This window comes from Mustela erminea, chromosome 13 (genome assembly GCF_009829155.1).
Source record: "Mustela erminea isolate mMusErm1 chromosome 13, mMusErm1.Pri, whole genome shotgun sequence".
Lineage (NCBI taxonomy): Eukaryota > Metazoa > Chordata > Mammalia > Carnivora > Mustelidae > Mustela > Mustela erminea.
Genome location: NC_045626.1, coordinates 81,085,139 through 81,157,227, shown reverse-complemented (window position 1 = coordinate 81,157,227; position 72,089 = coordinate 81,085,139). Strand labels below are relative to the sequence as shown.

The following is a 72,089-nucleotide window of genomic DNA, read 5'->3' as shown; positions in this document are numbered from 1 at the left end:
GAAAGTGGCTTGTTTCCCCTGTGTTTGCCCCCTGAGACTGAATCTGTTTTGGATTTTATTCTAAAATGGAGCAGATTGTCATTTTTTCCCTAATTTTAAGATTTCTTTCATCCTAGGACAAGGAACCTCACAAATTAATTTAGCTTGTGCAGAGGACTTGGTTTTCCTTCAAGTTTTCAGTTCAATTGTCTAAGGCCAGAAGTGGAAATATTGTTTTTGTAGACAGAGGAGAGAGGGAAAATGCTGGTAATTGTATATATGTGTGTGTGTGTATGTGTGGGGGTTGGTGAGTTTAGATGAATAAACTATAATACCAGAACTTCTAAATTTTTAACAAGAAAAAGGAGGCAAGTTTCTCTGTCTGTCTCTCTGTCTCTTCCTGTTTCCCCAAGTCCCCATTATGAAAAGCATCATGCTGACTCTATAGATTTGGAAAATAGGCAAAACATGAAGAAATAAATTTCACCTATAATCTAACGGTAAGAGACAATCACTCTTAAACGGTTTGATTTATTTCCTTCAGGTTGAGATAATGCTGTAGAGACAATTTTGAGTCATTTTTCATCTACCGTCATACCGTGACCATTTTCTCCTTCCATTAAACATTCATTAGAATCATAATTTAAAATGTTTTTGCAATACTTCATCATACCACGATTTTTACCAAACCATTTTTAATTGATGGATATTTAGCTTTTGAGAAATGTATTATTATAAACATCAGTGTGATGATCATCTTTAGGCACAAATCATTGTCCCGATCGGAATTCAAAGACCAAAGAAGTTCAGAATGGCTGAGCATTGAACATAATGGGGTGAGACAGGGTTGTAATGGTAGGTAAGACCTAGATCTTGCCAGCCTAGCGTCCTCTGCTAGGGGTTTTGGACTTTCTTAAAATAACAGTAATAGTCATGATGGTGGTGAAGATGATAAAATAGGAAGTATTCAGTGAGTCCTTGCTGCTCACTAGACACTTTTCCCGGTGGTTTTTATTCATTGCATCCTTTGATCTTTGCAACAACCCTGAGCCATAAGGAGGGATTATGAAACTGAAGTGCGAGAAGTCAAGCCATCTGGCCAAGGTCACAAGGCTGGTGGGAACCCAGACTGTAGAGCTGACATAATTCACCATTTTGGTCCATTCCTTTCCATGAGCCACTGAAGGATTTTGACTGGGAGGTGGGGCCACGATGAATGGGTTTGCCTATTTAAAAGCCTTGCTCTGTCTGTAATGAGGAGAAGGGATGGAGGAAGGAAGCCTGGTAAGAGGGAAGATCCAGTCCAAAAGAGGGATGGAGGTAGTGAGAGCTGGTAGCAGCAGGGACAGACAGAAGTGGGTGGCTAGGAAGCATATTTGGGACATTGGGTGGAAGGGATTTAGATCTGGAGACAGAGGCAAGGAAACTTCAAGATGCCTTGCAGATTTGGGCAGATGGGTGGAGGGTGGGGCCTGTATTGAGATGAAGGGACGGCTGGATGACCTGCCCAAGATCACTTAGCTTCAGAGTCAAGGAGGTGGCATTTTGACAACAGAAGCCAAGAGTCTATGGTTCTGGAGATGGTCTGGGAGAAGCAAATTGTGCTACATGAGAGACCTTTCAGAAAGAGGAGAAGAGGGGCACCTGGATGGCTCAGTCATTGAGCATCTGCCTTTGGCCCGGGTCATGACCTTGGGGTCCTGGGATCAAGCCCCGCATCGGGCTCCCTGCTCTGTGGGGAAGCCTGCTTCTCTCTCTCCTGCTCCCCCTGCTTGTGTTCCCTCTCTTGTTGTCTCTCTCTCTCTCTGTCAAATAAATAAAATCTTTAAAAAATTTAAAAAAAAAAAAAAGAGAAGAGAACGGAGCCAGCATTTGAGGGCAGAGCCTAACAGCACATCCTGGAGCATGGCCATGAGAGAATCTCATCCGTTATTTAGAGGGACTGGAGTGCAGAGCTGAGAGACAGCAAGGGCTTCCCTATTGCAGTGAATCCCCTGCATAATGCCCTTGTGGGAAGGGGTCAGGAGACGGGAGGAGACTGTGGGTCCGGAGGGGGTCACCCTCAGATAGAGACACAACTAACTCCATTTTGGGGCTTCTGTAAATTTCATGAGGTTTTCATGTGGTCGGTTTATTTTGAGGAGTTGGGTCCTTAGGACAAGTTAGGTCTTGAAATGTAAATCCAGTCTGAATACGCTTTCTTCTGGGGAGTACTTCGGGCAAAGGAGGTGACAGAATGGGAAGAAGCAGGGGTTTTGGAGAGTGACCATTCTAAATTTGAATTCCAGTGATTCCATATTTTGGGGGAGGGGCTGGTCTGTTGACGATAAGAATGCTGGTTTTACTTCCTCAACCATTTATTTATGTAACCATAAAACAGGGATAATAGGGTTACCCTAAAACGAAATGCACAGTTGACCCTTGAACAATGTGGTGCTTCAGGGTGTCAACCCCGCCTTGAAGTTGAATGTCCGAGTATAACTCGACTCCAGAAAAACTCAACTACTAGTAGCCTACTGTTGATCAGTTGCTTTACTGATGATATGAACCGTTAATTCACATATATTTGTGTCTCCCATGTATTCTATGTTGTATTCTTACAAGCAAGGAAGCAAGAGAAAAGAAAATGTTACTAGGAAAATCATAAGGAAATGAAGAGATACTTACAGTGCTGTCCCGTATTTATAGAAGAAAGTCTGCGTGTACGTGGAGCACACAGTTCAAATCTGTGTTTTTCAAGATCATCTGTATCTCTATCTGTATCCATATCACCATAGGGTTTGTGATGTATAAACTATGTCAACATGAACTCCATTTTCTTTTCCCTACTATCTTGACTTGACCTTCTTTTGCATTTTGAAGACCTTGATTCTCTGGTCTGTGCTCCTGGGCTTGTCATTTTGTAGTTCCTAATCAGAGAACTAGCCCCTGCCTGGCTGGTGGATGATCTACTACTTGTCTACCTCCTTAAGCTATTCTCATGCGGGGTCCTTCACCCAGCTCTTCCACGTAGGGGCTGAGAACATTTCCGTTTAACTGATGCAGAAACTGAGTCTCAGAGAGGTAAAATGAGCAGCTCAGGCTCCAGAAAAGGTGCAGTGGAAACTTAAGACCTGGGTTTTGAAAGCTTGGCTTCCTTATTCTTTATATAACCCATCCTTCTTCTCCTCAGCAGTCCCACGGGGAAGGGAAGCCCTGACCTCCAATGCAAACTGTCCCTACGCTTAAAAATAAAGTACTGTATTTTCCATGACCACAGTCCTCTGTGGCCTGGGAATGGATTGCACTATGTTGGCCATGACCCTCGGAACTCAGAGACACCAGCTGTAATCCCACTAACCGCTGAACTTCTATCCCTTCCTTCCCATCCGCCCTTTCTTTCAGGACTCAAAGACCCCACCCCTCCATGAATGTACTTGAGCCTGTGGAGACTGTACACTATTGTTCGTCTACATCTAATGGCTGATGGCCAAGCAACAGGCATCCCAAGATAGAAGGGTTGATGTAAAAAACAAAAACAAAACCCAGGGCTCCTGGGTGGCTTAGTTGGTTAAATGTCTGACTCTTTATTTCAGCTCAGGCTATGATCTTGGGTTCCCGGGATCGAGCCCCACATTAGGTCCTCTGCTCAGAGGGGAGTCTGCTTGGGATTCTCTCTCTCTCCCTTTCCCTCTGTCCCTCCCCCCTGCTCTCTCTCTCTCTCCAGTGAATGAATAAATCTTTAAAAAGCAGAAACAGGGATGCCTGGGTGCCTCAGTCATTAAGCATCTGCCTTCCGCTCAGGTCATGATATCAGGGTCCTGGGATTAAGCCCTGCATTGGGCTCCCTGCTCGGCAGGGAGCCTGTTTCCCCCTCTCCCTTTGCCTGCCTGCTGCTCCCCCTGCTTGTGCTCTGTCTGTGGTCTGTCTGTTGCTCTCTGTCAAATAAATAAATGAAATCTTAAAAAAAAAAAAAAACCCAGAAAACCAAATAAGCCAACGCATCCCTAGAGGACAAATTAGTGACTTTCATAAAGGTGGGATATGAAGTTGGTACAGTTGGGGCTTTGGTTTAGACAATCCTGGGGCTGAGTCTGAGTTTTGCTCTTTATAGCTGTGTGGCCTTGTGCAACAGTCTTTATTTTTTTTAAGTTTTAATTTATTTATTTGGGAGAGAGAGACAGACAGACAGAGAGACAGAGCATGAAGGAGTCAGAGGGAGAAGCAGGCTCCCTGCAGAGCAAGGAGCCCAATGCAGGGCTTGATTCCAGGACCCGGGGATCATGACCTGAGCCAGAGGCAGATGCTTGACTGACTGAGCCACCCAGGTGCCCCTTTGTATAACAGTCTTAACTTCTCTGAGACTCAGTTTCCTCATTCACTAGATTGGAATGTGTAGGCTTGCAGAGATTTTCATCTATTTTGTTCACTTCTGCATCCCCTGGGCTGAGAATAGTGCCTGGGACATAGTAGTTGTTCTGAAAATGTTTGTCGAACAAATTGTCAAACAAATCTGTCAAACAGAACTAATAATAGCTCCCACCCAGAGGTGTTGGGGAATGGGTAACAAGAAGAGGCATGTGTGGTGTGGAGTCTGGCATCCAGCCCCTCTGTAAGCAAGACAGTCATGGTAGTTGGCATCCTCTTTCCAGTGGCATGACATGGTTCCATTATAAAAGTCACATTATAAAAACACAGAATAAGGTGCTTGGTGGGGCACCTGGGTGGTGCAGTCAGTTGGGAGTCCGGCTCTTGGTTTCAGCTCAGGTCATGATCTCAGGATGGTGGGATCTAGCCCTGCGTTGGGCTCCACGCTCGGTGTGGAGTCTGCTTAAGACTCTCCCTCTGCCTTTCCCTGTGCTCTCTTTCTCAAATAAATAAATCGCAAAAAAAAGGAGAAGACGCTTTGCTGGGAGTCACTCTGGGCGAGAGGCAATTGTGGCTGCTGATGTACAGAAAAAAGTGTTCTTGTGAAAGAAGGGAGAGGTCCTGTTCTGTAGCCTCCAGCTCTTGAGGCTGGACTACCTCTGCCCCAAGTCCTAGGGAGCTGAAAAAATGTTTTTGAAGTGCACTAGCAAAGAGGCAGGACTTGAGAATTGGCTAGAGGCTCTGTGTAGTTAGAAGGAAGGCTGTTGCAATGAAGGAAACCAGAGAATTCAGTAATTAAAGACCCTACTGCATTTACAGAAGAGTGCTGAGGATTTGGACTTGGTGTTCAGCCAATTGTCAGTTTGGATAATTGTGCTTTGATGACCTTGAGGTCTCCCCTAGGATTTCAGGAGACGTAGTTCTGTCTCCTGTCTCCTGAAAGCCCGCAGCCTCTACCCAGAGGAGCCACGTGGCAACAGTGGGAGGAGGGGTTGGGTTTGACTTTGGGAGAGTCAGTTTCATTGGTGAACAAAACCAGCACTTGATGGTCTCACGATGGGGCTTTTCCAACACAAAACTACCCCCCAGTGCAACACCATGGTCCAACTCAATGACACCCCTGAACGGCCATAGCGTTGTGCACCACCACGTCTTCTGAAATGATACAACAGCTCAACATGGCACCAGGGATCAGAATAATATATGGCAACACAAGATTACATGCCAGTATTCTCCTCTCTGAGAGTCACACGAACCCTACAATGTCTTTGACATGACATGCCTCGACACAGTGTCTCATTCAATGCGGGGTAACAAAGAAATCAATCTTCAACCCAGTGTGATTCCCCAAGACAGTGATGACCCAACAAACCCCAAGGTGTCCAATGCTGATTCAGCAAAGCATAATTGGCCCAACTTGGTGGAAAGAGAACACCAAATAGACTATTGCTTTGGAAAACCCAGTCTCTCTCCCAACCAAACTTTGTGGCCATGCATGACTGGGGTTTTCCCAGCCTTGGGAAATGGAGAAACCAAAATCTAACCCTTTGGATTCGCCAACGTGCAATAATTCCCGACCTTGACTGTTGTCTTTCTTCCTGCTTATTCCCTTGGCCACCATTTGGCTTGGCTAACCACAATCGGGATGCTGGTGCCAATCTGGGCCTTGGAGACAACTCTGAGAGACTGCGTTGGAAGGAAGGTGCCAGGCCCAGAGAGCACTGCGGATGGGAATTCTCAGCATTGCTGGAGAGGGGGCTGTCCACTGGTAGCTCTGTGTGGTCTGCTCATCCACCCAAGACAAACCCCAAACCCAACACTTGATTTGGCAGACAGGGAAAAAAATAGAATAAAGTTTGTTCTCTTTTTCAAGGAGTGGACGGAGGGATCCCGGGCTTGCTTCCTCTGTTGGTCTTTTTCCTTTTTAAACAAACCGCCTGGCTTTTAAGATCTTCAAAATCCCATTAAAGGCTTTTACCCCTTCATATATTGGAGGCGTCTGATGAAAGGGGGTAAGGGGAGGGAAAAGATAATGGGGCCTCAGAGAACAGAGACCAGAGGCCTTAATTTCGCCTGTCTCCCCTGCCGATAATGGTGTTGGATGTAAACAGTCCTCTGTTGAATGCTGGAGCGTGATTACAGGATGGCTGGGGAAAGAGGAAGTGTTTGCAAACCGCAAGGAGGAATGTCGCCCTTTGAAGGAGTTTGGCATTTATGTTTTGCCCCCTCCGCTGTCCCCCCACAACCCCGACCCTACCGCTTTTCTCCACGGCTTTCTTCTCTGGGTTCCTGGTACTGTAAACACAGTGACAGAAATTAGATGTGGGCAAATCTGTTAAACATTTCAAGTCGAAGTGGGGCTGGCGGTTGTCTCACTCCGCGGGATATGCGAGACGAAGCTAATAACTTCGTAATGGGTCTTTTGTTTTTGTCTGGGGACTGGTGGGAGGGAAGTGCAGGGCAGGGGCCAGGGCTGAGGAGGGGGATGTGGGCTAGAAATTGGGGCCAGGCTGCTGTTAATGGAAGCAACCCAAGCTTCCAGCATTGTGGGGAGCCGGGCAGGCAAGAGGAGTTCTCGACCCCCACCCTCCACCACCACGGGGGCCTTCGGGAGGGCAGCCAGTGACCGTCACCCACCAGCAGGCTTCCTGCCCCTCGCCTTCTGGGGCATGCTCTCTGGTGTCCCGGTCACAAAGCACCTCTTCTTGACAGCTTCCTGCCTCAGACTTCTGCTGCTGCCTTCATTTGTTTCATCCGTGAAATTCCCAGTGACGTCAATGGGGTACCATGTGCGGGACACGTGCAGTCCGTGGGACCGCGCAGCGACGCCGGGGAGCAGAGCGTTGGCTCTGCGGATTTTATGCCTACATGTTTTGCTGTCTGGAAACGTCTGCCTGGGATCAAGTTCATGTTCTTAATTCTGCTCAGATGGTTGGGGTGGGAGCCTAGAAACCCACAGCTGGAAGCTCCGTCCAGCGGTCCTTTAATTAAATCAGTGAATACATATTGAGGGCATGCTATGTGGCTGGTGGGACGAGATGCTGGGGATGGGATGGGGAGGAAGAGGAGCTCAGTCTTTGCCTTCCAGGGGAGTGGGGAGTCCTGTGTTTTGCACATTAACTGTTTCCACAAATGATGATTTAATCATAGCATATTAGGAGCTACAAGGAAAGAGGAGGCTAGATGGGAGAAATTGGGTGCCTCATCTAGCCTGGGGGAGGGGCAGCTCCAGTGGTTCATTCTTGATCTTCAATGGGATGGAAGTTTCCTCCAGGGATTTGTAAAGGGGAGGGGGTCTAAAGACACCCATTTTCTCCTACTCAGAGGGGATACTTCCTATCTTGTCCTGGAATTTTCAAAGGATGGAAGTGCCACACCCTTTTACCAGAGCCACTTTTGGTGTTTTAGCCCTCCTCGCTATGTGGCTAGCATCATTCTGGTGATTTCATATTAATTATAACTTCAATTAACAAGAGGCGAGGCATTTGCTGTTCCCTTTGATAAAGCGTTGTGTTGACGAGGCATGTTTCCGTACATGAGCGGATGGATATCATCTTTGCTGAAGCCTTCAGCAAAGCAACTGCAGCTCAGAGAGGGGAGGTCAGTTCCCCAAGGGTCCACAGCGGCTCAGGGATGGAATCAGGATCCCAACCCAGGACTTCAACTCTTAGTCCACAGTCTTACCCAGTAGTATGCCGCCTTTCATGGCCTTTCCGTCGACTGTTACTGTCATTGGATTTTAAACCCTTAGGGGCCCAGGAGATACGTTTGAACATCTTTGTCATCAACATCCTCAAAAATATATGTAGATTTACTATCTGTTGGTTCTGCGCCATCCCTGGCGATACTGCACACTTCCTGGTGCCCAATTGCTATCTCTTCTCTGTTGCTGTCTGTTAACATCCCATTTATTGTGGGGGATCTGGTTTTAAACTGAGTGTTGAGCCCTTCTCTTCCTCAGACTCCATGCCCGCGTTCCCTTTCATTATTCTCAGGACCTCATTGGCCATTTCTGCAGCACACACATCCCTTCCATGTCTCTAGTTCCTGCTTACACAAAACCAGACAAGGGGATTCAGAAGGTGCTGTGGTAGAACCACCCCCGCCCCCACAGAGGGACTGGCATCAAGAAGAGCTATTTTCTCTTTCTTTCTTTCTCTCTTTCTCTCTTTCTTTCTTTCTTTCTTTATTTCTTTTTAAGATTTTATTTGTTTATTTGTCAGAGAGAAAGAGTGATTGAGCACAAGAAGGGGGAGCAGCAGGCAGAAGGAGAAGCAGGCCCCCTGCTGAGCAAGGAGCCTGATGTGGGACTCGATCCCAGGACCCTGGGATCATGACCCAAGCCAAAGGCAGCTGCTTAACCCACCGAGCCACCCAGGCATCCCAAGAAGAGCTATTTTCAGAGTATTAGCAGAGCTGAGACGTAGGCTGCTCATGAGTTCTAGGGGCTCAGGGGGCACTTGGGCTCCATCTAGTCACCTTCAGTACATGGGGTAGATGAAGGATTGCCGCATCTTCTTTGCTAGTCTCACTTGGAGAAGTGGAGTCGAATTCCCTTCTTCTTGAAGCTGACCTGATTGTAGTGACCGGCTTGGCCAACAGAATGTGCTGGAGTGTCATTATTTTAGAGCTTCGGGGGCTAGGTCAGCAGAACCTTGCGGCTTCCTCTCAGGCCTCTCGGAATTCTTGCTCTTGGAACCTGCAGCCAGGCAGTGAGGAAGCGCCAGCAGCCCATGAAGTGTCCATAAGGAACCAAGGTCCCAAGCCACCATGATAGCCTTGCCATGTGGATGAGTCGTCCTGGAAGTCAATCCTCTACCCACAAGTGAACTGTTCCATTTAACTGATGGCTCATGCACCAGAGATGAGCTATCACCGCTGAGACCTGCACTACAGATCGGTGAACAAAGTGAATGGCTGTGTTATTGTCTGTTCATGATGTTTTGAAGTGGTTCATTATACAGGAGGAGATAGCTTCAGTGGAAGTTTCTCCTCCAAGACCAGTTGTCTTTTCTCAGTGAAGCAGGGCAGGGGCAGGTGAGCCACCGGAAGGCTTGTGCTAGCGTGAGCAGTTCTCAAGATTCCCTTCACTGAACCTTGCTTTTCAAGCAGGGCTCTATTTTTTTTTTTTTTAAAGATTAATTAATTAATTTATTTATTTGACAGACAAAGATCACAAGTAGGCAGAGAAGCAGGCAGAGAGAGAGGAGGAAGCAGGCTCTCTGATGAGCAAAGAGCCCGACGCAGGGCTCGATCCCAGGACTCTGGGATCATGACCTAAGCCGAAGGCAGAGGCTTTAACCCACTGAGCCACCCAGGCGCCCCTTTGCCTAAGTTTTAAAGTGAACCAATTTAGCAGTTTCTCTACCAAAATAAGAGCCCAAAATGATTGTACTTGTACTTAGTTTTAAGTATGAAAATCTTACATAGTATTTATTCATAGTTGTTAAGCTTAAGTGTGTATTAGTAGGTACATAGTATTTATTCATAGTTGTTAAGCTTAAGTGTGTATTAGTAGGTATTTGAGTATTAAATATTTAATATTTATCAAGTACTAAATATTTTCTATGGCTGGCCACAGTTCTAGACATAGGAATTAAAAATAATTTGGCAGGGATCAAGCCCCACACCGGGCTCTCTGCTCAGCAGGGAGCCTGCATCCCTCTCTCTCTGCCTGCTTCTCTGCCTGCTTGTGATCTCTGTCTGTCAGATAAAGAAATAAAACCTTAAAAAAAAGAAATAATTTAGTAATAATTGCAGGTAGGCATTGGGCTCGATGCATTGCTAAAATAACCTTCTTTAATTTTAAGAATAATCATGTAAGGTAGGCACTATTCTTTCCCCCATTTTACAGATGATAAAATCAAGGCTTGGAGAAATCAAGGAACTTGCTTGAGGTCCCATGGGTGGTCCAGCCACACAGTCTGTGTTCTTAACTACACTGCTTGGTTGTTGCCCTCTATTTTTCAGTCTACGGTGGGGAGAGCAGACCAATGACCAGAGGAAGTATGAGGCCACATATACCCTACATTAGAGATGTGTAAGATGCTGGGGCAAGAGGGGATGGGGGCATGAATACCTCACTTTGCCTAGAGAAATAGGGGCAAGGTTTTTTTTTTTTACAGACGGCGGTAAGTCAGCGACTGCCTGAGTCATGGGATTCTGCCAATCACACATAGGAGGGCCTCCCAGGGGCAGGTGGTGGTGATGCCGGGGGAATGTACAGCAAGTAAAAAGGTGAAGAAACTATAAAGAAATGGCGCATAAGGGGAACTAGAAGCAGAGTAGGATTGCTGTGGGAATCATGGGACAAGGATGCTGAAGAAACAGGCAGAGCGATCAAGGAGGGAGTTTTCCGCCATACCAAGTACTTTGGGCTTGTCTTTGCCAATGATGGTGCTTTCAACGGGCTGGGCACTGGCTCAGAAATAAGGGGGACGTCAGCCTGCCTCTGATCCAGCCATCTTGGCTCCAGCCCCCACCCAGCTGTTTAAAAGCAGCGTTTGCAGAAAGCAGAGGTCTCTGCGATTCATACAAGCCTGTCTCGCGCCCTGAGAACACATCATTTATTTCCTATAAGTGCCTGTCTCCCTCTTCCTTAAATATGCTCAGGGTTACAACTTTCTCTGCTTCCTGGGGGAGTTGCCCACCCCACACGGTAATTACTCACTCCATAAGGGCTGTCTCCAACCCTCCTTCTCAGCCCTTTTTTCCTGACCCTTTGCAGTGACCAGTTAAAGGGTAAGCATGCTGTCTCTCTGCTTGTTAGAAACAGCCGCCATTTTGGATCTCACCTGGAAATGGACGCCCCTGGGGGAAAGCATCCTTTTCCTGCCCCTTCCTTTTCTTAGTTTGAAGTCAGTGTAATTTATTTTGTGCCTTCCTGCTTCTTTTCTACACGTCCAACCAGGAAAACGAAGATTTATTTCCTTATAACTTAATTATAATCGATCCTCATGCCCGAGTCTTGTGATGTTGAAATGGATTAGGGATGGTGACTACAAGCTTCCAAGCCAGGAATATGACTATGAATACAACTTCATTTAATCTCTTTGGGTGTCATTCTTCTCATCGGTGAAATGAAAATGTGATGCCTGCTCTGTGCACCACTCTCACAGCCTGTGAGGTAGACGGAACAGATAAGCAAACGCATCTCCCACCCTGGGAGGCAACAGGCTACAGATACAAGGTATCCATAGTTGTGATGTTGGCAATCAGGGATAATGATTGTGGTCGGAAATGAGAAATTAGATACGAGCCAGATTGCCTGGGTTTGAATTTCACCTCCTCTGTCAGGATAGCATTTGACCTTGGGCAAGTTGTTTGGGTGCTGTGCGCCTCAGTTTCCTCAATTGTAAAAAGATAACAGTACTTGCCTCCAAAGCTTATCCTAAGACTTAAATCGATGAAGGCAGAAGGGCTTGGAGTGGTCCCTGGCGCATGGTAAGCGGCCTATGAATGTTTGTTTACTGGTACTATTATACTTTACAACTTGTTTCGACATTTGGATATGGAAACAGTGACTTCCTCTTGTGATAAAAATAGGTCTCCAGTTTCAGAAGCTGGTATTCTGTAATTCGTCGTGGGGAATCACAAAAACCGGTAACATCAAGACCTTGGTAGTAAATGGACTTCTCCGTCCTCAGGAAAGCATCTTATTTCCAGAAGGGGAGTTTTGCCATCAAGGTCCTAACCACACCAGGCTCTTCTTTTGTTCTTTGTTGTACAATTTTAAGGGCAAAGGCAGTGGAAATGGAAGCAATCCATCCTAATACAATTCACTGATTTGCCGCTAGTAGGGAGCTGATAAAGACCCCTCACGCATGTATGGTGAGAAGCCCCTTCACGTTTCTGTAACTGTGAGTTTTTATTTATTAGACCCTTGGCGACTAAGAGCTCTGATAAAATGATCTGATGGGGCTCAGGCTCGACGAGGAACTAAAACCAACGCTTTGAGAACTGGCTTTTTTGGAGTAGGGGAAATGCTATGCTTAGCTATCACCTGGTACTTTACCCAAGGGATGGTAAAACTTTAAAGAAAAAAAAAAAGAAGCAAAAGTGTATGAAAGAGATTAAGGCCCGGTATGAAAACTATTTTTATAGGCAGTTTGGCCTCAGCTTTGAAGTTCAGTAGGGAGTGATGTATTGCTATCAGCTTGGATTTCACACCTATTCAATTCTGTAGCCAGATAATGACGAACAACCTCCTTTGGGTATAAAATAATGGAACAAAATTAAGGCAAGCTGTGAAGTGACCCCCTGGCATCTCTGGGAGAGACAGGGGTTTGCCGGAGTGTGTTTAAACTTCTTTTTTTCCCTCCGTCCCCTGAATTAGAAGGATGGTGTGACAGCATTTTAAAAAAAAATGGTTTTTGCAAAAAACAATAACAACAAAAATCGCTCAAATCCTAACACCCAAAGATAAGAAAAAAATTCCCATTTCTGTGTAGTCCTTGTTAGCTTTGGTCCACATCCTATGATTCCAGCTTTGCAGCTGGAATTTACTCTTAAATGAGGGCTCATTCTTTTTTTTTTTTTAAAGATTTTGTTTTGATGGTATCTCCACACCCACTGTGGGGCTCGAACTCACAATTCCGAGATCAAGAGTCACATGCTCTACCAGCTGGGCCAGTCAGACACCCCGGTAAGTTTTCTTTCTTAACTGGGTATTTTATCACCTCTCTACCTCACTTTTCCCAAGTGGACTAACACACACGAAACCCTAAAATCGCTGTCTTGCTTGGAAAAGAATTGCTGAATCTTGTTTGCTACCATGTGTCTGAAATGGTCCCCCGCTGATAGGGTCCAGCTTTGGCTTTTGTTGTTAAGGGTTTTAAAATGGAGCACGAGGTGTGTTCCATTTCTGAAATAAGTGGTGTCCCTTTAGACACCTTGCCTGTATGGAAGGCCGTTGTCTGCAGGTTTGGACGCAGAAGTTAGTCCGTGGCCTTCAGGTTTTTATGGTAGGGCACTATCCACACGCCCAGATCCCGGCTGCACCTCAGACCCAGCAGAGGACCCATGTCACTCCTGAAGGGGCCCCTGGAGGCTCTTACCAGGCCCCGACTCTGGAATTACTTGGGGTTCCCCTCCAGACAGCCCGCATGTGCCTGGGGCATGCCAAACTTGTGCTGGTCTTAAGATTTCCACCTCTGCCACTCCCACTGAGTGACAGAGACCCCCTTTCCAGACCCTTCAGCCCCAGCGCCCTATTATTCCCTCCATGGTACTTGGCCCTCCCTGAGATGACCCTGCCGGTTCGTTTGTGCATGTGGGCGAGTGTCTGTCTGTCCCTTGGCCTGATGCTTGTTTACTTTTGTACAGCCACACCTGACATCATACTTGGCACAGGTAGGTTTTCGATGAATAAATGTTCAGTGAATGGATGGCGGTGTAGCTCACTTACTCAGATCCTGTTCCGTTTCCAACCCGCTCCTTTAAAAAAATTAGCAAACTCAGTTTGAGAGGCATTTTAGGTTCCCAGCGAAGTTGAGTGGACAATTCAGAGAGTTTCCATAGACGCCCTGCTCTCTCACCTCCTCCCGCGACAGGCACAGCCTCCCCCACTATCAACATCCCCACCATGTTGGACCAGCGGGGTCCACTTGTTAGAGTCAATGAACCTGCGTTGACCGGCCATTATCACCCAGAATCTGTAGTCTCCCTCCGGGCCCCCTCTCGGTGCTGCCCATTCTGTGGGTTTGGACTAATGCACAGTGACACGTATCCATACTTGTAGTTTTCCCGATTAATTTCACGGCCCCAAAATTCCCGTGGGCTCTGCCTGTTCACACTCAACCCCCTTTTAATGCCCCTTCAGCATTTCCAGAGGGAATGGGTTGCAGTGGCCCTGCATGGAAATGAGGCTGGGATGGCCACTCCGATACCAACCATGATTAGCATTTATGTGGCGCCCACTGGTAGCAAGCACAGTCTTGTTTCGTTCTCATAACAACCCTGGGTTACGGGTAAGGACACTTCTTGTTTCCAGTTTTCTCAGCAGCAGCTCCCTCATTCACAGCACCCCCTGGCTCTGACATTTGGCTCCTCCTCCTTAGCCAGTCCCTCCAGCCTTGGCTCAGCCTTTCTGCTTTTACTCTCGGGATGGCCGGCCGGGTTTTACTGGGGGAGATTTGTAGGATCAGTCTGTGAAGGGAGAGGAATGCAGAGTCTTTTAGAAATTCAGTGTGATTCAATGAAGTATATAGTGGAGTCTGTGTGGGGTGCCAGTGATGGGGAGGACTGTGCCCTGGTCTCTCCTGAAACCTGCATGGTGTGTTCCTCCCTCCTTCAGCGTCCTCCTCCCTCCAAGATCCATGGATCCTGGGAACTCCTGTTCTACAGGGAACAGTGGGAGGGAGGCATGAAGCCACTGCCTCGATGCCCAGAGGAGGGCCGCTCAGATGCACAGGGACGTGGGAAAGGAGCAGGAGCCTGTTTTTCAGGGCCCCATGCCCGAGAGGAAGGCTCACTGCTCCGGTGGTCTGGAGGAGCATGTCCACACACCTCCCTGATCACTGGGTGGGACACACACGGCACCACACCCCGGGCACCGCCCCTTGCCCATTCTGGAGGAAGGCTCCCAACCTGCTGCTACTTTTGGCTGCTCAGGACTTTCCAGAACACCCACAGATCCTTACATTACAGGGGTGTGTGTGTGAGAGAGAGAGTTGGAACGTAACAAAGATCCCCTTCTTCCCCGGGAGCCTCCTCATCCCAACAGCTGCCCTTTGGAAATCTCCTTGGGCCACCATCATTCCTAGGCTCTTCCTCTCCAGCCATGGCTAGAGGCTGGTTCAAGGCTTATCACCTGCCATCCTCCTTGCCATCCTCAAAACTCGGCCCCTCGTATTTACCGCTTTGCTCCCCACACCACAGACCTTGCATCAGTGATCGTGTGTCTCCCTGTCCCTCAGCGGCACCCTTTAGGCTCCGGTGAGGCTCCCTGATTCTGAACTCCAGTGGGAACCTCAGTTCTCTCTTGTCCTCAGTTGGCTGTCCTGGTGTTCTTCTCTAAATTCCCCCACCCTGGTGCTCTGTAAGGTTATTTCTCTTCATTTCACAACTGGGGAAACTTGAGGCACACCTAGGGTCACCCAGCATGTGAGCAGCCCAGCCCCAAACACAAAAACCGGATCTGTGGGACTCCAAAGCCTCTTTGTTCCCCTGTGGCCTCTGTTAGGCTTTCGAGACTGCCCAGCAAGCAGTTCGAAGCAAAAGTCCTGATTACTGGGTGCAAGGATGCCCCCCTCATGGACTTCTGTGCCTCCCAGAGCCTGCCATCGAGTTCCAGATGGAACCTCTGACTCATAGCTCAATTGGCATCAGTTCATGTCTGTTTCTTGGTCTGTTAAATGGGCTTAATAATAGCCAGGGTGTGGTGGGCCAGATTAATTAATGTTTGGACAAGTTCTTTGAGATGCCTTGGATGAAAGGTGCCAGGAAAGTGCCAAGGGTTATTAAGCCAGAGACATTTGCCGTGCCTAATTTAGGATTCCCCGTATTTCCCACTTGGCAGTCTCCTGGGTGATCAGTGACTCAGAAAATATTTACCAGGGCAGGCAATCCCCCAACATCAGGCTGGACTTACGACAGCAGATGGAGTGGGTTGCGATGGGAATGTATGTAGCCTTGTTCCTTGTTGGTGGGCTGTCCTTTCATGTCGAGAGCTGTGATCCCACTGAAGCATGGCCTGTGGCTGGGGTTGATGGTTTTGTAAGTGAGAGCATACGGGAAGCCCTGAGCTTCTACACAATGACTTTGCCCCAGTAGGGTTTAGCTCCTGTGGGAAAGACAGTGACAGTCTTCTCTGCAGGTGTCCCATGAGCCTGGACATCAAGTAGACGTGAAACAGGAAAACTTCATAGTTACCTAGATATGGAATAGATGGGAGACATTCCAATAGATTTTACGCAGTTGTGTCCATCCAGTCTCAGAAAGGCACAGCCTGTATGGGAGTATAACCAAAGAAGTCACCCCCCCCCCCAAAAAAAATTCCTAAACCCTCCCCCTTAATCATTTTGCTTCTCTTCTTACATTGTTCAATTACACTGATGATTTTTTTTTCAAAGAAACTTTGAATTTTAGAGTGGCTTTAGATTAACAGAAGAGTGTCAACAGAGTACAGAGAATTACCATATATCCCAGGGTCCCCTACGATCCACATCTCACATTGGTAGAGTACCTTTCTTGCAATCCGTGAACCAGTAAGGGTAACATTATTCTCACTAAGGTCCATACTTTGTTCAGATTCACTCTTTCAACCCAATGGCCATTTTCTGTCCCAGGATCCCATCCAGGGGAGCACATTACCTCAGTCATCATGCTTTCTGAGGCTCCTTTTGGAGCCTTTCCTTGTTGGCTTAATGATCTTGACAGTTTTGAGGAGTACTGGTCAGTGATTTTGTAGCCTATCTCTCAGTGGGGGTTTGTGGAATATCTCCCAATGGAGAATCTCCAGTGATTTTCTCATGATTAGACTAAAGCTATGGGATTGGGGCAGAAAGGCCACATAAGAGGTGAACTGTCATTCCCATGACAGCCTATGAAGGGTGTATATTTATTGCTGTTGATGTTTACCTTTGGTATGTGACTTTAATAGTGTTTTTCAGAAGCTGATTATTTTTGCATTTATTTTTCTAGCATGAAACATTCCAGCTCTATAAGAAATAATGTGATGTAATTGCTCTGTTGATGTATGTTTTAAGCTTCAGGAGGACTTGCTCAGGAGGTTTCTCTTCAGCTCATAGTTCTGTGCTCACTGAATACCTAGATGAAAGGAGGAAATGAGTCTTGGTTAAAACAAGAAACTTGAAAGAAGATAGATTGTCCACATTAACATAGGAAAAGTAGTATCAGAGCAAGAATGTATTGGTGTTTGGAGGGTGGATGGATGGATGGATGGATGGATGAGAAGCGTCTCCAAAAGAATGACACCCAACTAGCTGGGCTATTCTGGCCCACAGTGTAGCATATTTCTCCCCATAGTGGGGAGAGTTGACAAGTGCCATTGATTTTCACCTATCCTGTACCTCCATGCTTTTATCTCCTCTACCCTAAGTGCCTTCCTGGTTACCACCCCTTCCTGATGATCATTTCTGGTTATCAGGGGATAGGTTGATTGATTAGCATTAGCCTGCTAGTTTTCTTTTTTCTTTTTTTTTTTTTTTAAATTTCTTTTCAGCCTAACAGAATTCATTGTTTATGCACCACACCTAGTGCTCCATGCAATACGTGCCCTCCATAATATCCACCACCTGCTAGTGTTCTTAGAAACTCTACTACTTAGTGAAGACAATGAAGACACTGACACTGGACTCATTCCTTTCTCCCTAGAGAATTTGGACTTTGCACGTATGACCCTACTTCCACTGATGAATCCATTCAACAGATATTGGGGGAGTGCCTCCCATGGGAAAGGCACTATATTAGAATTTGTTTGCTAAATAAGACAGACATGGCTCCATCCCCAAGGAGCTCACAGTCTAACAGAGAAGTTTGCCGTGGCCATCTTTGGATGTGTGGTTTGCCGGACAGTTAAAATATCACCAACGGATGTCCTCCCTGCTTTTAAATGGCACACAGTGCTGGAGTGAGCAGGAAGCCTCTTGCCTCATGTACCATCTTGGTGCTCTCTGATAGCGACTGGTGAAAATAGATCCACCTGTGAAAGCTGGTAGGCGTCTTTAGATAAAGGGGCCGTCATTACTGAGCCATATCGGAGCAGAAACAAGATTAGAAACAAAATTAATTTCCAAATCAGCTCATGACTTCATCTGCTTTCCAGCTTCACTTGATGGTTTAACACACATCTGAATGCCCTGGTTCGTTCTGTCAGGCTTGCTGTTTTCCTGGTAGAACTCAAGTTCTATTTTTGCACGCCCATGAAAGTCCACTCCAATATTTTTATCAGTCTTGCTATTTTATTAGCCAACACAAAGGTCACTGGTAAGATGCTCTGTGGCTGGATAAGGATTTGCAAATCCTTCCACCCAATCGATGCACCCTGGGGATTTTCTCAGGAACTGGGAAGGTCAGCTCAAGAAGCGTACCATAGAGTCTAGAAGCTTTCCAGGCATGCTGGATCCAGACCTTTGCGTTGGGAAGTGCCTGGGGTGCCCAAGTCTTCCTTCAGCTATGAAATAGGAATAAATCCCCACAATTTAATGGAATCTATAAAAGATAATATATTTGTAAACTGAAAATCCTGCAATAGTGGGAAAAAATATTTGGAGAGCCACCAGATGAGTAATAAAGTCTTAATCAGTCTTGGTCGTGGTTTGACTTTGCACAGTGCCTGGTACCTAGCAGGATGTCAATGAATGCTGGCTAAATGAACGAATGAGTGCATGGAGATGGATAGATGAGTGGATGAGTGAATGGGTAGATGAACAAATGTATGGGAGGATGAATGGATGAATGAATGAGTGGACGAGTGGATGGATGGATGAATAGGAGGATGGATGGATGAATAAATGGATGGATGGATGGATGGATGGATGGATGGATGGATGGATGAATAATGAATGAATGAATGAATGAATGAGAGTAGTCATCAGAGCCCTCCTACAAATGAATCTTTTCTCTCTACCTCCTTGTGATTAGAGGAAGGCAATCATCCCAAATTTGGCTTCAGCCTTACAACTGTTTTGTGGCTTTGAACCAGCCAACTAATCTGTTAGTTGCCTTGCTCATAAAAAAATGTTAATGACATCTTTGGGGGTTGGTGGTATAGTGGGTGTTGAGAAAATTAATTGGGTGGTGGTAAACGGCTTTGAGATCTCCAGATGAAAGGTGCCGTGGAGGTGAGCTGTTATTAACCTTGTTACCTAGGGTTTCCTCTCCTTGCTTCTGCCTCCTCAAGAGTGGCTCCTCTTGGCCTCCGGGGGACTCCTGGTGCTCCAGAAGCAAGTTTTACTTGGAGAAAGAACCTGTCTTTCGTTGGACTGACTCTTCCCTGGGGTCATTTGGCAGAAGGCTCCCAGGTGTGAGGGATATAATCCTAGGAACTTGGCTGTCCTACCTCATTTCCCTCCAGAAGGATTGATTTTCCTAAATGCCAACCAGGCCATGCAATGCACAGCAGCCTGAAAACAGATTCTCTTTTTCCTCTTTCTGGCATGAAATAAGAGGGGACCCTGCTAGGTCCTATTTTCAGGGCTCTCACCTATTGACAAGACCCGGCTGTAGAACTAGGGGCCAGGTGTTTACCATCTGGTATCCAAAGAGATCTGGGATTCAATTATAGCCAGGTCCAGATCACAGCCTTCCTTCTTCCCCTATGGGGCACCCCATGTTGAAGGCACGAGATACATGTATCTTTCGGTTTGTGCATTTCTGAAAGACGGAAAAGGCACAGGTGTTGGAGCTAGGGAAATGATTTGCATCCACAAATGTGTGCACTTGGACAAACTACTCAGCCTCCCTGAGGTTCGCTTTGGGGATATAATGCCGATCACACAGGTTTGTCGGGAGGACTTCATGAAATGGTGCATCTCGAATCCCTGTGGCTTACTTTCTTTTCTGCCCCACTCTTGCCTTCTTCCTCGTCTGAGGCTGCTCCTGGGATTTCTTTTGCTCCTCATGAGTCCTACTTTGTTTCCTGTGCTTCCCATCCTGGCAGATACCAAGTTCCCAGATCCAGAAACAGGAACACAAGGCTGATCTCATTGTTGATCTCCATAAGCCTTCACTGTCCAAGGACAGACCTTCTCACACTTCTTGGATTCTGTCCCCTTTCTTCTATCTCTACCTGCCTCGCCCTGGGCTAGCCCACCATCTTTGTCACCAGACAATGGCAATAGCTTCTTTGGTGCTTTCATTTTGCCATGTTCTGCCTCCTTCTCTGGAGAAAACAGAGAGATCTTACAATATAAATCACATCAACCTGGTCTCCTACTTTAAGCCCTCCAGTACTTTTCCCATGGGAGTAGATGATTTTGGGGCTCCACATTTCTCCCCTTGGGTTTTCCCTTTGTCTCCTTCTCCTTATTCCTCTTCTCCTGTCCCCTCCTCTGTGTTCTTTCTCTTCTTCTCCAGTGCTTTCTCTGTTGGTGGGTCTGCCTATCTGCTTATCTCCCTCTCTTTACCCCTCACTCATCTTTCTTATGGATGCCTCTTCCCTAGACAGACATGATAGAGAATCTTGCATCTGTCACAACCACCTGTTAGTGTGGGGTATAAGGTCCCTAGGAGAAGAGACTCTGTGATGCATCCTTCACTGTTGACATGGCCATACTTTGGGGAACATCATGGAAGCTACCAAGAACTGGTTTGCCCAGTAGTCCTGATTGGAAAGAGACCTTGGACTGCTTCCACTTTCCTCTGTCTGGGTCTATTCTTTTTGCCCTGAACATGGTGCCTTCAAAGGGCATCTTCTCTCTTAAGAAAGTTTCATAACTGGTCTTTCTCCACCACTGTAGCTCGTTATTCTCTGAGAATGAAAGCTGGTCACATTGTTCCCTGACTATACATTTCTTATGGAGAAAGACCTTATTTCATACATTTTTATGTCTCCGACTGGGACAGCACAGTGACTGGGACATCATTGGAGCTCAATACATGTTTGTTGAGTTGAGTGAAGTGGAGAAATGATGTCTTCCTGATTGGGGTATTTTAGGCTAAATTCCCTCTGGTTTTTATTCCTCCCTCAATGGATCCGATTACTGTATGGCCATAAGGAAGCTTGAGACTTCCTTTACTTGGGATAGGAAAATTCTAGCCTGATCATTTGCTTGATTTTCCTGTCCAAGATGTCTAGAGAGGAAGTCTTCACAGTTCTATTCAGTTCTCCATCTTATCTTTGGCCCTGAGTAGACGTTTCTGATTGTCCATTCATAACCCCCTCCTGTCTTTAACTTAAAACCTACTGCTTCTTGTTTGCATATGGGGACTGACTTCTTAGAGTCTTCCTCTTAAAATGATTCCCAAGGTTGAAGACAATAGCAGAGATTTTGCTCTCCTCTTTTATTTCTTCAGACTACCAGTCTCTCAATGTAAAGAGAAGACCTGGCTTCTGTTTCTGGCTTTGCCGCTAACTTGCCTTGAGCAAGTCACTCTTTCTCTACGTTAATTTCCTCATGTTAACCTAAGGTCTGGATTAGATTAGGGTTCTGTGAGTTATGGCCCCCAACTTGCTTGTGGAAATAAAGTTTTATTAACACATAGCCACATGCATTGGTTTACATATGGTCTGTGGTTGCTTTTGCATTGCAAGAGTTGAGAATTTCTTCCTTTATTATCTGCTCCCTTATAGAAAAATTCTGCTGAGCTGTGAAATAGAAGATTTGCTAAGACCCTTTAGTTTGAACACACCGTGATGTTTAGCTAGTGCTACTAAGCTTTTCTTATTGACAGGTATCATCCCATCGTGTGTATGGGGTAGATGCCACTGGGGTTCCCAGACAGGATTCAGCCGGTCCCTCCCTGCCATCAAACAGCACTGAAATCCATCCTGAGCAAAAACAACCTTTTTGTTTCTCTGCCTCTACTTCTCGGTGCATCTAGGAGAGAGAGGGGCACTGGTTGATTCTAGAATGTTGAAACGTGCCCATCTCTGTCTCATTTCTTTTGGCAGAGCCAGCTGGATGGTAATCATACCGCTTTGCCCCTGCTTTGCACATTTATAATCCCTTATGTGAAATTCCAAAATCCATAATTCTCTGAGAATAGATCGTTTTTTCATAAATCATGTGATAGCCATAACGAACCCAAGCAGCCATGAGATTATTGATAGCCTTTTTTTTAAAACCCAACTTAATGTGATTTTTAAGCTGCAGAAGTAGGAATGTGTTTAATCCTGGGGACTGGGTGTGCCCTATTCCGTTTAAAAAGTTTGGAAATTTCTGAATTCTGAAACACATCTGGCCCTGGGGTTTTGGATTAGGGATTGCGGACCCGTGTTGATATTTGTGGTTACCTCTTATTTATGGCGCACGTTTAAAAGTGTGTAAAGTGAGTTAATTTAAACAAACAAACAAAAAAACACCCAGTCGCTCATAATGAGGGGTGCTGAGATCTGGCTTAAACACGGCGTCGTATAAGTTCAGGAAAACCTGTCCTGAGGGGTGTTTTCTATCCCCTTAATGACCCCTTTGACTCTCTCTTCTCCGTCTCTCTCTGACTCTGCTCTGCGATCACCAAGCCCTTCTCCGGGTGCCTCCAAACCCAGAGCATCTCTTCGTGATGGTTAGTTAAGGAGCAGTCCTGTCTTACCCATAAAACAAGATGTGGCGCCAAGAGCTCATTTGACACTGCCAACACTTTCCGAGACCAATGTCGAGGTCACCCAGGACCCTGGCAGGATGGAGTTTGGTTGTGGGGGCAGGATAGGGCGTCAGGGACGGGGAATCTCAGAGGTCACGGTCCTGGGGATGGTTCAGGGTGAGGCCTGTGGCTTCGGGGCCAGACTTAGCAGAGGTCTGTGTTCTGAAAAGGGGCTGCTTCCACCCTTTCAGGGGGCAATATCCCTGGCTTTAAGTACTTCTTAAAACACCAAACACATTAGCTCCCACAAATGAGGGAGATTTAAACCTAAACCTGGTTACAGCCAAGAGTGTCTAGGCGGCCGAGGTGCTGTAAAGAAATGATGTTATTATGTCCAAGGGATGCCATTAAAACTCTGTTTACAAACCGAATGTGCCAGAGAATGGGTCAGGGAAAGAATTATTAGCGAGAAGCTATTTGATCTCTTTTATGATCCAGTGACTCATAACGTTAGCTCCATGCTCTCGAAGGTGAATAATGAAAACCTCAAGCCTGTTGATTTATAAACAGGCCCAGAATTCCCTGTTCTTTAACCTCAGATGCCCTCGTAAGTGTGACTTACCCTAAATCAAATGTGACATCAGATGCCACTGGGCCTCTCCCTCCTCCCGAGAGGTAATTGAGGGGGTGATTGGCGTATAGGGCGCATAAAATCCCGTTCCAGATGATGGATAGCTGTGGGAAGGGTCAATGGCCGGGACTCAGGGCCACGGCTTTGTTTCTGCATGCCCCTTATCTTCAGGGCTCTTGAGGCTCTAAAGATGTCCTTGTTCTGGCCCCCGGCTTCCCGGCAGACCAAGGAGAGGGAGTCTCAGGAGTGGACATCACACTTTGCCCTAATGGCCACTGTTTGGACCCCCATAAGGAGGTTACAAGGAACAGGACCAACCAGGGGTTTTCATTCAAACTTCACCCATTACTGAATGCAACCTCAGTTGCAGGGGATGGAGAAAGCCCAGGGTGTGAGGGAAGCAGCCGTTGGGGGTGAGGGGCATGGTGACAGTGACTCTCCAGTTACTTGTGGGTTTCCGTTCTGTGTCTTGGTTTTGAAGCAGTCCCCAAAGTCTCCCGGGGGAAGGATTTCTCCTTTTCTCTCCTCACTTCTTTTCATTCTTTTATTCCCTCTGGTTTCCTTTTGTCTCCTTTTCTCCCCATTCACAGAAGATCTTCAGCTATCAACAGCTTAGTGTCATGGGAGGGGTGGTAGCGAACAGCTCCTTGTTCTTACGGGGGTTTCTCCTGTGGCACCGTGTTCCTTTCATCTTCAGAGCAAACCTGAGGGTAGGTTCTACTTGGTCCCCCCTTTTAGAGATAAGCAAACTGCGGTCCAGAGGTAAGGAACTTGCCTGAGTCACGCAGGGGTTACTGGAAGAGCTGGGACATGAACATACCTCCCCTGATCTCTTCAGCACTATCTTCAGCAGCCCCTCCAGATACTTGGGTTGGAGTGAGATGAGTTGAGGATTTGGAGACCATGAGGCTTTGGGTACAACAGCGGCAGACTCCCTACAAAAGAACCTTGCTGGAATGTTGGCGTGGGGAACACTCCCAGGTGGAGACATTTCGTAGTTTGGGGTCACCATCCAAGTGGCTGGAGTACCCTCCTCTCCCCCTTCCTTCCGCATCCCCTGCCCTTCATCATCTTAGTTGGTGACAGGTTCTACCAAAATTTATGTTTTGTGCAGCATGTCCTCGTGTTTGGAAGAGCAGGGCAGTGGCCATGAATTCAGGTATCACAGAGCTGGTAAGCAAGGAAGGTCCGTGGTTCCGTGGACAGCAGGTGGAGGGCACGTGTGGCTGTCCCCGAGCTGCTTTATAGGTCCCGTCTTGGTGCCCTGTGTCTTCCCTGCTCCTACCGCAAAGCCCGGCTTTCCTGCTCCTAAGCACATGAAGGGAAGTGGCCCTCCACAGGGACTTGGGGCTGCCAGGACAGAGCCCCCACTGCCCCGCCTTCAGCCTGTGCCTCCCTGGCCTGTTTGGAGATGTGAGAGCATCGCAGCTCGTCTTGCTTTGGCACATGCATACCTGCCCTATCTGTGTTCTCAGGGGTCAGGACAACTCTTGGACAACCCATTCTTTGCCTGGTGCAAATCCTGGTGAGAATCCTGTTCAGAGTGAGAAATCTGTCCTGAGCCAACTCAGGACAACACACCTGCATCGGAACCTTGGGCAAGTCACCGAACGCACTTAGCTTCCGTTCCTCCCTCTGTAAGCGTTTAAACGAGACAGTCCTTGGTGCTATAGTTTGACACTCGCAAGTGCTTTATAAATGTCATGTGGGTTACCGTGGTTATTGTTTTTATTATTTGAGGAGCCCAGTGATACCTCCTTTTCCTGAGAGATTCAGTTCTCATGGAAAAGAGGGCTCCATGAAGGATGAATCTCAGGTTTTCTTCCCACGCATACCATACACAGTGCTCCTTTGAACTTCAAAGAGAAGACCCCACCAGGAAACCCAACTTGGGCTAAGTGGGTGCAGGGGGAGGAGGATTGGCCTTCAGCAGGGGCTCTGGGCAGCTGGTTGATATCACACGGGGGTGGCCAAGACCTCAGGGATGAGCCTTTCTCCTCTCTGCAGGCAACATCTCCAGTGGACGTGGGGAAGGATGGGCAGGACGCTCAGGGTCAACCTTCACTTTTGTAGTTGTTTAAGTATTGATTATAATGCCTCCGAGGCTCATTTGGGTTAGGGTGAGGAGCGAGAGATGTCTTTGAAGATACTCCACATATCCACTTGGAAATCTCACTTAGGGAGTCTTAAATCTCTTAGCAAAATGGGTAATTCTCAACCACCATTTTTCTGGTTAGGAAAGTGTTAAGGAGCTCCTAGCTAACAATTCTCATTGTTGAAAACTCTAAGGTACGGGAGGCTTTCTTCATCTTAATGAAATTTGCCAGGGACTATTAATATGAGACTGAGCTTTCTGGGTGATTGGAATGGGGGCAGGATGCTAATTGGATTTCAGGAAACAGGATTCCACGGACTGAGATGTTTGGGAAACACCCTGTTAAAAAATGAAATGGTTTTCATAACTGCAAGATTTCTAGGGTCTCTCATGCATTTTTATTTTTTCCTCCTGAGAAGGATTTAGATGTCCACATTTCTGCAAATTCTTTTGGATCATTCTGTTTTTCATTTATGGAGTGTACTGTGGGATTAACATTCTGGGGGAACACTTCGGTGAAGGCCACCATATGAGGGGTGCTCTTTGGGTGGCTCAGTCAGTGGAGTGCCCAACTCTTGGTTTCAGCCCAGGTCATGATGTCAGGTTCATGTGACTGAGCCTCTATCAGGCTCCGCGCTGAGTGCGGACCCTGCTTAAGACTGTCTCTCTCTCTCTCTCTCTCCCTCTCTGCCTCAGCACCCCCTCTCTGCTCTTTCTCATAAATGGGTAAATCTTTTAAAAAAAAGTTACCAAGTGAAATAAAAAATATGTGCACTTAGAACAGTGCACATAGTACATAGTAAATGCCTGGTATGTAGTAAATGTTATTGTTAGAGAGGTGGCTGAACTTCAAATTCACCTCTAACGCTTAGACATTGATGTTTCACGATATCATATCCTCACAAAAAAAGTGATGTGGGCTTATTGCCTTGGAAGAAATGAAAAAAAAAAATTGAAGTCAAAGAGTTAATAAGGCAAGTCTGATCATCTCCAAGGTAGACTTCAGGGCACACATCTCAGCATTGGGAGGAAATGTGTTGTTTTGAGCAGGTGGCATACATCAGTAAAACATGGGTTGGACCCATTTCCTACTATGGACATGGATTAGTTATGGCTGGATGGAAACCCCCTCACTGCCTGGGTTCTGGGCTTTTTAACTATCAAATATAAGCAAGACATTATCTCTGGGGCTCCAGGTGGCTCAGTCAGTTAAATGTCTGCCTTGAGTTCAGGTCATGATCCCGGGGTCCTGGGATTGAGCCTGGCATTGGGCTTTCTGCTAATGCAAGAGCTTGTCTCTCCCTCTCCCTGCTGCTCCCCCTGTTTGTACTCTCTCCTTTTCTGTCAAATAAATGGATAAAATCTTTAAAAAAAAAAAAGAAAGAAAGAACCAAAACGACATTTCACCAGTCACATTGCAGTCCGTAGAGTTCGGTGGCATTGACATCACCTGAGAAACATTCTTCCTCTTGGAGAGAGTTAGGTCCTTTCCTATCTACTTACTACTTCCAGGTTTTGTTTGGTGACTTGATAAAGTGACTGCTTGCTTAGCCACATGTGCCCAAAGAATTTGGATCTCCACGTCAAGAGGGCAGTTCCTGTGTTGGACAGAGAGCTGATGCTAATTTTAATTTTCCTTTTTAGCTTTCTGGTTTTATGACAAGACCCCTCAAATTGGAAGACTAACTTTCCTGCTTTCCACCCTGAGTCCACTGAACCCTTTCTAAACCCCTTGCTCCCTCTCTCTTCTGTAATAAAAGAACAACATGATCAGACCCTGGAATGTGCCTTAGCCTGAGGAATAAATTCAGGCAGCTTGGTTTATAAGCTTTTCCTATGGGAGAGAACTCTTGGACCAAACAGATATTTACAAATATTGAAAGCACTGTGCTGATCCCCAGCAGTGCCCTGTCAGGAGAAAGCCTTCTCAGAGGAGTTGTGTTCTTCTCTATACCTCGTCTCTTCTGTCTCCCTCATCTGTCCCACTCTCGGCCAGATCATCTGTAACAGGAAGTTCTCCAGAAAAAAGTACTCATTGCTTTTGGGAGTTCAGGATCTGAGGGCTTGGGGTTCGCTACTTTGGGGGACCTGACTGAAAAAGGGGTTTTAAAAGATGGATGTATTGGTATATTCAGTGCTTCAGCCAACAGAGAGCCATTGTGAGCAGAGGCAAGTACCTTGTAAGGGGAATGCTCAACCTCACAGTTCCTCAGAGTGAGCAGAGGATGGAGTTGAGAGTAATTATTTTAGCATCTTCTTATTCCAAGTACCCATTGATGTAATACATGTACATTGAGTGCCCTGCACATATAAGGCGGTGTATTGGGCACTGGAGCTGCCATGTTAAATCTCAGACTGGGTCTGGACTGAAAGAAGACACCATTAAAGGTCCTTCAAGCAGAGAGAATTTAATGCAAGGAATTGAATCCTTGGAAGAGCCAAGGAGGCAAATGGGGAAGTGAGACAACTCAGTGATTACCAACAGTAGGAGATCAGTACTATGCTTAGGGAAAGGGATTAAAAAGAGGAGCTTATATTTCCAGAGCCCACTGCCAGGACCTCCAAGTGGAACCAATGTCATGGAGAAGCTGCTAAAGTAGGATGGGTGGTTGCAGTGTGAAATATTCCTGGCTGCTTCCTCTTACTTCCTTCTAGTCTTCCACCAGGGCCTCTCATTGGCTGAGCCTACCAGGAAGCCAGAGGGCAAAGCAGCTTGGGAAATGTAGTTCCCTGTGATTTGGAGCAGGTGCATGGCTGGCAGAAGTGGATCTGGACAGTCCCTTGCTCTCCTGGAAAGATGTGGGTGCTGACTATTGCTTGGTACTACTCATAGCCTCAGTACCCCATCTCCCAAACCAAAACTGAGTAAGAGATCATGGTCTTCCAGGTTTTTTGTTTTTTTTTTTTTCATACTTTGAGAACTTGCTAAAGGGAAAGCAAGTTTCCATTTCAGAAGGAAATCTGCTTAGTGGATGAGAGAGTGCCAAGTGACATCACTTTCACTTTAGATCTCCAAACTGAACTTCGATTCTGACTTCTTCCAGACCTGGGAACACCTTTCCCTATAATAATACGAAATGGCATTTACTGAATGTTTGGTATGATACTGTGCAAAGTGTTTCCCATGCATTATTCCATTAAACCTTATAATCACTAACCCTCATATCGATCCCCTGAAGTAGCTATTCTTATCACACTCAGTTAAATATTAGCAATCTAAGGTTTAGATAGCTTAGATCACATTCACTTAGCACATTGTCAAAAAGTGTTACAGCTGGTTTTGGCCAAAGTTACTCCAACTTCAGAATCCACATTGTTAGACACTCTTTGATGTTACCTCCCACATTTTTTCCCCTACATATGGAGATGCATAAGGAGGATGTGTTTAATTGTGTGGCAGGTAAGAGAAAAATGAGCCCATCTTAGGTAGGATATGGTTCAGCTGCCAGAGATGCAAGTCTGAATAAAGGTAGCTTCAGAGAGTTGGACGCTCGCTTTCCTGCAGGTAAGACACTGAGCTGACAAGTCTGGTACCTTCAAGCCTTGGAGTTCCCAGGAATCAGGTTTCTTCTGTCTTTTTTCTTCCTCATCCTTAGGGCATTTTCATTGTTCGATACTTTCCTGGACATTTTAGCACCAAGTCTTGGTCACTGCCAAGTCTGTCATCCAGCAGTATAAAGAAGAAAATAAAGGCAAGAAGGAAATGTCCCTTCACTCTAAGGGCATGACCTGGAAATTTCCCATATTTTTCCCAGTCTTGTTGGCCAGAATGTAATCGCCATGTCAGTATATTCCCACCTAGCTGCAAGGGAAGCTAGAAAGCACAGCCAGCTAAAATATGATGGTCCTATTGTTACCATAGAAGAGGAGAACCATCCTGGAGGAACAGCCGTTTGATTCAGCTTGCACATACGCTTTCTTTGAACTTCTGTGCACTGATGGAAAAGCTTTTCCATTTTTCATTTCAGCAAATGTGTGACTCTTCACTTTAGGCTAATTTTGTCTTCAGTTTACAAATGACACAACTGAGAGCAAGAGCCATGATATGACTTGCTCCAGCTCACCAAAATGAGTTAAGTGGAGAATGAGGTTTGGGTGGGAATTAAAATTAATTTACCAGTGACCGTTCATTTATGATTTTTTTAATGTTATAAGTGGCTTTTTGCTACTAGATGTAACCTCAATATCATGTTAGCATCAGATAACAAATTTTTGTCTAATGAAGAGCCCCAGACCTATATATGTCCTTTGTTTCATGGTCTGTGCTGGTCAACTATCAGAAATGGTTACTGAAGATCTTCCCAAACCCAATTTTTTTTTTTTGAAATTTACGTGATTACAGCAAGTCTGAACTAAATAATTCATATGAAACCATAAAACAATTAGGGGGAGAGCTTAAGTACAATCAAACAATTAGGGGGAGAGGGTTTAGCCAAGAGATATTTGTTTTTGTGGACTCATTCCATCTAGCTCAACCCAACAGGGTCAATTGTTGCCTACACCTGATGGTGTCCTATGCATTCAAGGGCTGGAAACAAAATTTGGGAGATCCCATTAATTGGGAATCATGGTTTGGGCCCTCTCATTGTACAGAATTGTTCAGGGAAACAAAGGTGGTCATGATATAAAAATAATGATCAATGGACTCGTCATGTACTCACATACTCCCTCTGCAGACATCCCACCCCACTTCCCACAGGCACAACGACCTACCAGTGCATCAGTCCCCTTTGTTGGACACCCCTTCGTAGATTGCCAGAGGATGTTGGTGACCGACAGACCTATGCAAATATGATGCAAATGGATTGCAAAGTGGAATTGCAAATCTCACAAAAGATGCAGGATTTCATAAAGTGGGGGAAAATTTTTGCTGGAGAGCGGCTCTAATTACAAGCAAAGCACTTGATGGATGGCAATGTGGTAGACAGGCCAGTTGACGCGACAGGTGCTTCGAGCAAGAATGATTTGTGTATCAAAGGATTAAGAGAGGCCCTTAGGAAAATTGATGAAGCCCTCCAGTATTTCTGAGAAATTGCCCTCTCTGTGATCCTGATGCAAAAAAGTCAAATGTGAAGGGAATGTGTCGTACTGTGGTATCATCTATCTGCCCATGTATCTCATCAGATCAGCTCAGAAAACCTGCCAAAACTTGACTCAAGCTTTGTTCTTTCTAAGAACAAGAACACGGTTGACATGATAGCCGGACTGTTGCTAGATATGATAAAATAACTTGTTTTTATGATTTTCAGTTTGAGGAGTCTTCAAACCCCTCGGGTCCCTTGAATGTTTTATTAGATTGCGAAGTTTATTGAATATTCCTTCTTCCCAAGTGGAGATGGAGATCCCAGCTTGCCTGGCAGCCATTTGGCTGTCACTGGCTGGAGGGGGCTGGGCAGGCATGGGGGGAATGATAGAAAAGCATGGATTCTTGGCAGCCTGTCTGGGCACCAGAGTTATGGCACTACGCTGCTTCTAATAATCAAAACAATAACAACAAACAGTAATTGGGCTGTTAGTACGTTCCAGGCATCGTGCCAAACACTTTGCATGGGTTAGGTCTTTTGCTTCCCAGATAACACTGTAAGGTTACTACTCTTTCATCCCCATGTAAGAGTGGAAGGTATTAAGAGTTAGTAAAGTTCAGTATTTTGCCACGAGACTTCAACCTTTCGTCTTTCGGGAAGTGAAATTCTCCCCCCTTTTTTCTAGGGAAGAACATTCAACATGACATTTAACACAGTTGTTTTTTTTTTTTTTTAAAGATTTTATTTACTTATTTGACAGACAGAGATCACAAGGAGGGAGAGGGGCAGGCGGGGGGCGGGGAGCAGGCTCCCTGCTGAGCAGAGAGCTGGATGCGGGGCTCCATCCCAGGACCCTGGGATCATGACCTGAGCGGAAGGCAGAGGCTTTAACCCACTGAGCCACCCAGGCGCCCCCATTTAACACAGTTTTAAGTGAACGATCGGATACTGCTGACTCTCAGCATGACGGGTTACAGCAGATCTCTAGAACTTACTCATCTTGCATAACTGAAACTTCCTGACCATTGAGCAGCAGCCATTCCCACCCCTCACCCAGCCCCCCAGTTTCTCCCTCCAGTCCCACAGCCCCTGGCAACCATCATCCTACCATCCGCTTCTATGAGTGCAGCGATTTTAAATACTTCCTATAAGTGGAATCATGCGTATTGGTCCGTTTGCGACTGGTTTATTTCACCAAACCTGGTGTCCTCCACGTTTATCCCTGGGCAGGATAGCCTTTGGTTTTTTATTGGTTGTTTGTTTGTTTGTTTGTTTTTGTTTTTTTTTCCCAAGGCTGAACACTATTCCACTGTGTCCATGTATCACTTTTTTTTTTTTTTTTTTTTTTTAATGTTCCATTCCCTCCTGATTCTTGCAAGTTGATGAAACACGGGGAAGGAAACGGGAGATGCCGCAGCACAGATTTGCAGTCCCAGCCAATCTGGATTCAAGTCTTAGCTTGCTACTTACTGATTTAAAAACCTCGGGGAAGGGGTGCCTGGGTGGCTCAGTGGGTTAAGCCTCCGCCTTGGGATTGGGTCATGATCTTGGGGTCCTGAAATCAGCCCCGCATCTGGCTCTCTGCTCAGTGGGAAGCCTGCTTCCCTCACCCCCCTACCTGCTTCTCTGCCTACTTGTGATCTCTATCTGTCAAATAAATAAATTAAAAAAAAAAAAAACTCAGGGAAGTGATTTAACCTGCATCGTGTAATCACTGTGAGTGTGTATGTGTGTGTGTGTGTTGAGAATATTTAAAAGCTGTAGTACAGTGTTAATCACTATAATCACCATGCTGTGTGTTAGATCCCTAGAACTTAATCATCTTGTAACTAGAAGTCTGTGCTCTTGGTCAGAATAATATTGATGTTGTTTTCCTTCTTACAGTCTTATAACTGTAGCCGGCCAAATCTCCCCGCTTTTACCACCTCTTCCAAGTTTTGCTTAACGTAATAACTCGCCTATGCACTGCACTGTGAAAAATACAAAGAGAGTTTACATTTCTCCTCCTTCTTCTGACCCACAGTGGCTCTGTGATGTAGGAATGAACGATTAGCTCCATGGGCAGATATGGAAAGTAAGGCTCAGAGAGGTTAAGTCACTGGTATAAGGTTGCACAGCTGGCAAACACCTTTCTAAACAGCTCTTAATATTACTCCTCACCCAAAACTTTGGTTCTAATTGCCTGTTTCCATCATTAAGAGCCCGCTAGTGCCTGTCTTAGAGCCTAGCTGGTTGAGGCAATCACTTATTTATTCTTGCTTATTTCCCCACCAGTTTAAAATTTAGGAATGCGAACACCAAGCTGGTTTTCTTAGTGAGTGTATCCTTGGGTCACTTAGATGTCAGGCTGTCAGGAGAGGCTAGCCATGTCTCTGTAAACACGACCACCGTACTGCCCATGGTTCCCTTAGATATCACCCAAGCATAGCAAATGCACTTACCCAATGACATCCGTGCCCAAAGTTGAACTTATTTACAGTAAGTACACCTGCTTCTCCAGTAAGGAGCTCCTGTGTAATTGAGTGGACCAGGCAGGAATTAGATCTGGGCCCATGATCTATACACCCTGCCCATAGCTTAATCTACGTCAATTATTTCCACTGATCGCTGTTCTGTAGCAAAATGTAACCATGTGGCTTTCAGAAGGCCAGACAGAAGGGGCAGCGGCAGACACGTCCAGGAGAGGGTCATCAGGGAGGCATGACTTGTCGGTCTGAAAACTAGAAGAGCTTTGGGTGGGCTGGCTTATTTTTCTCATAAACTCCAAGTGTGCTCCTCCCCCTTTCCCGACATCCTGGGCATCTTCTTCTCCGGGGAGCTTCCCTCCCACCTTGTGACAGTATCCGTCCACCCTGTCCCGAGCCGTCTTCCTTTGTTCGCCCCTCTGACTTGAGTTTCCTGGACATAAGGGCTGTGTCGTGTTTATTTCTGTAGTGCTGGCTTGTCATTCGGGGCTTGGCACACGGGAACCATGCAGGCATGGCTCAATTGTTGACCTGGAAGGAATGGGAAGGAAAGAGGCAGAAGATCCCTGCAGGTACACCCTCCCCATTAGCTTGCGTCTTCTTTCTTGCTCACGTCAACACAGGGTGCAGCATGGCTTGCTGCAGTAATGAACTTGGTGTTGGAAGTGAGATGGGATGTGAAAGGTCATCTGAACTGGCCCAGAAACAAGCCCTTGATCCATTTGTCCAAAGCTTTGTTTCCTTCCGTCCGTCCCTTCTTCCCTTCTATCCTCCGTCCATTTCTTCCTCCGTCCCGTCCTCCATTCTTTCCTTCCTTCCTTCCTTCCTTCCTTAACTGGGACCCTGGATATTATACACACACACACACACACATGTTTTTGGAGGGTCCAAATGTATAAGTCACAAAAGGAAGGCTCTGATAAGTCCTGACATAATAGAGAAACTAGAATCCTTTCCTTTACCTCAGTATTTTACTAATTATACCATCCCCCTCCCCTTAACAAAACCCGGCTGAAAGCGTTACACTCCTTCTCTGGTGGAGGGGTGCATGGCAGGGTTGGGGGGGGTGGGATTGGTGTGCTTTGGAGACTTTCACTGTCCTCTCAGTGAGAATGTAGTTTCTAATACTCTTTGCGTCTGAAGCTTAACCATGTCATGGAACTGAGCGCTGCTTGGGGAGAACACGCGTGTGTCATAACCTGAAGATATCATGGTATCCCCAAAACTCATTTTTCCAGGTTTCTCAGATTCTATCAAATGGAGTAGATCATTTTTTTTCCTTCCCCTGGTGAGGGCCCCTGGGAGCACCAAGGAGACCCCTAGGTAAGCTTAGTTACTGGTCCTTGTTTCCTTGGGACCTCCACCGAGGAGAAAGCAGGGAGAGTCCCACTGGGGACTCTTGGTTCCCCCCAAGTCATGTTTCCCCGAGGCAAAGAACCCCTTTGGGTATTAAGGAGAAATACCTCAAGTAAAAGGTCATATCTGAAGGTGCTGGTGATGATGGTGTGATTAACAGATGCACTTTCTTGAATGTCCCTGTGTCACCAGATTTCAGCCAAGGCATTGGCCATTACTCGTGAGATCCTACTTGAGTATGATCAAAGCGTATGAGGTAGCAGTTGTGAAGCCTGCTTCATCCGTATGGAGCTGAGACTCCGAAGGTAAGGAACCTGCTGAAGACCACACAGGAAGGAGGTGGATTTGAACCTTGACTCTCATCATGGGGCCCTGGGGCGGGGTGACCAGGTGAGGCCCGCTGTCTGAGCAGACCAGAAGTTCCTAGGTCTTTATCGGGAGATGTCTGCATTTACTTCTCTGGTGACTTATTCCCATGAAGACTTGGCTATTGGAAACAAGGCCCAGGGTTTCTTCTTCCTTCTTGTGGAATGAAATCAGTATATATCTGTGTGGATGCCTGCATTTGTGTCCAGCCTCATGTCCTCACCCACACCTGCCCTGTGCCTGTACCTGTGTGTACACTGACTCCCACACCTGCTACCTCTGTCTACGCCTCCATCCCTGTCTCTACATCTCTACATCTGCACCTACATTTGAACTTACCCGAGATGAAGGTTTCTCGACTTCTCTGCTGTTGGTATTTGGGGCTGGATAATTTTTTGTTGTTAGGGACTGTGTATAGGATGTTCACCTGCATCCCCAGGCTGTACCCACTAGGTGCCAAATAGCACCCCTGACAGTTGTGACAACCGAAAGTGTCTTTACCCAGGTATCACCTCCCCCCTCCCCTGAGAGTAAAATGATCTCCCCACCACCATTGAGTCTCAATGAGGGGGAAATGAGATAAGAGTCATTGACTCGATCTTGGCAAAGACCCTGAGACTATAGATTTCAAAGGACCTTTACATTTCAGAGCAAAAATTGCGCAAGCAAGCTTTTCAAAGCAAGTGGCTAAAAACCAGATGGCTGTCCCAAATGACCTCAACAAAAGAAGCAATGCAGAGAAGTCACCTGCCCCGTGATGATGCAGGGCAAACCTCCTTCGCCCCCTCCTAGAGTCCAAATCATCACTTCTTCCTTGATTTCTTCTTTCCATTTATTCCTGGTCTGGCCAGGAAGGAGATGGTCAGCAGCGTCCATAGTCTACGCATTCATCACTTGAGTCATTTTGTTTTTACTCCATAAGCAACCCTGTCTCTATCTAATCAGGGGGCTGCTTCCTGTTTTTGTTCGCTGCCATTTGTCCTGCTGGAGCGATTTTTATCATCAAACAGTATGAAAATAGAATGTTAGGGATTGGCACCCCTCTCCTGTTGAAAGGCCGCGGGGCTGGCCAGTTGGCTTGGGCAGAAGATACGGAAGCCGCCCGAGACCCAGGCATGTATTGTCCACAGGACAAATAAGAAGCCTGCTCCTCATTCCCTTCACATGGACTCCCCTCAAAAAATAAAAATAATGATGCAATCTGTTTAAACCTAGCGACATGTATTTACAAGCATTTCGTGGTCATTCTTCCTGTAGAGCGGGGTGAATTTTCTTCGTTTGATGAATGGGTTCCTCCTGCCATCTGGAATGTGCACAAAGGTGGGCATTCCCATTCAGGGGTGGCTCTTCACTTCCTCCCTGGTCGACGTCTGCAGCCCGGAAGGAGCCACAGTTCTTGGTGTTGCCGCGGAATGGTGGCATGTGGGTAAGGAGGTGCCGCTTCCAGAGCTCTGGACAAGCAGGAAAGATCAATGACGTGAATGCCTCTCAAGGACTTTCTCCATGGGCCCAAGAGTTTTGGCAGAGCATGGCCTTGGGCTACATACTATCGGCCCTGTGGGAAGAAGGGTGGCTGTGGCCAAAATCTGTTCTGTTGCCGTTAGTCCCCCTCTGTGACTTCTTCAAGTCTTGAGTCAGTGCTCTTGTTTTAAGCACCTGCTGGGGAGCTGCTCTGGGGAGAGACCAGAAAAGAGAAGACCAAGACAGAGAAAATAGTCTCTATGTAGTGAATAGTTTCTTATTTTTCAGGACTCAACCACACTTCTGTTTCTTTTCTACCGCCATTGAAAAACCATTCCAATCCAACTCTTCTTTCTCATTTAAAAAGAAAATGGCCCAAGTTCAAGAACCCAGTTACACATCATAACAAATTCGACCTGAAAAAAAAAAATATATAAATATGTGGCTCGTGCACCTGCCTCCTCCATCCCGGACCCACGGCAGACATTGCTAATCAATCATGACATCCTTTTCTCCATGTTTCTCTGTGACTTCAGACGTCTTCTCAGAATAGCATTTTAAGGTAAAAAATGTGACCTCCTTGACCCCTGCCGGAAGTCCCCATTCCTTCAGAATGCCAAGCAAAGAGCAAACCTGCAGAATTTATTCACACCAACGTGTAAACAGCTCATCATATCTCCCTGAGTTTGAAGTTGCCAGATAAGATTCTGGATGCCCAGTTAAATTTGAATTTGAGGTAAGTAACTACTAATTTTTAGTGTAAGCATGCCCCCAAGTATTGCATGGGACATACTTGTACTAAAAAAGGATTTACTGTTCATTTGAAATTCAAATTTGACTGAGAATCCTGTGTTTTTCTTTGTGAATTCTGTTGCCATGATCTAACATCACCTTTTAAAAAGAGAGTTGGGAGACCGTGGCCTGTGTCTATTTCAGGCTTGGGCCACAATGGCGTGAGACTTTTGCTAGTAGATTTCAGGAGGGGAAGTGGTTTAGGGCCTGCTGTGACGCAGAATGAGAGCCTTCCTTTGTCTCAAAATTGCATCCTATCTTCCTACCCAGCCTATAGAGCAAGTGGTAGGAACAGAGACACACATTAGGCTTCCAAGGCTTACTAGCTTTCGGATAAACAGTCCCTTCGACATTGCTGTGGGAATGGGAGCTGGCAAGACAACCTGCTTTGAGCCCAGCGAGTCTCCCTGTCACCCATCCTGCCTTTGAGGATGTGGACTTCTTTTTTTTTCCCCTCAAGAACACAATGGTAAGGATCCAGGAGGAGGGAGACAGGCAGAACCCCAAAGGATCTGAAGATACCTGTGCATGGTTCTAGAGGCTTAAGTCCAAGATGAAAACACTCCTCTGCGTTTGCCTTGGCTGTGTCCACTTCATTTTCTCAGACGGAGCTGGTCTTCCCCTGGCACATACAGGGGTGGCACTCCTGGTTATTTCCAGCCATCACACGTTCTGATGGAAGGCGTCATGCCCTGCAAGGTGTAGCATATTTTGCGTGCTACCTGATTTTAAAGTGTGCAAAGGTGAAAGGTGGGCACAGGTATTTGACAGCAAGTTGTTTGTCTTGGCTGGCAGTTCCCAAACTTTGCTGCCCGTTTGAGTCCTTTACAGAGGTTTTATGCCTCCCGATGCTTGGGTTGCTCCCCAGACCAACCAACTCAGAATGTCTGGGAGTGGGAGCCAGGCAGAGGCATTGTTTTTTGAAGATTTCTAGATGATTACAACATTTGGCCAAATTTGGGAACCAGTGGTCTACGCTAGACGTGTTTCTCCTACTTCAGCAAACATGTTCTCGGCCAGCTAGACACCCAGGGATGTGACTGGGGGAAAGTCGCCCTTCCTTGTCCGGCTTGGGTTGGGGGGAGGAAGAGGGAGGAGGCGGGGGTCCCCTCAGGATAGAGTGGCATTGTTTTGTATCAGTTTCTGGCTTTCTAGCTTGGCTGGGCTGGGGGAACAAAGAAGGCTTCATGCAGGACAAAAGCGCACTGTTTCACCTAATGAGGAACAGTTGAGAGGTCTGGAGACAGCACCCCATCAGTGAGGGACAGAGGGCGGCAGAAGAGAGGCTTGTGGGGCCCGCCTAATGAAGACCAGTTGAGAGGTGCCGACCAGACACCAGACTCGCCTTTCTTTGTGAGCCCCCAACACCACCCCCTCCCACCTCTCCTGTCTCAAGAGGCTTGGCCCTCCTTCCAGCGAGAGAGAGACATGCTCAGATTCATCTGTCACAGTGACGGGTCCTGACCTTGTGACCTCTTGAGCCATGCCCTCCGGCCTCTGGATTTGACCTTTCCAAAGAGCCCCCTGTCCTCGGCCAGAAGGTCCCTATTGACGACCTGCTAGCGGCCACCTGCTGAAGGCCCCCCTGAGAAATAAAAGCCAGCAAATGGTTCACCAGGGACTCTTTGAGGCTTTGCTGGATGGAGTGCTGTGTCCGGGACCCACCAACCAATCTCTCTAATTGTCTGTCGCAAGATGCTTTTCCGCTTCCTTTCAGGACGCAGAGCTTCATTGAACTTGGGGGCTTATAAAAAGCAGCACTGTGTGACCAAGAGAGAGGGGAAGAGTTGCTGGGAGGGTCTCTGATGTCCCTGGCTGGCCTCCAGGCCTGGCTGGCAAGAGGACAGCATGGGCAGGCAGGCAGCTGAGCTGGAAGGATTTTACTCTCCCGGTGCACGAACTTCTAGAAACCCGGCTGGCTTCGGCAGAAGGTCCCACATTTGGGCCTGCATGGGAACAAAGTGCTCTACAATCAGGCCTGCATTTATCCAGATTGTCAAGTTCCCCATAGGGCAATGGAGAGCTCGTATCATGTATAATCTCCCTTGATGGGTTAACAAGGTCAAATATTGGTGATTTCATATAGTTTAAACTAATAATTGAATTTAGATACATTGGATCCTCTTTAAGAAGGAAGTGAGGGTAAAAAGGCAAATAGTTGTCATCCCACAGTTTCCATGAGTCAGGAATTTGGGAGCTGCTCACCTGGGCAGGTTTGCCTTAAGGTCTCTCTTGAGGGTCTAGTCAAGATGTCAGCTGGGGTTGTGATCTCATCTGAAGGCTTGCCTGGGTGGGAGGATCCACTCCCAAGGTGGTTCACTCAAGGGCTGTTGGCTGGGAGTATCCTCAGTTCCTTGCCAAATGGGTCTCCCCAGAGGGCTGCTTGAGTGCCCCCACAATGTGTTTGCTGGCTTCCCTCAGGATGAATGGTCCAGCACACAGAGTGAGAAGGAAGCTGCATTATTTTTTGTGAACCTATTCTTGGAAGTCATACTCCGACATTTCCAGAACCTCCTATTGGTTGCATGGGTCAGCCCTGTTCCACACAGGAGGGGAACATACAAGTCTATGAGACCTAAAGGCCAGGGTCACTGGGACCCACAGAAAGTCAATGCAATGTCATGGTTTACTTGTCCCCTGGCTATGTCCTCTCTGTATTTCTGGATGTATCTTGACATTATTTGAAGGCTAAGTCTCTCTGTTACCTCTCTCCCCTTGCATCCACTCTACTAAACTAAACTCTGGTACACCTGTACCTGGAGAAGAGCAGGGACAGACAGAGTTGGCAAGCACAGACATCCTTCACTGTTTGGCTTCTAGCATCTTGGGGGCCACATCCTCATTTATGGGAATTTCAAGTCTGGCAAGAGGAGCATTAGTATGGCCTGTAGTTTTGTAATTAATTTATTAGATACAGGCAAACCTTCCAAGAAACTCCAGCTTATACATTTTTCCACTGGCAGCTGTATAAATAACCTACTAAGTGCTGAACAAGAAAATGAGAGCTGCTAATATTTATCAGGTGTTTACTGCATGCCAGGCCCTTGGCTGAGGGCTTTTCCTGCCTGATCTCATTTGATTTTCATGATAACCCTGGACTGTAGGCACTGTTATTATCTGAGTTCATAGAACATGAAATTCAGAAAGGTTGAAACTCGTCCATGCTCCCAGGGCTGTCAAGAGTTAGGATTTGAAAGCAACTCTGTGGTTTTGGAGTCTGAACTTCTAGCAGTGATAATGAACCAGTATGAATGAAGGGACAGAGAGGTTCTAATAGATGACCCATGATAACCATTCGGTGCTATGATTCAGTGCTTTCAGACTTGGATCTTCTACATCACTGCAGGCTAGGCTCTCTGGAGCTGATGCTGAGATGGAGATCAGCACACAGGAAGTTAGTTAGGGACAGCTCTTGGCATCCACACTGGTGGAGAGGAGGGTAGAGAAGCCAGGATGAGTTTGAGGAAGAAGCAGAGTCTGGGGATAACCTCGGCCAACCCATGGCACACTCCGGAGCTGAGGCTGGCCCTTTGTAGAGGCGCTGAGTTTTGGGAAGAAGTCCAGTCTTTTATATCCTCCTCATCCACCCTTGAGTGTGGCCCTCTTCCATCTTGGAGGTCCCCAAAGAGTGCTGGTTCCTGAGGACCACCTCTCAGCAGGCATTCAAACAATGATGAGATGAAATGTTTTATTTCAGAGGGGGACCTGGGTGGTACCTCACCACATTTTGTGTCAGTATCTGATCTAATTGAGAAAGTCATACATAGTCACATAGACTTAGAGACGTACAGACCTGTCCACAGACTCACCTGCACTTGTAATGGACAATTCCAGGAGGGGCTAGATTGTAGGTTCAGTCATAAGAGCTCACCTGAGTGTTCGGAAGAAGGGGAAAATACATTAGAGGGTTTCACAGAAATTTCTTTCCTCTGAATTGCCCCCTGTGATCAGTGGTGAGCCCCCCGACTTCTACCCTTAGCAGAGATTCATCCTCCTGACAGAATATCTCCATACACAGTACCCAGTGTGACAGTATATGCAGATTCACAACAGGACTCACAGCGTATTGCATACCTGCATACTCTAACAGGTACCTACAATATCCCCACATGTGTGGCCCTAGGCACAACACAATACACCCATTCACACACAACGTGCCACTGTTGTACCTGACAGGCCTTCATGCATATATGAACACAGACAGTGGAGTTGGTCTAAAGTCACTGAGCAGATCTCCTCAAGATGAAATTATCTTTTAAATACTCTTAAAAAGCCCCCTTACAGGGAGATACATGGTGAACTAAACAAGTTTAAGGGGACTACTGAGACACATCTTACATCCTATGCCCACCCTGGGGAGTGTAAGGTGCTCCTTGTGGGGAATGTTGGGTAGAGTTCTGGTTACATTATTCATTTTCTGTCTCTCTGTCTCCCTCTCCCCCCACCTTCCTTATCCTCTCAGTAGTTGAGTGAGTGTTGGATAGACAGGTGTTGTTTCTCTACTCTGTCACATTGCCAGAACACACACACACACACACACACACGCATGCATGCACGCGCGCACACACACACACACACACCCGGCGGTGGAAGAGAACTTTGGGAAAGAGGGAGAAGGAAGAATTGCTGCCTTTCTCCTTGATGTCCCTTCATCTGAGCCAACCGCTGTCCTCACAACCTCCACACTGGGCACCGTGTCTCTGAGCCTAGTTGTCAATAGGAGGAGAGTGTGGAAAAAGACTGCCAGGCCCAGCAAAGTCTTCTGTAGCAATTGCCAGTCAGCCTCTTACCCGGGAGCAGACACTTTGTAAGTCTGAAGGGGCCGTATCGGATCAAATAAGGCTGACCCCTTGGCGTCACCCATGGTTGGAGCAGTGCTCTCTCTCTTCCCTTTCTGTTTTTTTCTGTAAGCAGTGAGCTCTTTCTTCCCCTTTCCTGCTTCCCTGAACCCTCTCGCTTTGCTTGTTCAATGTTCATTGTTTGGGACTGATCATCCTCTGTCCCCCATACTCTAAGATCACCCCTCTTCTCTCTCTGGAAGATCCCTCCTAACTGTGGGCTGCCCATCTGTGAGTTCACCCTGCGTTTGTCATCAAGGGCTTCTTTCTATCCCCAAGCCCCATTTCAGCAGTCTCCTCCTGCTTTCCTACAGCCCATAACTCTTCAGCCAGGGGATTAATATGGTGATTTATCTGCAAAATTCCTTGAGTGAGGGATGAGGAGGGAGGAAAGTCCACAGAGACCCTTGTCCCTGAATATCGAGTGGTTATTCAATACGCTTAGCAAATGATAAAACAAGCTCCAGGGGTCTGGGATGGGGGGTGGTGGTGACTGGATGGCTTGGGTTCAGTCAGGGGTATTGTCATTCTGGAAAGTTCCAAGATTTCCTCGCCATCCTCTACCCAACCCATACTGATGGGTGGTCCTACTTTTATAGGCCGTCTAACTCTTGAGGTAACTAGTGTTCCGCCACCTCATCTACCTTCTCTCAAGAACCCCTAACCCATGAGGCAGCTGGTTCTGCTAGAAGCCACATGACTATCCTTAGGAGCAGCATTGGACAAAAGACTTACAAAGCCTTGTCCTATCATGGAAAAGGTGGCAAAGAATATAGGAAGGGGGATGGAAACAGAAAGCATGATCAGAGTCTCTCCTCAGCCTGACTTTGGCCATGATAGCTATAATTTGAGGTGATCCCTCCTTAGGAGTTCTGTCTGGAGGACTCTATATTATCACTACCTAAAGCTCTGTCTGTTGTAAATTCCCTTTCTACTAGCTGGGAAGTGCTAACCCAGTGACACTCGCGGTCTCCTGGCTGGCTCTGTAGCCCGTGTCCCCTAGAAGCCAGCCAGCCTCAACCAAAGGCACGGTTTGCTGATGTAACATACAGAAGGGCTGGTGGCACATTTCCTCTCTCCTCTTTAGCCTCCACTTAATATTGGCACATTGAAGTCTCCAGAACATCAGGGAAGAGGGAGGGGGCAATGCTTTTTGGATACGGTAAAAGTGCATAGGGAAAAAGTGGAGGGAGATTGTGGCACCTGGATCATGTGGTCCCTCATCAGAATGGAGACACAAGTTGGAAACCCCCTCAGAAAAGGAGAAGGGTATTGTGTTGGGGGAGGGCTGAGAGCCTCTGCATGGTGTTATTGCTGTTGGTCATGGCATAAAGGGTGGAGGAGCTGGGGAAGCTTAGATAATGAAGAAATACAAATAAACACATGAGGGCAAAGAACTTAGCAAGGTGCTGATGAAGTAGGTCACCCCCATCCTCCCCACCATCTTCCCTTCATTCCAGCTGTCAGTTCAAAGGGCTTCAGTGTGACCTTCTAAAATGAACCTCAGAGTTCACCAAAAGAGTCCTTGCCCCAGATTTTCAATCCCTCATGGTTTAACCCTCTCCACTTAAAGCACTCCCCCAATGCCTTTTATTGCTTCTGTTTCAAAGAGTGTCAACAAGCCATGGGAGATCAATACACATTAGTCCATCTGTTTTCACATTGAGGGACTACCTTCAGCATATGTCTTGCCATTGATTAATTACTTTAGGCGCTGCCATCTTGATTGTGAGTTGGAGTTCTCTTGCCTGATCCACAGTCATAATTTAACTTGGTACCTACCATGTTTTCCATAACAGCTCTGGTGGAACACTGCTTCTCCCCGGTGTTGTCCAAACCAGAGAATAAGGTCATGTGCTCCAGGCCTGATGGATGGAACCAGAACTATGTTCTCTGGTTCCCTGACATAGTTCATCCTTTTGGGTACCACTGGCTATCAAAGTCAAGCCCCGTGCAAATCCATTCATTACACAAGCTTTTGCAGGACTGTTTACCTTCTCGAGCTGGATCCCTGTGCAGCTTGCTGAGTTTGGGAGATGCACTGGTGCATAATGAACTCAGGGAGAACTAATTCAGGTGTTTTCTCCCCAAATGCATTAAGCTAGCTATTGATGGTCAGTGATCATGGCCCAGGACTCTGGAGGACACCAGCAAGTAGGCTCCAATAAACAATATTTGATGTATAAAATATACTGACGTTGTATATGGCTCATTTCTCCCTGCTCCAATTATCAATTCCTGAAACCAGTTCCTGTAGTAATTCTGATGTGGAGTCAGATGACTGGGATCTGGGCTATTTCCACTGTTGAGTGTGTGGATGCAAAAGTACAAATTACTGAAGGTTCACCAAAACCGCACCACCAAACCCTTAATTATCCACTCTGCCAAGAGCATTTTAGCACAGATAATACAGAAATGAATACCCAAGGTGTCATTTATCTTTGGTTTTGGATTATGTGCCATGACCGTTTCTTTTTGCATCAGATTTTCCATACCCAATACTGCTGTTATTACTATTAATTTTACATAAAGTCACAGTGCTGTAGACTTGCAGAACCAGAAAACTGTTGAAGGATTTATTAGGCTCGTGATTTTCATCTTTTAAGTTAAAAAAAATTTTTTTTTTTAGAAAGAGTGCACGCGTGGAGACGAGCAGAGGGAGAGGGAGAGAGAAAAATTTTTTATGGTTCTATTTATTTATTTGACAGAGAGAGAGAGAGAGAGAGAGATCACAAATAGGCAGAGCAGAAGGCAGTGTGTGTGTGGGGGGAAACGGGTTCCTTGCTGAGCAGAGAGCCTGATGCGGGGCTTGATCCCAGGACCCTGAAATCATGACCTTGAGCTGAAGTCAGAGGCTCAACCCACTGAGCCACCCAGGTGCCCCAGGAGAGAGAATCTTAAGCAGACTCCATGCCCAACATGGAGCCCAATGCAGAACCAAACACAGAGCTCCGTCTCACCACCCTGAGAACATGACCTGAGCTGAAATCAAGAGTCAGACTCTAAACTGACTGAGCCACCCAGGTGCCCCAAGTCTCATGATTTTCAGACTTTATTCAATAAAGATCTGGGGTTCTGGAGAAGAACCGTGGGCAGCAAGGGGAAGACAAGTGGATGCAGGTCTCCCATTGTATAGATAGAAACGCTGAGTCCCAGGGAGGGGGAGAGAACTTCCAAGCTGGTTAGTACCAGAGCTGGAGCTAGAACTTTGATCTTCCTAGAGAAAACAAATACCCACAACTAAGATTTAAGAGAATGATTTAAAAAAAAAAAAAAAAAAGGACAGTAGTCTCAAAAACTGACCCATAGAACTTACAGAGCCTTCCAAGATTTGGTCCAAGAATTTTACCATGAAGTTTTCAAATATAGAGTGTTTAATGGAAATTTTAGAAATTTTAGATATTACCTACTTTACTTTATCAGGGTTGACCTGCAAAATGGAGTTATAAAAATGCAGAGGACAAGTGTATCAGGCAGACTGTGTGTGTGCGTGTGTGTGTGTGTGTGTGTGTGTGTGTAACAATGAAAGCCAAAAAGATTCAGAGACACATTGGAACAGAATTTCACAGGATAGACAGAATAAGACAGAAATTTTTTTTTCTAAAGAGAACGAACACAAGTGGGGTGGGGGGAGGAGAAGAAAGAGAGGAAGAGAGACTCTTAAGCAAGCTCCATGTTCAGTAGGGAGCCTAATGTGGGGCTTGATCTCACGACCTTGAGATCACGACCTGAGCCAGAATCAAGAGTAGGATGCCTAACTGACTGAGCCACTCGGGTGCCCCAAGACAGAGATTTGTATTAAAAGTTTCAAAAGGGAAAAAGTAAAGACACCCTCCCAGGAAATCTGTAACCCCCAGGATAAGAGCTCAGGTTTTGGAGTGAGAAGGGTCAAGATGGTCACCCTGTTTCTTCTACTGCCTACCAGCACATGATTTAGGGGGAGACATGCCATGTCTTCAAAGTACGCCTTCCTCTTCAGTAAAATACATTAATTAACAGTACCTTTCTCCAAGGCTTGCATTGAGAGTTACACGAGATAATATATAAAGTGTTCAGTAGAATATCCAGCACCGCTTTGTAGTTAAGAAATGGGGGTCATTATTATTTTGATTATTTTTACTTCTTTTTTTTTTTTTTTAGATTTTATTTACTTATTTGTTAGAGAGAGAGAGAGAGAGAGTGCACAAGCGGACAGAGAGGCAGGCAGATGCGGAGAGAGAAGCAGGCTCCCCGCCGAGCAAGGAGCCCCATGCAGGACTTGATCCCAGGACCCCGGGAACATGATCTGAGCGGAAGACAGTGGCTTAACCAACTGAGCCACCCAAGCATCCCTGATTATTTCTACTTCTATTACTATTATCACCCAATGATACGCCAGTTATACAAAACTGAAAATTTCCCGTAAGGTAGAAATTTCTATTTCTGTCCCTGTTTTTCAACCCTCTTTTTGAGTCAAGAATTCTTAGACTTTCTATAAATGTCTCCAGATAGCCCAGAAGAGAGGATGGCATTGCTATGACTGGTTTATTGAGAGCAAGAAAATATACCCAAAGTAATGCAAGAATGATAATTATAATTCTATTCTGAGTTCCATGATCTATGGCATTCTCCCACTGTGCGGAGAAAAATTCTTTCATCTTTTAGATCCAGCTGATTACAGTGATTTTCACCAAGTTGTCCCTGGAAGTTAACAAGGGGGATTGGATTCAGGGAGGTGACAGGAGAAAGAAGAAAGAAGCTGATATTTGCTTTCCTTATATCAGATCCTTTACACGATTTATTTCATTGGCTCTTTATTTTTTTTTTTTTAAGATTTTATTTATTTATTTGACAGAGAGATCACAAGTAGGCAGAGAAGCATACAGAGAGAGAGGCTCTCTGCTCAGCAGAGAGCCAGATGCGGGGCTCGATCCCAGGACCCTGGGATCATGACCTGAGCCGAAGGCAGAGCCATAACCAACTGAGCCACCCAGGGGCCCCCACTGACTGGTTAAAATAATCCCATGATTCACATCTCTGTGTTACAGGCATGAGGCTTTAAGAGATGACAGTGTTCTTGCCTGACCCGTGGCACGACCAGAAAATGTTAGGGAGTTGGATGCCAGTCTGGGAGTTCAGTCTTCCCAGGAAGGAATGTGAAGAAATATAACAGAGGTGGATTTTTGGGGTGTGGCTTGGGGAGCAGCTCAGTCAAGTGAATGCGGGGGCCCCTGGCTCCCCTCCCCCCGCCTTGTGGTTTGCTTTGTTTGCCTCAATTTGTCTGTACAGACCAACAAAGCACCCCAGCGGAGAGAAAGCTCCCAAATGTATGAACCCCAAATTTACCCTGCCAAGGAGCATCCAAAAAACCGATAATTCCCAGGCTCCCTTATTTGGCTGGGAATACTTCTCTTTGGTAATCACTCCAGTACCCCCACTCCCACCATTTTCCTTTTTCTCACATGCCACCCTTGCCACGGTCCCATGCCACCCAGCTCCCACAACAGAAAGGATATGCGATTTCCCCCAAAGCCAAATTCCTTGGGTGTTAAAGTTGTGGCTTCTTAAAAAGGCTGATGGCGGCTTAACCACAGAGGGATGAATCTGACGCTTGGGCTCCTTGCTGGGAAGGCGCCTGTGGGATGGTGTCACCTGTCACTGGGAGACAAAGAAAGTCGTGTTCTGCCACTCTGTGAATGGCAAGTCTGTTGGAATCCCTGACCTTGTTTGTTCAAATCCTGCCTCTTGTCAGACAGGGTGCAGGCGTGGGTTGTTTTTTTTTGTTTTGTTTTGTTTTGTTTTTTGTTTTGTTTTGTTTTTAGGCTTTTTTCCAGATTTCTTTTGTCAACACTTACTCTTGCAACAGAGATTTGGGGTTTTAGGATACCTGTTTCTAGAAGCTTCCATGATTTCATCTTTCCACCTGCTGCTCCTGAGAAGACGGGCTTCACACAATAGACAGATATATGATTCTACCGCGCAGCATTCATAGAATTAGCAGACCCAATGAGGAGACATCTTTTCTTCTTCACCTGTATCAGAATTTTAGGGTGTGAAGAAACCATGGCTGGCCTTATTGATCTGCTTACCTTACATCAGCCTACAGACGAATGAAAACTAGTTTTAATTAAAGCAAACAAACAATATTAGTTATGAAGAATGCTCTCTCCAGCATTCAAAGCTCCGGGTTGGAGCCCTGCGCCCTCCTGCCCTGTATCCATACTTGTTATATGAATTTGATGGGTTTAAGTAATCTCTTTGTTACTCAATTTTTTTTTTTTTTTAATGAGGATGCAGTGAGATCAATGTTTACAGTTATCGGCTCATTCTGCAGGTTCACTAAGAGTGTTGACTGATGAGAACAATGATTTCTTCACCCAACCCAATGGGAAGCCGTTGGCCTGTTTGATAGTAAAGGTAATCAAAAATGGGGTGGTCAGTTCATTTTATTGCAAACAGTCTGTACTTTAGAGAGAAAATGGTTTTCCTCACCTCACGCCAGTGTCTCCACCTTTGGTTTTTCCCAATGTGCACTGTCTTTCTTTAGAGCTTTGCTCATGCTGTTCTCTTCACCCAAGCTACCCTTCCCTTGCTTTGCTTACCTCGTGAGCTCTTACTTTTATTCCCCAGGCTCGGTTTAGCTACCTCTGTATTTCTCAAGGGTTCCTCTCCTGCCCTTCTCCACCCAGCCCCGATGACCTCCTTCTTTTTGGTCTTCTACAGCCTCTACCCACCCACATCACCACACTTAACCTATCCTGTCACCACTGACTTTTCCCTACCTCTCTCACCCACTGGAGCTCAAGATCTGGAGGGACAGAACCTGGGTCTTCTTCACTGTTGAATCCCCAGCCCCCCAGCCCCAGTTTGGGAACACACCAGACACTCAGCACATATTTGCTGGTTGAATGAGGAAGGGATGGAGGAACAGAAGTTCTGAGCACTGCCGTGGAAGAGTCTAGGGAAATGATTACAAAATGGCAGCCACCGATGGGTCAGAAGGGAGAGGGAGATGCCTGTATCTGCTCACCTTTGTCCTCTCTCCAGTGGACCCTCTGGTGAGGGCCGTGTGTCAAATCCTGGCACCATCAGATAGTGACTGAGTGGTCTGATGGAGGCTCCCCACTAAAAACAGAAAGTCCCATGGCCTGCCCTGAGGAGGCCTGCTTCTCCCCGCTGCTCAGACCTCACTCCTTGCCTGGGATCTTTCCTCCCTTCTCCTGTCTGGGGCCCTGTCTGCTTTCGGAGTCAAGAGGGGACTGTCTGCACCTTCTGCAGAGACAGCGAGGGAACGTGACGTCTCACTCTGGCCCCAACCCTGAGCGTCATTGGTGTTGGCTGGGGATCAAAGCCGCTGTTCCATTTTTAACCTTCACCAGGGCCCCACCTCACCCTGAGCATGTGTTCCCGACATTTCATTGTGTGCCAGGGGGATAAACAAAACCCACCCCCTGAGTCTAGGGAAGGATGCCTTCGGGGGAGCTCTGAACCCGGCGGAGGCAGATAAGTGTTTTTCCCACCCAGGGCCCTCCTTGAGCACTGGGGCTTTTCCTGAGCTTATATGACACCACCAAAAGGGAGACGGATGGCTTTATTTTTGTGCAGAATAAATCTACAGATGGTGACCCCCAACCAAAAAAATAAAATAAAATAAAACAACAACAAAAAAACAAAACAAAAAAACAACAACAGAAAAACAGAGCCTAGTGTGTGTGGAGATGGGAGTGTGGGGGGGCAGGGGAGTCTGTCTTGGGCTGTCCTCTCTGTTTCTATGTCTCCTACCTTTCTTCTTCTCCGGAGTCCCCCATCAATGTCACCAACATCCCCCGCCCTCGGTTGGTTATTGGGGTTGTTGACAGGAGGCCATTAGATTTCCAAATTGTTAATTAAGGTGCCCATAAATATGTGCTCTTAGAATTCTCAAGCAGTTGAAAATAGGTGTAAAGCAGAAACATGGTGTCTGGTACAAAATAGAAACTCAATAAACATTTGCAGAAGGAAGGAAGGAAGGAAGAAAGAAAGGGAAATAAAAATCCACCTACAGTCCATTCCTGTTAATATTTTGGTGAACGTCCGTCTATATTTATGTATATTTGAATGACATATACAAATAGGTTCATGCTATAGTCACATAATATATTCATACTTGGTATATGTGCGTAATAAATACGATACCATATTCTGCTGCCTGCATGCATAGTTGAGTCATAATGTGCATACGTGTACTTGCATACTTACATAATATGATATATGATATATATTATAACATATATATGATATATGATATACGACATATATACACACAATATACAATATGCAATATATTATATATTATATATACCTAGCATCTACCAGCCTGCACTGTGCTGTTCTATAGTATATACCATGAGACTATTAAAAAAGCATAGTGGTGTGTTCATATTGTATACAAAGTATCCTTTGCAAGGATCCTTTATGCAGTGATCCTGTATGCCAACAAGATCCCACTCTTCACCATGTTTCAGAATCTGCTTTTTTTTGTTTCTCACCATGACCTGGACATCTTTCCACGTCTATGAATGTGGAACAAATTGATCGCATTTCACAGCCTTCCAAGTACCCATTTGTGAAGCGATGCTATTACTGACTTCGCCAGTTCTTGGGAGCTGGTTTTGAAATCCCCTCCTTAAAGTCAGCTCAGACTTCCTTTTTCCTCTTGTGACTCTCTATCTCAGCTGTCTTCAGGCCCCATGGAGTCAAGGTCACAGTTTTCTGCTTTCTCAATGGCAAACCTTGTCAGCATTGTGAGAGCAGATGCACGCTTGCAGGAATCCTGTGGATGTCTTTGGGGTGCTTTGGCTTGGATGAAACAGCCCTCTCTTCTTCACCTTTACTGATCTCGATGTTTGTTTCTTTGCATCAGACTTTCAGGGGATGGAGTCTGGAGATCTAAAGGTTCTAAGGAGCTCTGTGTGTGTTCTGATGAGCAGTCAGAACAAAGAAGCATGGTAAGGCATGGAGAGAAGTGCCCTCTGAGGTCCCAAAGGGCCACAACGGGTCATTCTACCGCTGACCTTGCAAAAGTGACTTAATTTGCATGCAACACAGTTTCTTCACCTGAAAGACTGAGGAAGTTATCATGGAAGCAGGCTTCCTGGATTACTATGAGGATTAAAGGAAGTAAGTGCCCCATACACAGTAGCTGCTTTGAAATGTCAGCTTTTCTTTTTTCCGAGAGGCGTTGGATGTAGGAGATGGTAGGCTCTGGAATGAGCCATTTCTGGGTTTGAATCTGAGCTCCACCTCCTTGCAGAGGAGTGACTTAAATCCTGAGTTTCCATTTGCTCATCTGTAAGTTGGAGCTGAACTATTTATCAAAAATTATTGTCATAAAGCTGTAGGGCACTCAAATGATAGTTTCTGTTAGGGTTTACTAAATTCTAACCCTCTGTCACCAAATTCTTTGGTTTGTTCACTATTCCCACATCTTTGGCCATGTTTTCAAGGCTCTCATGACCCAAGACGAGGCCCATTTATATGTAGAAAATGTGGAGACAAGAGCCAGAAACTTCATTCTAATCCAGCCCTTCCTATTTACTTCCCGAATGACCTTGGATGAGGCACATAGCCTCTCACTTTTCCAGTTTCTCAATAGTTGATATTATTTACTATAAAACCAATTCTGAGTATATTCCTGGAACTTAGCAGTTTACAAAGCATTGTTCATAGTCTGTATTCTCCCTGAACATCCCAGTCAATTGTCAGGTTCGTAAATACACATTTAATACATCAACATTCTATCAAATTCAGAGCCCTAATTTTTCTTAATTAGGAAGGAAGTTGTGGGCAGAAGGATGGTAATAGGTGTTACTTCTTACGGGGCTAGTAAGAGCTCCGTTGTTAATCCATTCAACAAGCATTGTGTGATTGCCTGTAACATGCTAGTCATCGTATTATGACTTGAGGATAAAATAAGGCACAATCATTGCTCTTGGGTGTCTCATCTGAAGGGAGAGAAGTACATGGCAGCATTTAGCAAACGGGAGTGATGGCAGGTGTTCTAATCAAGGTGAGTTCTAACCAAAATGAAGGAACAAATACTTAATCCTGCTTGAGGGCAGGGAGGAGGAGTGTGTTCAAGACGTTTTAAGGCAAGAAAATCTTTGAATTCATCCTCTGTGATGAGTTTGCTAGATCAAAATGGGGGCTGATGGGGTAAAGGTGAAGAAAGAAAGAAAGGAAAGGGAAAGGAAAGAAAGAAGGAAGGAGGGAAGGAAGAAAGGAAGCAGCTCTTGGTAGATGGTCTCCTGCATTGAAAGGCTGAGAGGCAGAACCCATCATGGTATTTTCAAGGTGCTCGAGTTGTCTCGAGAGCAATTTGTGCAGGAGAGCAGGAGATGATGGGGCCAAAGCAGTCAGCAGGGCCCAGAGCTTGGAGAACCCTGAACTCCCCATTTGGGAATCTTCCTATTCAGAGAGCAATGATGGTTTTTACATGGAGAAATACAGTGGTCCAAATTGTGTTTCTGGATGACTGGGCTGTTAGTTTCTTTGTTTGAGTTCTCTAAAATGCAGATCCAGGGGCACCTGGATGGCTCAGTGGGTTAAGGCTCTGCCTTTGGCTCAGGTCATGATCTCAGGGTCCTGGGATCGAGCCTTGCATCGGGCTCTCTGCTCAGTGGGGAGCCTGCTTTCCCCTCTCTCTGCCTGCCTCTCTGCCTACTTGTGATGTCTCTCTCTGTCAAGTAAATAAATAAAAATCTTTAAAAAAAAAAAAAAAAACAAAATGCAGATCCAGAGGCAAGGATTTGGGTTGACGTGATTTATTTGGGATTGGATCCTGGGCAGAGGGTGGGGGGAGGGAGACAGGGAAGGGGAGAGAACCAGTGAAGTGTACACTACAGGGCAAGGGAGGCACCATTCCTTCAGATCTCTGGGCAGCATTGTGGAAATCTCAGCCTTCTCCCCCTGTGGCTGAGGATGCTGAAGTATTTATCCATCAGTTCCCCCATTCTGGATTGAAGGATGCTCGTGGTACTCCCTGTGTGTACGCCCTGTGTGTCCTTCCTGGGCTGAGCATACTCTGAGCCAGGGAACAGCCTTGGACAGAGAGATGAAGTGTTTGGGGTAGGCAGCCAGGTGTAAGGGCTGTCACTGAAGCTTCAGGTGAGCTCTGGGGTAAACTGAGGGGATGTGGGCAAGGCATTGACTGGGGCTGCCTGTGGGAGAGAGGGGAGGGTGCAAAACCAGAGAGAGACATTATATAACCCTAAATTAGGGCAGTTGTTATAGTTGTTTGGGGAGGAATGCATGGTGGACATGCCTTTAAACCTTTGGCAGAAATTTATGAGCAGCATGTTACTAAAGTGAATGAAGAGGTAGCTAAACTTCGTCGGCGTCTCATGGAACTGATCAGCCTAGTTCAAGAAGGGGAAAGAAATGTGGAAGCTGTTCGAAATGCAAAAGATGAGCGTGTTCGGGAAATTAGGAATGCAGTGGAAATGATGATTGCACGGTTAGACACACAGCTGAAGAATAAACTCATAACACTAATGGGTCAGAAGACATCTCTAACACAGGAAACAGAGCTCTTGGAATCCTTACTTCAGGAGGTAGAGCACCAGTTGCAGTCTTGTAGTAAGAGTGAGTTGATATCTAAGAGCTCAGAGATCCTCATGATGTTTCAGCAAGTTCATCGAAAGCCCATGGCATCCTTTGTTACCACTCCTGTTCCACCAGACTTTACCAGTGAATTAGTACCATCTTATGATTCAGCAACTTTTGTTTTAGAGAATTTCAGCACTTTGCGTCAGAGAGCAGACCCTGTTTACAGTCCACCTCTTCCAGTTTCAGGACTTTGTTGGAGGTTAAAAGTTTACCCAGATGGAAATGGAGTTGTTCGTGGTTACTACTTATCTGTGTTTCTGGAACTATCAGCTGGCTTACCTGAAACGTCCAAAACCAGATCTTCAAAATATGCGAAGCAAAACCCGAGAGAAGTACAAGGAGAAATAGAAGCTCTTCTCTTAATTGATCCAAGTGGGCAGGATATCATCAAGGATATACATTGGAACATTATCAACCAGCCTGTCCTGATTGACATTTATAGACTGATCAAACAGTAGCAGAAGTGCACACAAATTATTTACCAAGAAAGACCATATTCTGGGGTATAAAACATATCTCAATAAATTCAAAAGAATTCAACTCAAAAAAAAAAAGGCAGGGGGAGAGGGTCATTGATTCTACCAAGTAGCACCCATCACAGTTACAAAGCAGACAATGGCCCTTTACAGTCAATGAGGAGGTGACACAGGAATTCCTCAGCCTGAGCAGACAAGTGACACCTACCTGCAGATCCACTCTTGAACGGCTCCTACTTCATTTTTTTCTCTACTTTCTCTGCCTTCCTGTTTCATAGACATCAAGTGTTTTGACTCATGGACCCTGTCCTTCTAAAAAAAATAGGGGTGGTCCATTTTTTCTTCCTCCCTCCCTTCCTTTTTCTCTCTTTCTTTCTCTTTCTTCATTTCTTTCTCTCTCCTTCTCACTCTCTCTACCTCTCCTCCTTCCCTGTCTCCTTCTCTCCCTCGGTTCCTTTCTTCCTCCCTCTCTCTCTCTCTCCTTTTGTAGTGGTCAGTTTTCTGTGTCAGCTTGACTTGGCTAGTGCACAGTGATTCCATTAAACACTAATCTGGAGGTTGCCATGAAGATATTTTATAGGTGTGATTGAGGCCCATAATCAGTTGACTTTAAGTCAGGGAGATTACCCTAGGTAGTCTGGGCAGGCCTGATTTAATCAGACAGATGCTCTTGAGAACAGAATTGAGACTCTTCTGATTCGGAAGAAACTCTGTCTACAGGCAGCAGCTTTAGTTCATGCTCGAGGGTGCCAACCTACCCTTCCTGATGGCCTGCCCCATGAATTTCAGACATGTCCAGCTAGCACCCACAATCACGTAAGCCAGTTTCTTGCAACAAATCCCTTAATATAAATCTCTTACTGGTTGTGTTTCTTTCATCAAACCCTGATGGATATGGTGCCCTCCTAGGAAGTGTGCAAGTTCATTTTGTGTGTCAACTTGACTGGCCGTGGTATGCCCAGATAGTCAACCAAACATTTTATTGTGGATGTTTCCATGAAGCTGTTTTGGGATGAGACTCACATTTTAATTGGTGGACTGACTAAAGCAGATTGCCCTCTTGAATGTGGGTGGTCCTCATCCAATCAGTTGAAGGCCTGAATGAAACAAACAGGTGGATGCCCCCTGCTTCCCCAAGAGATAATTCTTCTTGCATGGCTGCCTTTGAACTGGGACATTCACTTTTTTCTTGCCTTTGGACTCAAATGGAAACATCACCTCTTTCTGGGTGTTGAGCTTGCCCATCTTCTGATGAGAACAACACCATTAGCTTTTCTGGTTCTTAGGTCTTTGGACTCAAACTACAACTAAACTGGCGGCACTCTTGGGTCTCCAGCTTGCCAGCTTTCCTGTAGGATTTGTCAGCCTCACTGGTTATGTCAGCTGAATCCTTACAATAAATCTTGTTATTCCTCTCTTTATCAATATATTCCATTGGTTCCGCCATTCTTTCACTAATGGTGAAAGTCAGTATTCTTTGTATGTAAATCCCTGGGCACAGAGTGGTCACATGACCCAAGCCTGGCCAATCAGAATTCTACTCTAGTTTTGGTTTCTTCAGGCTTGCCCACTGGTGCCATGGGTGCCCTCTCTGAGTCTGGCTCCCAGTGGAATAAGGACTTGGGTTTGGCCAACCTGGCCCTCCCTCCAAACACAGCTTCCACTGCTGCCCTTTGGATTCTGGAACTGCCTTTGTGTGTGTGAGAGAGTTGTCCTACCTCTCCAGGCTCCTGTAGACGGTCATCATTGGCTTTCCTCTGCCCCGTCATAGGACTTGGAAATTCCCTACTGGATGGGCAGAGATATGAATGGAACTTGGCTAAACACCTTCAGAGTGTCTGTAGTGTCACGTCATTACCCAAGTGTTAGCGGAGGTCAACCAATAGACGAGAGAGAGGTCATGCTCTCATTATGAGCTTTTAGCTGTTCTCCCTCTCAGCCAATCTTATAGACTGCCAGTCTTGCTTGGGGAAATGCCTGTCACCAGATACCCTTCCCATCTCAGCATTTCTGTATACAATCTTATTTCCTGCTGTGATTGGACCCTCCATTATGGATACCATAACGAGATCTGCCCCATAGAGCGTATACACATAAACTCTCTTGTCTCCTGAGCCCCCAGAATTTAGACTATCAGGCATACTTATCCAAATAGCTCCGAAAGCTTTGAAACATTAATCCCATTTGCTCCTAAATCCTGGGTAGCCTCATGCAAAAAGGACGAAAAGAACCCTTGTCTTGTGGCTTTTCAAGGTTAAAGATTTTGACAGAACTGAGTGACGTACGGCCATTACTGGTCTAGTAGCCACTTACCAGAGCTGCTACACAGTGAAATACCGGGGTGTGTCCCAAATCACTAGTTGCAATCAGAGATACTAAAGCCATTCCAGGATTCAAAAAAACTAAACTAAAATAAAGCTCCCAGCCAATGAGGTGTTAATGGTCTGCTAATAGTTTTAATGGCTGCTTCTATAAATGTGCAAAAACCCCACTTCTATTTCTCAGTTTGGTTTTAGCTATTTTCTCATCTCTGCTTGGGCCAGAAAAAGGATAGCGTGGGGGGAAAATGGAGAAGAGGTGATGGATGGGGCCCCCGCTGGTGTCTTGGAGGCTGCCCACTGGTTCCCTGTGATCAAAAAGAGCTGAGACTTTTCATATTGGTTCTAGGGACGAAGCCAACCTGAGGGGAGGGGGGAAGGTAGAGTGTAAAGAACCCAAAGCCTGGGCTGGAGCCCTGTCCATGTCTCTGGTTGGCCTTGGACAAGTCATTTGCTTTCCTCCATCCTTTGGTTGTAACTGAGTGGGATCAGTCACCCCAAAAGGCTGCCTTAGATCTTCCATATTAGAATCACTTGTGGCAAAGGTGTTAAAATGCAGAGTCCCAGGCCCAATACTTATTGCATTAGAATCTCCATCCCATAGCTACAAATGTATATTTGTTACTGTCCCCTCAAGGTGATTCTTTATCAAAGTCATGGTTGGCAATCACCAGACTAGCTCAGCCCCTGGTCCCTTCCAGCCTTAGCGTTCTCTGAGAATGGCCAGGGGACAGATTTGGGGTTTCCTCTTCTTTGCTGGAAGAGAAACAATTCTCTCACTGGCTTCTTGGCTCTCTGTGTCTCAGTTACTCCTGATAAGTGCTCCCAGCGTCACTCCCTTTGAACAGAAAACACTGTGGGTGTCCTGACAGGAAGTAGAGGCAAGGAAGCCCACCATCTCTGGTTTCTAGGCGGAATTTAGCTTTCGATTTTTATACAGTGCTCATTTGAGGGCCCTTGGCGAAATGACCTGAGTCGGCTGTCTCAAACCCAGCACCATGGAGAATCTGCTAAAATCCCTATACTTATTGACTCTTTGGGAAAACCTTGTAAAGTAGATACAGATTTTTTTTTTTTTTTTTGAGACAGAGGCTGAGTGCTTTTCTCTATCTACCTAGAGTTCCAAAGTAGCTGGACTTAAATATATGTGCTTGCTAGAAGAACCCCACACACAACATGAACTTCTAGTGTGTGTGTGTGTGTGTGTGTGTGTGTGTGTGTGTGTGTGTGTTTAGCTGGACTATGAAACAATCCTTTTGTGTAAAAAGGGATGGATTGTGCATTGTCCAGAAAAGTCTAGAGGGTACAGACCCCAATCTTTAATTCCCTGTTTGTAAGAAGTGTGTTCCAAAGAAAATAAACAGACCCCATGTGATCACCATTGTGCCGCCGGCCCTTAGCCATCTCGCACGTCCGGCCTTTTCTTCTCCCACCTGGCAGCTGCTCCCTTCACTAAAGAGGGCCGGGGACATTAGTAACGGCATATACATATATTTTTTTAATTACAGAAAGGATTGTTTAGACTGATCCCAGGGCCATGACATGGAATCACAGAGTGACAGGTTGAGAGCGATCTTGCCAGACCAAGAAAGGACTGATTTCACGACGATTTGGGGCAATTCTGCTCCCCCACCACGTTTAGCCCAGGGCCGAGATTTATAGTGTCCTGGGAACTAGGTGGGATTTGATCACTCTCAGCTTCAGTTTACTGCTGACCAGACCAAGTGGCAGGTTTACTTAGCCACGTCTGGAGCGGGGGAGAGGGGAGTGTGCCCGGCTGAGAATGCGGGACCTTTGTTCTCTGCGGGAGCGGGAGCCACAGTTACCCGCCGTGGGAACCTTGGTTTGTCCATCTGTACAATAGGATGATGGGGTTGGAAGGCTCCCAAACCCCTTTTCAAGTGGAACGTTTATTTGGTTTTGTTCATTTCTTCTCAACCCGTGGTGGCAGAGTGGCTGCTCCACGCCAAGCTTTCCTGCTAGGGGCTTGGGGACAGAGGAAGGCACAGGGACAGCCGGCATACCTGGTCTGCAGGTAGGCACTGTATCTGCCCCTGCCAGCTGCCCAGCTGTGTGACCTTGGGCAGGCCACCTCCCCCTCCCCAAGCTGGTTCGTCGTGTCATGAGACGCTTATAGAAAGAAGTTCCTCAAAGTGGAACGAGATGACTTTTGGGTTCAGCAAAGCCCGAGGTGCTTGTGAATGACCTGCATCCCTGCACCCCAGCCCAGATCTGCTGAGTCATGACCTCTTGGGGAGGAGAGGGGGGCTGTGCATTTCAGCAAGGACCCCAGGGTGATTCTTAAACATACTATCATCAGATGTGGTGTTAAAGTGCCTCACGGTTTTTAAGGGAGGGCGGCATGCAGGCTTGCTGACTTTTACAAATGCGTGCTCTGGAGGAGATGCAGGCTGCGTGGGACTCCATGATTTAGTCTCTTTTTCTGGCATGTGCAGGTTTCCTCTTTACTGATCAATCTGTGTGTCTGTGTGTACCTGCCTGTGTTTGTAGGCACACATCTAGATGCATCTACAGTCAAGCTGTAGTTATTGAAGACTTCTTATGTGCCAAAACTGCACTTAGAGAGCCGTATGGAATCCTCACGTATACCTTGAAGCTGAGTTCCATTAAAGGGGAGGAATGAGAGCAGGAGAGAGGTGAAAGGCTTGCCCATGGGAGCACCTGGCTGGCTCAGCTGGTTAAGTGTTTTAGTCTTGATCTCAGCTCAGGTCTTGATCTCACAATCAGTCGGTCATGGTGGGTGCGAGTCCCTCATTGAGCCTCGGTGGCATACAGTGAACAGTGCCCCTGGACATGGCTCCCTCCTCCAGTCCTCTTCTGGGTAGCTCAGTTCAGTCCTGGGAGACAAGGCCTTTATTTTCTATTCCCTTGTGCTCATGCGCAGCAACTGGAGGGCTGGTAGGAATGGGACTGAAAATTGTCCTGGCCTCCTTTCCACCCCTCGCCCTCCTTTTTTTGGGGGGGGGGTATTTCCGTTGGGTCCCAATTTTTTTGATCCATTTATTTGTGGCTGCCTAACCAAATACCCAAACGTAGTGACTTAAGGCCTGTTTTATTTTTTAATGATGTTGCTGGTTAGGAAATTGGGCAGGGCTAAGCCAGGAGATTCTTCTGTTTCATGCAGCCGGCCATCATCCGAGGTCACTTGGGCTGGTCTAGAACAGGGGTCAGAAAGCTATGGCCAGCAAGCCCCATCCAACTTGGCAATGTTTTTGTAAAGAAGGCTTATCGGCCCCCAGCTGTGCCCATTCTTTTTTGTATTGTCTATGGTTGTTTTCATGCCATAGCAAATGTGCTGATTAGTTGCAAAAGAGACCCTATGACTTGCAAAGCCTTCCATATTTTCTAGCTGACATTTTGCAGAGAAAGCCTTCTGACCCTTGGTCTAGGGAGTCCAAAATGGTTTTCCTCACTTCTCCGATGCCTTGGAGGGCCTGGCTGGAAGACTGGGACAGCCAGGACCGTTACCAGACTGCCTACATATGGCATCTCTCCAGCATAGAAACCCCAATGTACTTGAACTTCTTCCATGGCATCTAAAGAATCAAAGAAAGAATGTTCCAAGAGGCCCAGGCAAAACCAAGAGGCTGATGGCCTAGCCTCAAAAGCTTGAGAAGGTTCTTTGTGCCTTATTTTATTGGTCAAAAAGTTCACTAGAATCAGGTCAGATTCCAAGGAAGGGCACTAGCTTTCTTCTCTCAGAGGGAGGGGAGGCAAGAATTTACAGCCATCTTTCATCTACCACACCTCATTTCTGAAAGTCTTTCTAAAATACTTGCATCTCCTTTCTTGCCTTGGCCTGTGATGATCACAATGGAAATCTTTCTTTGATGATGAAGTATCCAGTAGACATTTGGCTGGGAGGGGGTATCAGCCTTTAGTCTATAAATATTTACTGCCCTCCAATAAAGTTCTCTGCATTCAGCTGGGTGTTCAGGAGGCACCAGTGGGTAAGAACATGTGGCCTCTGTCCCCATGGGACTGTTTTGTGACTGTATATGCAAGTGTTGCAGAAGCATTGGAAATTAAGTTGAATATGCTCTGAGCTCCCTTTTATTAAATATTTATTTTATTAAAAAAATTATTTGTCAGAAAGTATGAACACACAAGCAGCTCCTTGCAGGAAGAGGGAGAAGCAGGTTCCCCACTGAGCAGGGAGCCTGAGATGGGGCTTGATCCTAGGACCCTGGGATCATGACCTGAACTGAAGGCAGACGCTTAACCCACGGAACCACCTAGGCATCTCTGAGCTCCTCTTTTGCCTAAATTTCTGAAACCAACTTCATTTATGTCTCAGATCCATTCTTTTTCCCCCCTAAACTTGAAATAGAAGAAAGGAATTCTAGTTAATTGAAGGTTCCAGATAGTCAGAACTTTGGTTAAATGTTTTTTCATATTTTATAGGCATTTATGTGTATTTGGTGTTTTGTCATTCGTATACCTTACAGTTTACCTTCATTTACTGTTATTTTGAGTTCTGCCAAATGGATTCTACACCGTCTTCATTTGCGGTCTAAGTCCTATAGCGGTGACAATCATGTGCCTGCCCCGCACAGCCCATAAGTTGGAACTCTGAAATATCAGGGGTTTGATGAATGGCGTTGAACCCACATGGCTGCAAGAGGAAATGCCTTCTGGGAAAGTGGAATGAGAAGAATCTATTCCAGGGTAACTGGGTGGCTCGGTCAGTTAAGCGTCTGCCTTTAGCTCAAGTCATGATCTCGGGGTCCTGGGATAGAGTCCCACATTGGGCTCCTTGTTCAGTGGGGAGCCTGGTTCTCCGTCTGCTCCTCCCCCTGCTCATGCTCTCAGTCTTACTCTCTCTCTCAAATAAATAAATAAAATCTTAAAAAAAAAAAGAAGGATCAATCCCAAAGCTCAGCTCCAAGTGTTTACTTGACACTCTGAAGTTGTTCACTGTCACCATCTAACATGACAGGTTCTCCGTGTATCTGTTCCTGTGGGTCATGGGTATTTCTGATGGTCTTGACTTCGTGGCCACTTGGGAGCTGATGTTCCCATGTTACATCCTGATGCCTCAGTGGCCAAGGTCTCAGGAAGAATAGAGGCTTTATTGGTCTTTTCCCACATCTATCACGTTTCCATCAAATCTCTTCCCTCCTCAGACCTTTCAACGCTGCCTATCAATGGCTTCATTGTACTGGTGAACTCTCATTATCTGAAAGTTCCTCGCCGCTCACCTTTCTTTTTCCTGTAGCGGTGGTGGGGGATGTTCCTTTATGTTTGTGTGCATGTGTTACAGAATCTACCCGCATGTCCATTAATCTGTTTTAATTAATTATGTCATTCCTGGGAGCCAGTAATTTTTACTGGGGCATAAATAGTTAGAACCTTCTTTTTTTTTTTTTCAAACAATTTTATTAAGGTCGATTACACAAAAAAATCTGTACATCCATAGTGTACACAACTTGGTGAAATTGGAGAAAAGCATACACTTGTGAAACCATCCCTATGTGTGTACCATAAACCTATCCATCACTGTTGAAGTCCCCTCCCCCTGCCTTGTTCATGTGTTCATGCCTTCGTTCATTCATTCATTATTGATAGAGCAATAATAACTGAACTGAAGATCTACTCTCAGAAAATTTTTAAGTACACAATACAAAATTGTTAACTAGAGGCACCATGTGTTAGATGTCTCAGATTTATTCATCCTGCATCAACTAAAACTTTATGCCTTTGACCAACACCTCTCTGTTTCCATCTCTATCCAGCCATTGGTAACCACCATTCTACTCTCTGGTTCTGAGTTTGGCTATTTTAGATTCCTCATATAAGTGGTATCATATTATATTTGTCCTTCTGCATCTGGCTTGTTTCACTTAGCATAATGTCTTCCAGATTCATCCATGTTGTTGCAAATGAAAGGATTCTCTTCTTTTTTTTAAAGGCTGAATGATATTCCATTGTGGGTATATGCTACAATTTTCTTTATCCATTCACCCATCCACGGACCCTTAGATGACTTCCATGTCTTGGCTCTTGGGAATAATGCTGTAAAGAAGATGGGAGGGCAGCTATCTCTTGGAGATCCCAATTCTAGTTCCTTTGGATTTATACCCAGAAGTGGAATGCCTGGATCATACGGTAGTTCTATTTTTAATTAGTTGAGGAACCTCCATACTGTTTTCCACAGTGGTTCCACCAACACAACACAAGAATTTCCTTTTCGCCAAATCCTGGCCAACATTTATTTTTTTTGTTTTGTTTTGTTTTGTTTTTGTTTTTGTTTTTTTGGTTTGGTTCTTTATTTTCTTTTTCTTTTTTTAATTTTTTCTTTTCTTTCTTTCTTTCTTTTTTTTTTTTTTTTTTGATAATCACCATTCTACCAGGTGTGAGTTGGTATCTCCTTATGGTTTTACTTTGCATTTGCCTGATGATGAGTAATGTTGAGCACACTTTCATGTGTCTGTTGGCCATTTATATATCTCTTTTAGAAGACTATTCTCTTAGAATGTCTATTTAGGAGTTTATATAGACCTTGGAGTTAGCCCTTTATCAGATATATGGTTTGCAAATATTTTTCCCCACTCCATAGGTTGCCTCATCGTTTTTTTGACTGTTCCTTTTCCTCTGCAGGAGCTCTGAAATTTGATGTAATCCTACTTGTCTATTTTTGCATGTGTTACCTGTGCTTCTGGTGAATAATTCTGTTAGGAGGCAGCACTTTTCTCGGGTCTTCTCACTGAATTTTCACACCAACTTTCTGTGTTAACTCCATGAATAGGAGTCCGTTCTCTAGAGCCAGAAAGCATGGGGATCCTTTCCTGGTTCTTCCATCTCCTCTGTGACTTTGGGTAGGTTGTTTCATTTCCGAGCTTTGTTTTTCTGTAAAATGGGGGTGGTCACTCAGAGATTTGTCATGAGAATTAAGTGAATTAATGGCACATGGCAAACATTCAACACATATAAACTATAATTAATCTTCACCACCCGCTTCCCAAATTTGCAGAAAAGGCCACCAAGGCTCAGAAAGGCAAAGTAAGTGGCTCAAGGTCACCCAGCTAATGAGAGCAGAGCCAGGATTTTAGCATAGCTCAGTCTGATTTTACTCCATGTTCTTTCTCCCTTTTCCACTAACTCCTGTCACCAAGGATGCACACATGGCCTTTGGTAACATGCAGAACACATCCCTGTAGGCGCCACATTGCTCTGGATATTTTTTTTCTTCTCATTTTATTTTCAGTTGGAGAAGCTTCTCTTTCTCCAGATGACCCTTGTTCTCTTTGGTGGGTTTTCTAGATGGAGCAAAACACAGCCGAGCAAACTAAACAGGGTCTATATTTGCAATCAAGAAAACACTCCACAGAAGCCCTCAACTTGGAAAGAGTGCAAAAACCAAAACACATAAACAATCCTTGGCTAATACTGCTCAAGACTTGGAAAGCCAAAATCCTTTCTGGAGAACCAGCATGGCCTAGCGTCATTCTTGTCCCCAAGAGGAGCCCCATGTGAGAGGCTGCAGCTGTGCCTAGGGACCCTCTTCGGGTTATCCACACAGGTGTGACTGTGGGGGGGAACTGGGAGCATCTCAGCTCACACAATGTGGCAGTTGTATTTTTTTTATTTTTATTTTTTTTACAAATGCATGGTTAACAGCATTAACTGTAAACTACTGGGGACCACCAACCTCACGTGCGGAGGCCTGGAATTGTATGGAAGTATTGAGTTGAACAGCCTGGGTTCCATTTTGAAAATGTATTTTTTCCCCCTTTTGAATTCAAGCCACATGTGAATTGAAGGACCTGGCTTGAATGAGGAAGAAACGTACCATTTCAAATCCCCTCAGCTGAGCTTTGGGCCCCGACCCCCACCTCTCAGAATCCTTTGCTTTTATTGCCTTGTTAATCCTCACAACAAACCCTTGAAGTCAGCACCCCGTTTTAAGGATGAGAAAAGCAAGTTCCAAGAATATGTTGCTTTAAAGCATGGTAGAAAAATACCTTCCCAACCACCTTGCCTATGGATTAATATTAAGCAATATGGTCATTAATGGAAGAAGAGACTCATTACCTTGTTGCACGGTAGCGAAACATTACTCAGAAATCCCAGCATAACCTGTTCAGTTCATGACCCTGAGAATCTAGCAGCCTTGCATTAGACACCCGTCTCAACTGTGTGCCTTTGAACAGTTGCTTGACTTCTCTGATGCTCACTTTCTTTTCCTGGAAATGCCAGTAGTAGTAATTCCTGCCTCCTGGGGGTGATTGAGAGGTTGGGGACGACCAAAGTCAAGTGCTTAGCGTCAAGCTCATAGGACATTGCCAGTAAATAGAAAGCTATGCCAAGTGTGAAGAAAATAAAGTTTTCAGTTATTGGAAAATCATGGCAGTATCTATAATCAGCAAGAGTGATTCTGATGTATGGATAACCTGCTATTTATACAAAATCTGATAAACTTAACGCTGACTTTGAGGGTCTAATGAATCCACTTCATTTCTTGTGAAATTCATATGTAGACAACAGGAGAGGGACCCGGCTTCTGGCCCATGCTCCAGAAATACAGTTGTAGTCTAGAATCACTTACCTTCTGTGCTCCATCACAATAATGCAAATGTATGGTGAGTCTCTGGAATGACGCTGACTTTCTTTCTTTCCTGTAGGACACCACAGTCTAGTTGGGGATTCAAAGCTACTTTTCTTTCTGTGAATAATTCCAGGGAACGTGGCTTGAGATATAAAGTTTTGGTAGAGTGTTTAAGACAAAGGATGTTCAAAGCCATGCTTGGGTTTCTTTGAAGGATGGCAAGGAGTAAGTCATTGACTTCATTCCCATTTACAATGGTTTAGAAACAAACAAGGAAATGCATTTTTCCAAACATCAAACAGCTGCTCCAAAAATACAAGCTGAAATGATGCCATCATGCCATATTTCAGTCACAACAAACAAGTTTATGAGAAGCCACAATAGATTGGAGAGAAACGGCAATATTCCTGAGCGTCTAATGTTGGTGGATGATCAGCAGAAGAACCACAAGAAACGCACAGCTGTGGGCATGGAAGCCATCGCTGCTGTTGGCCAGCAAGCCACCTATAGTCCCCTTGACTTCATGAGCTGTTGACCTCATGGACCCCACTGTCCTGCCAATGATCCCAAAGCATGAGAGATGCCACCCATTGTTATAGATCTTTGAAGGTCTTTGCCCTTCCCCTGAAGCTTGGCCATTAACCATCTCACTGTACCCTTGGGATCACCTAAACTATGTTCTCCAGACTTTGCTCCCTATAGATGTCCCAAGAGATGGTCCTTGACAGACAGGTTCTGAGGTCAGAGAAGCCTAGAAATGGGATATGCTGCGTATCTCACTTAGAGTTGCTCATTCATCCAGAATTCAGATGCCTTCTGATTTCATGCTCTGTCAGTCTTCGCACATCACTTGCACTCAGGGCAGCAGAGAAGTGGAAGGCAGAAGAGAAAATCCTTCCCTCTAAGAAAACTTCCTGGAAATAACACGCAGCCCTTCTGTTGAAACTTTATTGACCTAAACTTAGTCTCATGGCTTCTCTGGGCTGTAAGAAGCTGAAGAGAATTCGGTTTTAGCTGGGATATAACCACCCTGTTAAAAGTCAGGGTGCTGGCATCAAGAAGAAGAAGAGATGTTGGAACAGACATCTGTCACCCTGTGACTGGCCACAATCTACTTCGGTAAATGTTCGTATGTTCTTATCAAACACTGGACACAGGAATGACCAACATTTAACAGGCATAGACTATTTGGTATTTACCTGGCACTGTGGTAAACATTCTGTCTCTCAGTAGTCCTCAAATCAACCTTTTGAAATTAGTACACCCATTTTGCAGATGGAGAAACCAAGGTTATAAGAGGTTAGGTGATTTTCCCAAGGATGCACAGCTAGAAAGTAGTGCAGAAAGAGTTTGATTTCACCTTGATGTTGCAAAACAAATGAACAAAAAATCATGTTCTTAACATAATAGATCCATTTATAACCCAGAACCTATGTGCCACGTTCCCCTTCTATCTTCACCTTACTCTTTGCCTGGAGAACTCCTATTCCCCTGTCAAGACCTATCATAAATGTCCCTTCTGCTGTGAAGTGTTGTTTAAACACTCTATGCTCTACACTCATTCTTCCAACAATCATTTTCTGACATCACTCATGTATCAATCCTTGCTCTAAGGGATACAAGAGAGGGCAAAACACACACCTGCAGCGAGAGTGACACTTTGTCCAATAAAACGTTCTGCAGTGATGGAAATGTTCTATATCTGTACTGTTTGATATGGTAGTCACCAGCCTGTGGGACTATGGAGCCCCCAAAGACTGGCTAGTAAACTCAAAGCACTGAATTTTCAATTTTATTTGTTGATTACATTTACATGAAAAACTGACGTGCTCCAGCCATCAGAAGGCTTTGAAGTATGTTTGGAACAACTTTAGCTGGGGAATCGACCTTTTTCAACTGTAAATTTATGAATTCTAAATGCAGATGAAGCATTTTCAATGCAAATTTTGCATCCAAATAAGGCACAATGTTAGTTCAAAATACACATCCTCCTGATGACTTAAGGGAAAGAAAAGGATATAAAGTGTCTCATTGATTGTGTTTATGCTGACCGTGGGATGAAATGATATATTGTTTAAAGACTTATTTATTTTATTTTATTTTTTTTAAAGATTTTATTTACTTATTAGAGAGAGAGAGAGAGTGATCACAAGTAAGCAGAGAAGCAGGCAGAGAGAGAGGGAAGCAGGCTCCCTGCTGAGCAGAGAGCCCAGTGACAGGCCCGATCCCAGGACCCTGAGATCATGACCTGAGCCAAAGGCAGAGGCTTAACCCACTGAGCCACCCAGGTGCCCCAAAGACTTACTTGTTTCAGAGATAGAGGGAATGTAGGTGAAGGACAGAATGAGATAGAATCTCAAGCAGACTCTGCACTGAGTGCAGAGCCCGACGTGGGCCTCAATCTCATGATCCTGAGATCATGACCTGAGCTGAAACCAAGAGTTGGACGCTTAACCGACTGAGCTGCACAGACTCCCCACGAAATGATACTTTAAAAAAAAATGCTTTATTTATTTATTTGAGAGAGAGTGAGAGAGAGAGAGAGTATGAGTGGGGTGAAGGGCAGAGGGAGAAGCAGACTCCATCCTGAGCAGGGAGCCCAACACGGGGCTTGATCCTGGGACTCTGGGATCATGACCTGAGCCAAAGGGAGATGCTTAACCGACTGAGCCACTCAGAAGCCCCACGAAATGATATTTTAAATACACTAGGTTCAATTAAGGATTATTAAAATAGGTGTCACTTGTTACTTTTTGCTTTTTAAAAATGGGACATTGGAACACTTAAAATGACGAATGTGGCCTGCCTCGGACAAGGCTGGGTTAGCATGGAGTGAGATATGGCTGCGTGCCTGAACCCAAGTGGCTGCCTCTGACCAAAGACCATTTTATAGATTTGTCCTTTCTGCTGAAGAGGAGATACCACTTCTCACCTCTGGTCTGACACACAGGTCCTCATTTCATGACCACTGGAAGAACCAAGGAAGAGCTCTGCATAACCCAAATGAAATGTTTTCCCTTTCCTGGGCTTTGACATGACTGCTGAAAGCTCCCATCTCCCGTGGGAGGCTTCCCTTAACTGTTGCACATTTTTTCAGAGTCCTTCATTAATGAATGACCTGAGTTTTTTTTTTTTTTTTTTTAATATTCAGCCTTCAGTCAAGATCTCAGAGTTGACATCCATCTAGGGCTATGGAGGTCAAAGATAGTCTAATTGGCTTCATTCGTTCATTCATTCATTCATTCAGCGGATGGCAATTTGAATGCCTACCATGTGCCTGGCTCCACTCTAGGAGGGTGTGGGTCCAACACTGCAGGAGCCTGACACAGAGTACATCCTACTGGAAGAGAAAACAAGAAGCCTGTTGATCCTTGAATGAAGAAGCTTATCTGTGGGATTTCCTTCCCCCACATCTTTCAGTTGTTACTCTCATGGAGACTATTTTTTTTCTTATGTTGTTTCCCCTTTCCCTCCCAGGCAAGGTTAGAGAGAGCCAAGATTTGCGATGAAGTCCTGTTGTCGCAGACCGGCTCCGGGGGAACGGAGGAGAGGAAGCCGCAAGTCGGGCCCCAGAATTAGACAATCTGCCCAACACTTGTATGACTCCTCTGACTCTGGTTCTTGACAGATAATCAAGATGAGTCAGCAGGAGAATTGACTGTGGTTCTTTAAAGTGCCGTATAATTCTAATGCTTGGTACTTAAGGGGTGTCTTTTGTTTCAGGCTCTTCCAGCACCATTATGAGTCTTAACTCCATAATCTTGGCAGGTTTTCACTACATTTTTTTTTATTAAATTGTAAAATGACCTACTTGAATAAGATTTTTAAAGACTTTTTTATTGAAAAAACAACAACAATGAATCTTCTACTCAGTGTTCTTCTCTGTCCCTTCTGTTACAGTTTGCGAAAACTTTATGGCCCTACTGTGTGCTACCCGCATGGACATGTCATGTTTGTATAATACCACATAAATGCTTTTCCTCTTTTTCTTTTTTCCTTTTTTTTGTTTTTGTTTTTGCTTTGGTTTAAGAGATGAGACTATTCCATTCTTCTACCTATCCATGGCTCTAGCGTAATGTGTTAAGTTAGTCAAGGAACTTTTAGTTGTGGGGAGCAAAAGTTTACCATAAATCATTCATAAAAGGGGAATGTTCTGAAGGCCACTGGGGTATGTGGAAGAAAGCAAGGGCCATGCCAGACCTCACAGAGTCCTGGAACCAGGAGCCTCAAAACTCAGGACCCGAGATGACTTTATTCACCCTTCTGATTCACGTCCCTTCTCACCTTGGTTCCTCTTTCCATACATGAACTCTTCTCTCTTCTCTGAATTTTCTGTTTCCTTGCATATAGACCAGACATGGCCACTCTAGTTCATGCATACTACAGAGCTGAACAACATATCTGCATCTCTGTCCCCCAATACCAAGATCTCAAGAAGGAAACACTGCTTGGTTCTGTTGGAGTCATGTGCTCCCATTTGGCCCAATTAGCTGTGGACACTGAGGAATTCTTTTCACAAAGGAGTCGATAGTTTAGCCACTTTGGAAAACAGTTTGGTGAGTTCTCAGAATGTTAAACATAGACTTAAGTGTGGGACCCAGCAATTCCGCTCATGTATTCACCCAAGAAGAATGAAACCTACATCCACATACAACTTGTACAAGAACGTTCATAGTAGTCAGTAATGAAAGCAACTCAAAAGTCCATCAGCTGATGAACAGAGAAGCCAAATGTGGTTTCACTATGCAATTGAATGTTGTTGGGTAATAAAAAGGCATGCGACATGGATGCATGCTATAATGTAGATGAACCTCAGAGGCATGATGTTGAGTGAAAGAAACTAGATGCAAAAGACCACATTATTGCATGACCCCACTTATATGAATGTCAAGAAAAGACAAATTTATAGAAACAGAGAGTAGATGAGTAGTAGCCAGGAGCTGGGGGACGGGGGTGAGGAGTAACTACAAATAGAGAAGAGTTTCTTTTGGGATTGATGGAAAAGTTCTAAAATTAGATTGTGGTGATGTTTGCGCAACAGTGTAAATACACTAGAAATATTTAGTTGTTTACTCTAAATGGGTAAATTTTATGATACACAGATTATTGCTCAATAAATCATGGGGGGGCATCCTCAGTTTGCATCTGCAGTAGATGGGTCGTCTTCCAGTTGCTCCAACATGCAGGTTGAAATCCTGTTTCTGCGTCCTTGTTTCTATTATTCCTTCTGCCTATGACACCCTCCCTGCCAGCATTTGAATGATGGACTTCTGTGCCACACCTCTTCTGTCGTTGGCAACTTTAACATCAGGAATTACTTTTTTCTTAGAACTTCTTATTTTTCAGGACCTGGACTCATGCTGCCCTTTTATAAAATAGTATCTCAGTCCTAAATATCTTCTGTTCCCCACCTTCTCCCCAGAGACTTCTCCATCCTTCCCACCCTGTTCTTAGCCCCTGGAAACTGATGTATATGGACAACATCAGTGGGCTCTCTTGCCATCTGGCTTCTAGTGGGGTTTGGCCCATGGGAAGCCCTGGCTGGGGTTAAAGGGTAGGAAGAGAATGAGGCTAGAGGATTTAGCCCCTGGATCCAAAACTGTAAGATGGCCTGAGCTGGATGTGTTCCTCAAGTGAAGAAGCGTTCTTCCCAAGGCTTCCGGTTCTGCATGATCTCCCCTTCTCCATCCAGTCCTCCCCTGAGTCCTTCTAGGCCTGGATGTAGTAACAGATCTTCGCTGCTAGCGGTGGGTTACTGTACTATCCTTTATGGTTCCCTAACATACAAGCCTTTGTAAATAGTCTCCTTGTAAGTAAATCCTCTTTATGTAATCTTATTTCAAGGGTGCTGTTTTGTGCTGAGATGTTGACGAACCAGCATTCTTCTCCTTCTCCTGAACCCCTCCCTACTTACATTTTCTTTGTATCTTCATCTATTTATGTGATTGTTGTCTGTTTCTTTCTTAGATCAAATAATTCCTTTTTTTTTTTTTTTAAAGTAGGCTTCACACCCCAGTGTGGAGCCCAGTGTGGGGCTTGAACTCATGACCCTGGGATTAAGACTTGAGCTGATATCCAGAGTCAGACACTCAACTGACTGAGCCACCCAGGTACCCCTCAGGACTACTAATTCTAATAGCCACAACAGACAAACCCCCAAACTCAGTACCCAACTCCGTAAAGGTTTGTTTTTCTCTCATGTCATGGTCCTATGTGCATGTGAAGCACTTTTCCATCTTCTTGCTCTTCCCCTAGAACACATGGCCCCCAAGTCATCACAGTGGAAGGAGAAAGGACCAGATAGTCATCTGGTTTGGTTTGTAAACACTGACCATTTCTGCCTACATTTCCACTGAGCTTAGAACCCAGTCATGTGACCCCAACCTAATTTCAAGAGTGGCTGGGAAATATGGAAGAGCTTGTGGAGGTCTGGTGAGCACCATTACTTCTGCCTTCTTCCCTTCTTAGAAGGGAGGCTCCCTGAGGGAAGGATCTTGGTTTATCCTTGTCACCACTCTCTCCCAGTAGCTGTCATGTGCTCAACACCCAGTAGTCTTGGATGCATGTATAAATGCAGAAGTGAATGAATGACAGCTTCCTGTCCGAAATTTTCATTTAATTCTTAACAGTGTGCTATGTCGTAAAGTTTGTTATGAGGGGTAGAACCCTATCTTGCTAATGGAACTTTCGATCTTACTGGGATAGGGACTAATCTTGAAATTCTTTGGATTCACCCTTTAATACCATCCCAAGTGCCTTGCAGATGTCCTGCTCTTTGACCCTTGGGATAATGACTCTTGTATTTTGCATCGTTCCCCAGAAGGAAAACTGATCACAAGACCCTAATTTATTCTGTGTGGTTTCTGTTCTTCCATTATTTTAATGGTGTCACAAATACTTCTTTATTTAATGCCCTTACCATGTGCCAGGAATTAGATTCCTTGTTTCCCTGCCATGCTTTCTCTCCCCAATCCCCTTCTTCAATCTTCTGAAACTTATAAGGCCTTGAGGCAATGACCCTGGTGACCCTAGCATCCATATATAATGACTTCTAAGTACATCTGAGAAAATCCCATAAGTTACTTTTTCTAGGATGATTTGTGGGGAACCTGTAAAACTATGGCTTCATAGCCAAAATCCAGTTTCTTGGTCACGGACCCTATCTCTAGATTTGGCCTGGGTCCCAAGAGGATTTGGGGATAGAGTATGGATGCCTCCATAGGAGCTTAGTGCCCCGAGAGGTGACATAATTGAAACCACAGACCCACGGACCTCATTTTGCACACTGTGTTCAGAGAGAGTTCTTTGAGAGGTCAAAAAGTCTTCTAACAGAAAGGGATCCCTGCTGAAAGAAATTTGGGAAAAACTGCTTAGTCCATCTCCCTTTTGGAAACTCCCAACTTCAAGTACAATATTAAAGGCTCTGAAAAGGCCTGGAAATAAACAAACCCCTAAGCAAGTAAACATATTGGCTTTTGTTTGGCCTAGTTTATCCCAAACTTATTCAACCATGGATCCCATTTTCATGTAGTATGTGTTAACA

The 72,089-nt window shown here is 45.6% G+C and overlaps 1 long non-coding RNA gene across 1 annotated transcript; it reads left to right on the top strand.

Annotated features, from left to right (window-relative positions):
• The first annotated feature begins 36,079 nt into the window (after positions 1-36,079).
• Positions 36,080-50,771, top strand: LOC116572267. Its single transcript, XR_004278191.1, has 3 exons — positions 36,080-36,664; positions 47,872-47,954; positions 50,440-50,771. It is a non-coding gene; the product is annotated as an uncharacterized LOC116572267 (long non-coding RNA).
• The last annotated feature ends 21,318 nt before the right edge of the window (positions 50,772-72,089 follow it).